Source organism: Benincasa hispida, chromosome 5 (genome assembly GCF_009727055.1).
Source record: "Benincasa hispida cultivar B227 chromosome 5, ASM972705v1, whole genome shotgun sequence".
NCBI classification, from domain to species: domain Eukaryota; kingdom Viridiplantae; phylum Streptophyta; class Magnoliopsida; order Cucurbitales; family Cucurbitaceae; genus Benincasa; species Benincasa hispida.
In genome coordinates this window covers 59,379,976-59,440,923 of record NC_052353.1, presented here as the reverse complement: position 1 = coordinate 59,440,923, position 60,948 = coordinate 59,379,976, and the positions used below count along the sequence as shown (strand labels likewise).

Genomic DNA, 60,948 nt, shown 5'->3' with positions numbered 1-60,948 from the left:
TTTCAAAGGAAAAGCTACCTTTTTACTATGATGGTTAAGAGTTAAGAAGTGACCTTTTAACTAAAGAAAGAAATTTCATTCAAAAAAATACCAATCCAAAGAAGCGCAAAAGCAAACCATCGTTATTTTACAATTATTATAATAATTATTTAATACAATTATTAAAAATAGAAGAAAAAATAAGGTGAATAAATTGGGTATTACTTTTAGAAATAACAATTAAGTATAAAACAACATTTTAAAAAAATTACAAATATAACAAAATCTTTCACGAAGATATAGTCTCCTATTAGTGATATGGTCTATCACTAATAAACTCTTACCAACGAGAGACTTCGAAAACAAAATTTAAATTTTGTTATACCTACAAATTCCTTTGCATTGTATTATATCTACAAATATTTGAAATTTGATTGCTATATTTATAATTGTCCAAAAAAAAAATATTTCAACGACATACTCAAATGAGAGAATCGCACTAAAAGAACTGCCTATTGAAATGAAAACTTAAATATTTAATAACACAATAATTAAGTTCGAATTCTTTAGTTCATATGTGTAATTCGAACGTTGTAAATAGAGATACCAAAGGCTAAAAAATAAGTGTACAACTGTTGGGTAAAAGAGAGAGTAATTATCTGTGGGGAAAAAATGACCCTAAGTAATGAGAAATGAGAAAGCCTCAAAATTCAAAGGAATCAAACGTAGGCCGAGTCCCCAAGCAACAAATCAAACATATCATCAGGAGTGAGGAAGGTTGTTCCACCAACAATCAGTTCTATATCTGGTCTTCCACTCTCAGATAATGCCTCCTGAGCTTCACGAACCTGATCAAAAGTACAAACATCGTGTTTATTTAGGATCGTCCAATCCAATATTACAAATTATCCAACTTGAAATCCATCGATGAAACGGAAGATGGGAACTTGATGTGTGCGCGAGTGAGACTAGGGGAGAGAACGCGTTTGTTTGTTCTAGAGACGTGCGGGCAAGGGAGGGGAAAATTATTCGATGTGGTTGCGCTTCCTAATTGGAAGTTAGGATCAAACTACAATTTTGGATAAATTAAAAGTTTAATATCTATACTTTGTTTGGTATATGAACTCTTAAAAGTATATAGTTGGTCCTTAAACTCTGAATTTGATGGTAAATAGATTCTTGGATTTTGAATTTGTGTCTAATAAGTCCTCCACCAATACAATATTTTCTAAAACTCATAATCTATTAAACACTAAATGACACAAAATTTAAATTATATCTAATAAATTAATTCATTTTCAAAAATTTTGAATATGTTAGGACCTGTTAGACGCATTGTTAAATTCCAATGACTTATTAGATAATTTTAATGTTTCGGAGACCTGTGAGACGCATAATTTCAAAGACACTTTTGAAAGTTTTGAAAGTTCTACATCTCTCTTTTATCCCTCTAACTAAATGAACTGTCAGTTACATTATTCCGGCCACTTAAATAATTTAAGAGAGAGAGAGAGAGAGAGAGAGAGAGAAATGCTACCTCAAGACCATTAATGCCGCCAATAACAAAAACCAGAATGACGTTTTGATCAGCAAGGGTGGGTTTTGCCTGAAAAACAAACAAACTCGACATTTAGCCCATTTGAACAAGAAAGATTTTAGCTTTTAATAATTCAGCGAACTAAAACTCACTTGTCCAAGACCAAATCTTCCAAACCCACTTTTGAAAAGTCTCCCCATCGTGGAGGAATGGTATTCCAAATTAGGTAAATCATGCTTGTTTAAGATCCTAGCCAGAAGTTTATAAAGTACTCCTTTATTTGCATACTGATCTCCATTGAGGATATTTTCTGAATTTAATGTCTCCTTCAAAAGTAAATTTCTCTTCTTTGTACCGGACAACTTGTGAAGTGTCTTGAAAAGATTATCCACCCGATCGCGCAACTCTAACTTGAGCTGCATATCATCGTATACTTCCTCACTAGTAGTGTTAATATCAGCATCTTCATCACCCCAGCTCTCCCACTGATCATCAAAGTCATCATCTTTTATTTCCATCGATCCCATCACTTTTGTTCCCTTCAATTTGATCCTATCTCGGTTCGTTTGAAGCTCTTCTATTAAACCATGGAGAAAATTCAATTTTCCATCCACTGGGTTTTCTAAAATTGCATCAGTAATAGCTTCTTTCATGAAATGCTCCTCTTGCCAAGAGAACGGACCATCAGACCCAGACGTCGGGAAATTCTCTCCAGCCAATATATAACCAGTAATTGTAAGAAGCAAAGCATCTTGAAATGAAAGAATTCCCTTTGAAGAATCCGATTTAACCGCCAAGACACTTTTGTTTATAAGATCAACAATTTGTGCAGCCAGCCCCTGACTAGTATCTTCAGCACTTGCACGCAATATTTTTTCGGCACTAAGAAAAGCATCCCACCGTGTGCTGTTTAATTCCTCGATTGCAACTGTTGCGGCAGCTGCTAGCTGAAGAACTCCTTTATTTCTCAACAAACAAGTCTGGCTTTTAGACAGTGCCTTAATCATAGATTCCAATTCCAATTTGGTAGGAAACCCAGGACGAATTTTCCCATTCACAACAACGCTTTCTTTGCGCATAGTTTCTTGTAGCCACTTCTTTATCAGCACAGTTCCATCCTTTGTTTTCCTATCTAGTATCGCTTCCAAGTATGAAGTTCCTCGAAAATTCTCGGAGGAGACAAAACAGCCACTAAGTAGTTCAGGGTCATAAATTGGCGATTGTAGATTTTGATCTCTGTTGCTTTCACCACCCTTATCAAAATTCTGAGGAGTTGAGCTTCCAGAATTCCAACCAGACAGAAAAACTTCAATCCTTTCACCAAGCCGAAATTTATCAGCTTTACCTCCATCTTCAGTAAGAATTTCTGCAAGTGGTATCCGAACATCAAGAGGTGCTCGTCTACAGATACGTGGACCGTGTCTAAGGGAAGTTTCTGGACCTTTGACATGGGAAACAGGTGAAGTTCTTTTTCTGCGGGGCAATGACAAAAACATGCGGTCTACAAGTGAGTCTCCATGACAACAGGGAGTAAGAAGATCAAGTGTGCGGTCAACTAGCAGGAGACCAGCTGATTTCTTGCGTCGGCCTACATCATAAAGACTAGACATATCCGTCAAAATCTTTCCAACAGTTTTTGACAGATCACCAATGGAAAATATTTCCATCTTCAAGTCCATCTACATTATTCAGAAAGAAGAATCATGGACACTGTTATAAGTTAAAAATGAATTTATCATCCATGTCTATATAATAATTAACCAAAAATGTCTTATCATCTAGTATAGGCGTGATGAATTTCTATTATAGATTAGTCAAATCAAAATTTTCTACCTTTTTCAAAAATAGCATCCATCTTGCAAGGTCTCAAAGAGTAAAAAAAAAACATGTATATGTGATGGCATCTACTTTTAAATTTCAAAAGTTTAGGCACAAATAGTAAACATAAAAAACAGCTGGATGTAATAAGGAGGGCCATTAACAAGATTTTTCAGCTTCAATAGTAACTTACAGAGTTCAGCCTTTTTTAATATAGTTCGGGAAAGACGGAGAGAACATACTTTGATAGAAGCTCAGGATATAAAAACCATGAAGATGAACAAGTGTAGGGAACATTTTCACTCAAACCATGTGCAGAGTCGTTACCTTGGCAGCAAAATGGTAAAGAAAATGCGCAGTAAGAGTTGCCCCGGGGGGAATATCATCACCATCAGGAGGCATCCCAATATATAGGGGAGGCAAACCAGGACTAAGGGAATCCACACTTTCTGCTGATAAGCATGCTTCAGCAATTAATCCCTCTGAAGGCAAGACAAAAACTCTTGGCGAAAATGGACACAAAATCATTGGGAAGTGATGCACAGAAACAACGAGCTTTTGCCCTACATCTTCTCGGTGACTCGTCAGAATGTCTTCATATGAATCTCTTCCACTTGGACTAGCTTCTAGTTGAGTGATGTCCTCTTCACTTGAAGTGAGTCTCGACCATCCTTCATCTTCTGAGGATATATATTTTTCCAAGTTTCTGTCCTCCGAAGGCACAGCTTTTTTTCCACCTTTCTTAACAAGTTCCTCATAATCTTGGACGAGTAAAGATTCATACTCATGGAATGCATCTGGTCCCAAAGGTGAATCAGGATATGCAGAGTGAGCAATCTGCAAAGTATTTCATTGCATTGAACAACCTCTATTATTTGGATCTAATTGCACGTTTTAAAGTCTTCACAGTTATAGCACCCTAGTTCTAACTCACATTCAAAGCAAATATAAGTTTGCCGTAAGGGAAATAAATCACAATAAGGGGTTTAAAGGAAGCACCTCTGAGATAGATGTAAATATTCTACAATGGCGAACACCTTGATGTGTAGTCAGGCAGCGTAAAATATAACGATGTGCATCACTCAGGAGACGGGATGTAATCACCACAAGTTTCTTCGCAGAAGCTGGGTTCCAATCAATCACCTAAAAGAGGTTCCAAGATCAAGATTTATGATAAAACTACATTGAGATATAAGAGTATTACATAATCAAATAGAAAACCTATCGAATCATGGATGGTTTATTTGCATCAACCACTAAGTTCCAGTTCGAAAAATTATTAATATTAAAATTTTTATGTCTACGTTTTAATTTCAGGGTGAGAAAAAAAAAAAGAAAATAAACTATCAATAAAAACAAGATGAGCAATATTTAACCTTTTGTAAAACCTCAAGAACAACTATCTTACAGCATCAAGAGAAGTCATATTTTCCAAGCTACAGACAACATGGACACCAAGGTCAAGTAATAACGGGAATCCCCCAAGAATCTGGAAACTCTCCACACACCCAGCATCAAGATATAGTACGGAACCCTCAAGGTGATCTGATATCTGTCAAAACAATAGGATAACATTACATAAACACGGCTCGATAATCTATACATAAAGATAAATATAAAACTCTTTTTTTTATGAGAAACATGTATCATAATTTCATTGATATGAAATTACAAAAGGGCAACAAGTGCTATGTGGGATTACCTAATGCTATTCCATTGTGAAATAAGAGAAGTGAGATTGTAATCACAAAAACATAACATGAATTTACACCAGGAAAGTGAAGTGCACAAAAGATTATCAATATAAAACTCTTTCATTGTATAGAATGAGAAATGCAGGCTTCCAAAACAAACACTTGGCCAGAAATAGGGGGAGCTGAAACACAATCAATGACTTAAAAATTACTTAAAATTAAGGGTTTGCAGAAGTCAGAAATTAAATGGAAGGTACTCGCAAATTTTATTATAATTAGCTTTACCTGACTAATGGAATCAAGGCATGACCTTGTGACATCAAGCAAAGCCATGCGTTAGGGTATAAGTCTTCAGCAGAAGATGCAAAAACACAGGAACAAAATTCAGCCAAACAGATATTTAGCTTTCGGCCATGCGGACGACAAAACAGAAGTCGATAAGCTGCCCATCAGTTTCAATAAGTCGAAGGTTGATTTTCCATCAATCAAAATCCTGCACATCAAAATCAGAGAAAGAATTAGCTCAAAATTTTAGTTTTACAATCAAATTTCAGTACGCTATTGAAAAAGAACCAATTATTTAATTCAAATCTTCGGTACCATAGATGGGGTTCTCCAAACAATGAGAAGGTAAAATTTGGAATAATACAAAGGTCATAAGGAGGTACATTCAACAATTATTTCAAATTCTCTATTGGAATTGAGTTAAAACTGAGTCCTACAAACCTTAGAAAGAGAAATGGAATTTCAGCAGATTGATCCAATAACTTCAATTACAATTGTTCTGTGTTCGTTGCATACATTCTATAACAAGGAATCGAGCAAAATCTTTCCCAAATATAATCAGATTACACACCAGACGAAAGAATTCTAGGGTTCGACAAGGGACAATTACCGGCGATTCAGCTTCCGATCGGAAACAGAAGGATTGGAAGAAAACCAAGCTGAAGCCTCTGTGGTCGGAGCTTCGAAGTTGGGACTGGACCTGGACCAAGATCCGTACCTCTCTATACGGTACTTGGGCACTCGCGGGTAATCTGTCGTATTTCCCCCTTCTATTTTAATTCAAGAGAAAATCTAAATGCCTTTAGAAAAAAGAAAAAAAAAAATAACACACACACACAAAGTACTTAGTGTCTAATTACAAATTATCAAATGACAAACATTTTTTTAAAAAAAATATAATTTTCTTTATATCGGTTTGTGAAAGGGATTATGGAGATGAGTGTAAAATGTTCATATAAGAAAATATTTTTTCACAAAATTAATATAAATGTCTTTTTGAAAGAATAGGAGCATAATTTACATTTTTAGAAATTCATAATAATTTTTTTAATTTGTCATAATTACTTTTACACTCATCTCCATAATCCCTTCCACAACTACAAGGATGAGGATCAAAGTGGCCTTTAGGATACAAGGTCATGTCAATGATTCTTGAGCGAATTCACTTTGTCAATTACTTATTTAATAATTAATTTGAATGTCTTAAAAATTTATTTGGATATCGATTATTGTACGTCATAGTAATTTTTCTAAGCACGGTTGTTTTATATCTTCGATAATTAATTTGCACGCTGATTAACAATTAACGTACATTCTAATCTTCATCGTAAATTTTCTTTTAGTATCTTCTCCTTAGTGTTAAATGTATTATATTATTAATATTACAAGTAGTGCTTTTAAACTATGATTTTGTTTAAGAATATCTCAATTTTGTCAAGGGTTCCAACATGATCATCAACATTTCACAAGCGTTTCAAAATTGCACTTGGAGTTTAGAAAATTAGACAAAAATTGGGGTTGAAAACAGGATGGTGATGACCTGAAAAAAAAAAAAAAAAAAAAAAAAAAGTGACTCAAAATACCGCTACAATGTTCTAAAGCAATGCCATATCCATTACAAGTCTCAATTTTCATTAAAAAAAAAAATCTAGCGTGTTTATACTTCAAATGTAGTTTTACAATGTTTATGTAGAGTCAAAGGTAATATATTTGATATATGGATATTTATGAAATAAATAAGTAAAAATATATCTTTTGTATCTTAGACTTGTTATTATTGGAGATAATTGATTAAATGACCCAAATCTCAAGCCTAAAATAATTGTTATTCTTCTTCGACTGCAAGACCAAACTTTGCAGGGTAGGACCAAGCACGAAAAGTGAGATTAAGCATCCAAGAGTGAGATGGAGTGACAGAGAGCGAAATCGTGAGAGAACATTATATGTGAGAGAAAAGAGAGCACGAATGCGAGAGAACGAGAGAGCCAATCCTCATCAGAAAACTTAATTTAAAAAAAAAAAAAAAAAAAAACTAAAAAAAAACGGGGCATCCCTTCTATTATTGTTGATCACATTTTCAGACTCACATTAAGCTTATTGCCCCATTAACGTTTTTAAGTTTTCTTTTTTAGGATAACAAATTAGAACCTTAAACCTCAAAAGATATGAAATATATTTCAATTATTAAAATAGTTAACTCATGGCCAAGTAACTACTAATATATTTTTTTTATAAGTTAAACAACATAGTAGAAACACAACTTTGGAGAGAGAGATATTGTCTAGATTTTTTCCCTAATAATTAACTAACATTTGGATATCTCATTAAGAAAAGGAAAAAGTTTATGAAAATGAAAACAAAATCCATTGTTTACACAATTAAAAACCTCACAAATGTTGTCCGACGACTTCTGTGTTCTCACCTTCATAAAAAAGAAAGGAAATAACTACACACACACTGAGCAAAAAAAAAAAATGTTATTGGATTTCCCTCGACTGCATGCTATGTATCTTCCTGATGAGTGCGAAGTTTAAAGGAACTAAATTCAAAAACAGAATATTAGGCAAATAATCTGGAATAACAAGATCCAGAAGAGGGGAGAAGAAAGATTGCAATTGAAAAAGTGAAGGCCTCAGAGTGTGTGGTTTAAATTCTTAAGTATTTAATTATGACAACAAAACATTTTAGATAAAAATTGAAGTATTTAGAAACCATTCAAACTAATTTTGAGATACTTCTAATGTATAATTTAAACCATTTTTATCAAAAGAGTTTAAATAAAAGTGACTTTTCTAAAAAAATATTTTTTCTCTAATCAATCCAAAAAGACCCTTGATGAACCCAGAACCCAATTAGTTGTGACAGCAAGGGATGGAGAAAACATATGAAAAATGATGCAGTATATTACCCAAAAACGACAACTCGAAAATTTAAGGAGTGTTCATTATAGATCGAGGTAGATACAAGGGCCAAACAAGCTAAATTAATTCACATTACATACTCAGATCACCAAAGTCATTAATCTCACTCATGCCAAGCCAAAGCTCTTATAGCCAAATTCACCACTTACATCATCAGAGGCATCCTACTTTTTTCCTCGAAGCTTAGTTCCAAGAGCTCTCTCAAGCTTGGTGATTATTTGTTGATTTGGGATGGCTTTCCCAGATTCATACTCCTGAATGATTTGTGGCTTCTCATTGATCAACTAATAAAACAAAACAAAACAAAATAAAAGTATGGTGCATATTCGTTAGCGAAAGCTCAAAGAAGAATATGGCCAGCAGCTTCCCTGCCCTGAGTTAAAAACATTTAAAAGAAAGATACATACTTGAGCAAGCTGAGACTGGGTGAGTTTCTTCTCAGTACGGGCCTGCATAATTGCCTTCTTCAGCTCAGTTGGTACACGATCATCTGAGGTCGAAGTAGACAAGAAATTAGGAGGAAGCAGAAGAATTGTCAAACTTGGCTCAAATTATTGATCTCATTACATGGTAAAAGGTAAAAAGGATGATTATTATTATGATTCTTTTCTTCTTATGAGAAAATGATATTTGATTTATATGATGAGATATACAAAAAGAGGGCCGGAAAAAGTATTTCCAAGGCAATCAAAATTCCACAAAGCCTTTCAACCAGCCAAAAGATTAGATGAGTTATAATTGATTAAAAGAGAATGAAAATGCTTCCTAATTCTACTGCTCCCTACCCGTATTTTTCCTTAAATCCCATGTTTTGATAGAATTGTAGAAGCTTCTAAACTTCTCTACATATCAATATTGTAACATTAAATATCAAGATATATACATCTAGTGGAGGGAAGCTTTGTTCGTGAGTGTTACCATTTGATATATTGAGATTTTACCAACATTAATCCCAAGTTATTACAAAGTTACCAAACAATCGTTTCTTCTCACAGACAGCGTTAAGAAGGCTACAGGGATTAGATCACAATTTCCAAATATTTTCTATTTTTTAATTCCAAGTTCTCTAAATACTTATTTTCTTGTTTTGTTTAGATAAGCATACACACAACATCCAATTTTTCATCCATTATCTTTTTGTGACTATAATTCATTTATCGGCCAATGCTAAACGAACGAGTGTGATCACAAAATACCATCATGAACTTCACACTTCAAATATAAAAGATAATAAAGCCAGCCCCAGAGGATCAAAGTATATTACATTCTAATCAACAGAAAATACTTCATATTTCCAAATTCCAAGGTTACATAATTTGCAAATATTCATGTCAGAAAACTGGATTCTACCGAGACACCTTGAAAAGTGAAAGGTAACAACATAATTTGCAGTAGCAGTTTGTGATGGAAACCAAAAGAACTATAATAGTATTGAAATATAAAAGGCAAATTGCTACAGACTTCTTTGCCCCTTCTTTCTACCTTTCCTTTTGTCCATAAACATTGAGCTATTTTACTGATTTTGTTCTTAATTAGCTATTAGTTTGTTAGCTAGCCACATTAGTTGATTATTAGTTTGTTTGCTAACCAAATGGTTGTTAGACGATTAGGCTTGGACTCACTAGTATAAATACTGGTGTTGCATTATACTATGGATTATTATTGATTCCCTAGTAATACTCTAAATTTTATCCTAACAATGTTCCTAACAACTCGTAATTCAGATACTGCTCTGCGCTTCCTAACACATTAAATACTCTTTTGAAGACACCAACATACTTAAATGATGAACACAATAAAAATAATGAGAACAAAAAAAATATGAACACTGGCAAGAAATAGTACTGACAGGTAAGGAGGGGCAAAGAATAAACCGTGAGTTTCAAAGTCAATTCATCATTTGCCATTTAGAATAGAAAGAGTCTGAATTTAATTATAAAAAGGGGTAGGATCTAATGTACTCACGAGCGAGATTTTCTGTCTCGTCATCCAACTTCCTGGTATTCAAACTGGTACTGCTGGAAGCAGCTTTGTTTGTTCCAGCATTCGCTACAGAAAAGGGGGAAAATATCAGAAGACATCCTATGATATATTAGACTAGAAAAATAGCTGATGAAGTTACAAGGTGATAATTATAGAAGACAGGTGTTTGAGGAAACTACTAAAAGGCAATAATTTTTATTTTTGTTGGTTTGAAGATAATAATGACGGTTACAAATCCATTCATCTGAAAAAGGTAAATCAATTTTCATTCTTTTTTCTGTTCTTTCCGAAGTGAAATGATGAATACTGGAATGTCTCTAATATTACCTTCAATAAGAAGCTTACACGTGATCCAAGACTAATGAAGAGGGAGGAAGGTTGGGATTAGCGCATTCAAAAATTAAATTAATTGGTCAATTAGATTCATGCGTAACAAATATATATAAACAGCAAGAATTAAATAACCCAAAAATGAAAATAACTAAAATGACCCGCACAACTCAATACAATCATTAATCAAACAACGAAGACATCATCAAATTTTAACAAACAAACCAACATGGTACGAGTTAATCGTCTATCAATTCTTGCAAGCATCTGAATAGGATAAACAGATGCCCATTGGATTCATTGAGATGTCATATAGCTATATTACACAATCAAAAACGTCAAATGTTCGCAGGTGTAGCACTTCCATCATCCTAACCCTGGTTAAGTCAATGTTTCCGTAACTTAACTACAAAAGAACACCGTTTCAGTAAGGAAAAGAACACGATAATGATATATCAAACTCAAGATCAATAACCATGCCGAAAATTTGAAAGAAAAAGAAAAAGAAAATGTTGCAGGATTAACGTCGTTGATAGCGTAATAATGTGAGAAAGAAAAATGAAGCAAGAGATGGAAATAGAAGCAAACATTTCTTTAAGGTTTCGATCTCAGCACCGGCGCGACGGGCGGCGTTTACGGCTTTCTCATCCTTCTTGGCGGCGGCGTTGGGGGCCTTCTTCCTGATGACGACCGGTTCCCAATCCTGTGAAATGGGTCCAATCCCAGTCATTTCCCTCACCTCTTCCTGCTCCGACAACACTACCTGCCGTCGGGAACGATTTGCTGCGGTGGCTTAGGGTTCGAGAAAATACGGGAAAACTAAATAGAAATGAAAACTCGATATTCCCACACGCGTAGCTGACGGTAATAATATATAGAGAGTTTTAGATATTTTCACGAAAGATCTCACAAAAAAAATAATAATAAAAAATAAAAAATAAAAAAATCGTGTAGTTCTCGATCTCGACCCATTTCTAAAAACTTTTCTATGTCGAACCCTTTTACTATGTAAACTATCAAATTGCTCCCTAAGGAATTCACTCATTCCCAATCATAAGAAAAGTAGATAAATTACTTCTCAATTTCGGATCTTGAACAATTAGGCATCAACCTCTCACAAGCCTCAGAGGTGTTAGTTTATAATTTGATCATAAATTATTTGTTTATTAGAGAAATTAGTGGTACTTAAGGAGTTTGTAACTACAAGGGTAAAACGGTATTTTGATCCAGTTGTAATTATGAGCAATTTGTGAAGGATCGACTCGCTGTTGATTGGTTATATCCATAAACACATAATAGGTCTGCAATATGCATAGTGCAGCTATCGGTTTCTAGTGAAGTGACCGATAGTTAATGAATATTGATTAATTTTATCGAATAGTTTAATTAATAATCTCATATCATTTGGGATTCTAATTTGTAGGTCCATAAGATCTCTTCATTAGCTCACTAAAGATAGTAATGAATAATGATTTGAATTGTTCAAATTACTTAAATAAATTTTATGTTAATATAATTAATATATAGTGTATTCTGATACTAGAATATGGTTAATTATATATATGTTCTATAACCCAAACCATATAAGAGATATGTATTTAAATGAGATTCGAATATTAAATTCATATAAATTGGATTCATATAGAATTATAATGTAAGAGAGATGTATGCATATAAATTTGTGGTATTTATATGTTAATTAATTAACTCTATGTTAAATATGTTTTATTATATAGTTATTTAATTTATATGTTACTTGATTAATTAATAGTTAATTAATCAATTAACAAATGATGGAGAGTGGAAAGCTTGGAGAGGGGGTTACCCTCTCCTTATAGATATACCATTATATGCCTTTTAGGGTAAGAGTTTTTGATGAAATTTAACCTAGTATCCACTCTTATATTCTCTCTATTTTCTCAAGAACATTTCCTTAACCTTCATTCCTCTTCCAAGGTGCTAAAGCTCACAAATCTAGCTTCTTGGAATCCTAGAGTATAACGGAAAACTCTTGTGGTGATGTCTTTGTTCATCGAGAAGTTCAAGTTTGTTCATGACTAAAGGAGAGGAAAGCGTGAATAAAGGAAATCTTCCAAGGTGAGTTCTCTTCTTCCATTTATAGGACATTAGAAGCATGCTTAAGTTTATTTAATGTTTATCCTATGTTTGTATGATTTAGTTCACTGATTTTGTGTTTTATAAAATCGATTTTCAAATTATACGGCGATCACACGCTTCCGTGAGAATCCAATTCCCTTCAAGATTTACTAAGAGATCATTCACATTTTCTCATACAATCGATTTTTGCTATCAGTTTTCTCTCAACTCTTCTTCGTCTTTGACATAGTCTTCGATCAGTTCTTCACTGCTCATTGGTCGTTTCTACATATTTTTCACCACAATTCTCGTGATTTGAAAGGTATTTTTACTCGTTCCCTTGATTTTTTCGTTCATCCCTAACAAAATCGTTAGTTTGCTTAGCTTAACAAAATTGATCGCCCAACATAGGTTAAACGATCGCCCAACTTAGGTTAAATGATCTTCCAAATAAGGTTAAACGATCTTTCAACTTAGATTAGACGATCTTCTAACTTATGCCAAATGATCGTCCAACTTAGGCCAAAGATCGCCCAACTTAGGTTAACGATCATCCAATAATGGTTTAAATGATCAACAACTTAGATTAAACGATCACCCAACAAAAGCTTAAATGATCACCTAACTTAGGCTAAACGATCGCTTAGGATTTAGTAAATGATCATTTAGGATTTGATAAACAATCGTCGAGGCTTTATTAAACAAATTTCTATGTATTGCTGCAATGCATATGTTTGTTATAGTTTACTAAGATGGTCGCCCCTATTGAGAAATATTTCTCTGCTACTGTATTTTGCCTCATCCACAAAATGAATAACCTGATTAAGAAAAAACTTACCACAAAGCAGATTGTGATGTTTAAGAAAACATGCTTTGGTCACTGCTGGACGTGGACCTTGTGTTTAATGGGCAACTATTCCACCATTTTTTATTAAGCTTGGGTGTTATGAGCTTCAACATACTGGGGAAGAAAGTAATATTCACCCAAGATAATTTTAATTTGATAACTAGGTTGTAGTCAACCGAGGAAACAATTGAAAGAGATACAAGCGGTCAGAGACTACAACATCTATTGCTCGGACCGAATGACCCAAATGAGAAGAAGGAAAAACTTTGTTAGGATGTTGAGATCACTTTTCAAAAATTCAGATTTACAAATGATGAAGATGTCATGACGGTTGTATTGGTATTATACATCGAAGTTGTGATGATGGAAAAGACAAACACAATTCGACGTTAAGACATTTGGAATCGTCGATGACGCCAAAGTCTTTAAGCATTATGACTGGTCGGCCATCTTATTCTAACGTTTGTTTTGAAGGAATCAAATCCTCAATGGAAGCGAGTGATCACCTTATGCAATGTAGTTCATTTTGGAAACTCAAAATTAGAGAAGAAAATACATAATCATAGGATAAAAAATATTAAATTTCAACATACTTAAATAATTTAAGGGAGAAAAATATAACATTTAAAGACCGTCTTTTTCTTTAGGTTATCCCAAACAAATCCCCACAAACAGTTACGAACTTTTCCTCTTGATCAACAAATCTTCTTGGGACACCACCACGGGATTTCCTTTCTATTCTCAGGAACAAGAACCAAAGGAGGTGTAGGATCTTTGATTTGCAAAGGGAAAGAGTATTTGAGAGAATCCTTGAGAGATCAATTTTTGCAGAGAGATCTTGGGAAGCCACAAAACTGAATAAAAATTCATTCTCTTGCAAAAAACTTCTCCTATTTACTATATCATGTGAGAGAGGGAGAGAGAAAGAGATTATTCCAAATAACCTCCCCACATATATTAAATATAACTCCGAAGAATATTATATTTTAAAATTGATTTTATAATCTAATTTAGTAAAATTAAATTAATACTGTAAAATTAAATTAATATTATTAATTTAAATAAGATCATATATTAAATCATATTTAATGTATATAATTAAATAAAATCAATTCATTAACAAATTAAATACCACATATTTAATTTAATTTGAATTAGATTCAAATAATATTATCTAACATAACCTGTGGTTTTAATATCAATCACATTCATATTAATTTCAACCTATAGTTTTATATGAATCTTATTCATATAATTAATATTTGAATCTTATTCAAATATTTATTTCTCTCATAATATAAAATATAATTTTGAATCTTATTAAAAAATAACTTTATAATGTATCTATATACATCACATTAATTGTATCATATGCAATTAATTCCCTATTTTAATTTAAACAATTCAAATTAATAAAAAAATTAATTGATTCTTATTTAACCTTTAATGAGCTAGCAAGGAGACCTTATGAACCTACAGATTAGAAGCTTCAATAATATGAGATTAATTCATTAAACTTTTCAATTAAATTAATCAATATTCACTAACTACAAGTCACTCCACTAAAGACCCACAAACTGCACTATTCACACTATAGATATATTTTTGTGTCTACTGATACAACCAATCAATAGTAAATTAACCTTTCACGAATTGCTCATAACTACAACTGGGTCAATTTACCGTTTTATCTCCATTATTACATCTAACTCCTCAAATACTATTGATTCCTTCAATGAACAATTAGTCATAGTCCCACTATAACTATACCCCCCACTGGCCAGTAAAAGAGTGAGGCATCTCATTATTCAAGATCCGGGACCAGCTATTAAAGGAGCAATTCATCTACTTTCCCAAATAGCAGGAAATAGTAAATTTCATCTTGCGTAGCTGTGTTCCCAACTCCCCACTCGGACAAATTTCTAAAATGGTAGGCTTATTGAGTCAGTTAAACTAGTCACTCTCACCCTTACAAATCAAGGGATTATCCTCATAGACAAAAATTCACAACTCACTCAAGATTTGTTAGGATTAGTGTCTTATATCTCTTGTATTCTCGTAGTTTGTAAACTTATTATAAACAAATTTTTATTAATTAAATAACTGTTATTTTATGAACATACACTCAATTCTGATAAATTAAGATCCTAGGTTAGTTTATGCAATTTAAACAAGTATGTAGAGACATACAGGTGAATCTTGTTTAAATAATAACATAAACGGTCTGTAGTAGATGGATAAGGCTGGGTACCTATCCGGTGACACTACAGATACGGGTCTGCTTTGTAGATGTTACAAGTGTTGTAAAGTACTACAAATGATCTAATCTTGATCATTCATGTGGAGACATGTGATCGGAGGTATCCTATACAATGAGTCTATATAAAACCAGACCACGAAATAGTTAGTCTTATTATATAACATTTTTAATAATAAAGGCTTACATTTCATTAGGATGACCATAGGTGACATGACTTGAATCCTGAGTGAGTTGTGAACTCCTGCTCATGAAGGCAGTCTTTTTATTTGTATGGGTGAGGGTGACCAGATTGCCAACTCAATAAATCTACCATTTTGGGGATTTGTCTGATTGGGGAGTTGGGAATACAGCTACACAAGATGAAATTCACTATTTCCCTAATGTCAGGGCAAGTAGATAAATTGCTATCTTAAGAGCTGATTTTGGGACTTGAACAAAGTGGCCACACCCTCTCCTGGCTCGAGAGAGACTTGATCATAGTTGGACTATGACTTATTGTTCATTAAAGGAATCAGTGGTACTTAAAGAGTTAGATGTAACTACAATGGTAGAACGGTAATTTAGGCTCAGTTGTACTTACGAGCAATTTGTGAAGAGTCATCGCGTTGTTGATTGGTTATATCCAATGAACATAAAAATATATCTATAGTGCGAAGTGTGCAGCTCTCAGTCTTTAGTGGAATGACCGACAGTTAATGGAATTTGGGTAATTTAATTAAAGAGTTTAATTAATTATTCAAATGCCGTTGAAGTTTCAATCTGTAGGTCTATAAGATCCCATCGGTAGCTAAACAATGATTTAATTGAGAATTAATTTTTGAATTAATTTTAATTGTTCAAATTAAATGAAATAATTAATTATACGTGATATAATTATTATAATGTATATGATACATTATAATATAAAATATTATGAGAGGAATTCAAATATGATTAGAATATTAATAATATGAATGAGATTCTTGTAATATAAATATGATTTACGTTAAATATCATAAATAGTTGAGAGAAAATAAAACTATAGGGTATATTGTATTTAGTACAATATGTAAGTATAGATTATGTGTTATATGCGATATAACATATATATATATAATAAGATTATTATTATGTATATTTTCATTATTAATTTAATTTGATTAAATTAATATTAATTTAATTAAAGGAACTCCCTCCCACTAATCTCTCAACCAAAATGTGCAGATGAGGGTATGGAGGGTGGATTCATGTTCTTCCTTAGTTCTCTACAGAAAAATCACAGAGAAAGGTTCTCTGAAAAAAAAATCTCTCATCCTCCCTCTTCCAAATCAAAGGCAGAGCCCACAACTCCTGCCAATTCTCAACCCTAAAGAATACAGGATGCTCCATTTGTGGTGGTGTCCCAATTGGAAGATCGGATTGAGATCTATTCGAGGGAATACACAAAGAAGTGTTATTCAAAGGTATGTTTCTTCCCAATTTCTTTTATTTTAAGCATGCTGTAAAATTAATCTTGATTTATGCATAATCTCTATTCCTTTTGGTTTTGTAATTTTTTTTGTGAATTCTATGAAATACGAAAAATGGGAACGATCCTCGTTTTCCGCTGCGCAATACCGTCACTAGTTTCTTTCGATTGGTATCAGAGTCAGGTTGGTTTCGATCCCATTTCTTTTTAATTTGTGGAATTTTATTACAAATCCATGGTGGGTATCATTATGTATTCATGTGATGAATGTTATGTTTATGAATGGTTTGCGAATATGGATGTTTTTGGGATTCGATTTTCTTAGATTTACAACTTTCATTTACAAATTTGTTGTGTAAGGGCTTTATGTTTTATGGCATAAATTGTTATAGAGTCTATATCTTTTATGTCTCAAGTTGATCGTGTTGTTCCCGGTAAATTTCTGGCAAAACAAGGCCTAAATCGAACGTCATTTCGAAGAAGATCAAATTTGTACAGTAGGCAACTGTACAATGGTGTCATAACGCTGCGAGCTGCGAATGGAGTTTTTTCTCCATAGCATTGCGACGCTAGGGCACGGTGTTGCTTCAAGATAGAGAAGAATAGCCAGTTCAGGTGCGGTTTGGTTTGGTTTGAAACTATTTTTGTTTCGGTTCACTTGGTTCGAGCGGTTTGAGGATGGTTTAGTGGCTGGATGATCCAGTTTGAGTTGTTTCAAGGCCCGGTCACTTGTTTCGAACTGGTATAACTATTTATTATTGTAATAGGTAGTTTTTGGTTAATTAAATTAATACAATCGTTATATTAATTTAATTAATGCTTTTAGGAGTCCAATCCCGATCCATAATTACTTTATTTAAATTATGCATATGATGTATGATTTATCTGTTTAATATATGTCATAATGTATGTCATATAGTAAAATTCCACCATAGGTTATGCATAGTTATGCATTATTTATATTATAAATATTATAATATATATTGCATGTTTTTAATTTTATAGCATACCCAAGCATCATATAATATAAATGTTATACTATAATGGTGCATATAGCTATATTATAATAGTTATAATATATAGTTTGAATGTATGCATGTGATGTATGTTATTTATTTCATTACTTTTATATATAAGTGTTATGTATATAGTAATGAAATGGAAATTGCATGATGCATGACATTACTTTAGTTAATCTTATAAATGTTATAATTTTATAAAGTTTGTCATACCATGCAATATATGTTTTAATTTGTTTCATTTATTTTATAATAGTTATAAATAAATAAAATGAGAAATTAAAGTTCATAATTCATAATTGCATGCAAACTTAGATAAAATCATTTTTTAAAATAGTTTTAAAATTTGATCCACATAAACCTAAGATCACAAGTTTCTAATGAGATTAGAAATTAGTTTAATTTTTTTAATCAGTTTAATAGGATTAATTAGTTTTAATAAAAGATTAAATTTATAGTAAATGTATATATAAGGGACCTTTTGTCTAAGGCTAGTTCTGTCTAGGCTGGGGTATTTAAGTTGACGGAAACGGAACACCCCTACCTGGGAACTGACCTGGAAAGGTGAATTAAATAGTTTTGCTACAAGCATCCAATTGTTGATTAAGGTGTGTTAAAGTGTTTAACAAACATTAATCAAAATTGTTTAACTATCCAAAGTAAGCGTTACTTTTGGGCGAACTTAAACAATAACTTAGTAAAAATAATTAATCGTATTTTTCCTAAGTATAATAAACCCTAGGTTATTAAAATACTCAGTGGGAGGAAAAAGATATATTTAATACGTTAAATATTTTCATTCACGTTTCTCCCTTAATGTTCACACCGTGAGACTCATGCTTGGCTTTGAGGCATCCTGGGAGCGTCCCTCTACGGATGGTTTTGCATGGGTCAAATTCAAGGTGAATGGAGAGAGTATTTATAGTAAGTGGGAAAGGGATGTGTGTCAACATGTCCTATAGTCTCCTTCATTGGTTTGCACCGTGAGATCTTCTTGCATGGCCTCGAGNATTTATAGTAAGTGGGAAAGGGATGTGTGTCAACATGTCCTATAGTCTCCTTCATTGGTTTGCACCGTGAGATCTTCTTGCATGGCCTCGAGGCGCTCTGGGAGCGTCTCCCTTTCGATGGTTTGTGCAGTAGGTCAATATCAAGGCGAACTCTAGAAATGGAAGGATCACTTTAGTTTTTGCTCCAATCGGTTCCCTTCGGTTGGCTCATTTGGGCGGAACTTTAGGGTTTAAAATGAAGGGTCACACTTATGGAAAATTATTAAACAAGTTAATGATTTCTTGACCAAATAAATGATGACTTATTGTTATAGAAATAAGAGTTATTTTGGTGTAATAATTGGTTAAGAGTGTCTCAATTCAATGAAGGGATAATAGACTACCTTTCGATGGCTTTTGTCATAAATCACTCAAGCATCATTGCAAAATTAGATGTTATATAGGGTTTTTAATTTTTTCTAATCTTACTTAGATGTTTAAGAGTTATGCTAAAATTTAATGTAGATCAATTTGTTTGTTTTCGGCAATAATGTCAAATAGTATTTTTTTCCATCAATTGGCTTTAATTGTTTGACCATTTTTAATTATGTGACGTGGAAAGAATCACTTAAAACCTATTTCATGGTTAACGACCTAAACATTGTCATGACTCAGGATTGTCCTCAAGTCCCAACCCTTGATGCAACACGAAATGTTCGTGATGCATACAAAATGTGGACGAAGGCTAATTCTATGGCTCGAGTTCACATTTTGGCAAGCATATCTGATGCATTAGCCAAAAGTTTTGAGAGCATGGTCACTGCACGTGAGATCATGCAATCAATGCAAGAATTGTTTGAGCGAAAGTTCTCACAATTCAAGCAAAACGAGGTTGATGACAATGGAACTAGTAGTGTCAGCTCCATGGATAGATTCCAACCCATATTGAATGTTAAGGGAAAAACAGAGAAAGCAATTGTTGCTAAGTCTGATGAAATTATTCAACGAGGACTTTCCTCTGAGATGAAACTTAGAGCTTATGATTTGGGTTGTGGAGCTAGTCCCACTATTTTTCAGAAAAGGAATAACTCCAAAGAAAATAAATTTGATTTATTTTTTTGGGAGACGTGCTTAGTAGAGAATGATGATTCTACCTGGATAGTTGATTCAGGATCTACTAACCACGTATGTTCTTCCCATCATGGATTTAATTCCTAGAAACATTTAGTAGTTAGAGAGATAACTCTTAGAGTCGGTACTAGTGAAGTTGTTTCAGTTGTTGCTGTAGGTAGGCTTAAGTTATTTTTAGACAAGAAAAAATATATGTTATTAAATGACGTATATGTAGTTCCTCGTATCAAGAGGAACTTAATTTTTGTTTCCTATCTAATTGAACAAAAGTATTCATTATCCTTTTTTTTAGAATAAAGTGTTTATTTTCAAGAATGGAATGGAAGTTGGTTAAATGAAAAATAACTTATATATACTAAGGTCGTTAGTTACAAAAGTCGTGCTTAATACTAAAATGTTCAAAACGGCAACAATTGTAAAAAGACTGAGGATTTCTTCTAAAGAAAATGCTCATCTTTGGCATCTAAGGTTAGGTCACATTAATCTCAATAGGATTGAGAGATTGGTAAAAAGTGGACTTCTAAATATTTTAGAAGAAATTTTTTTACTTGTATGTGAGTCATGCCTTGAAGGCAAAATGACAAAAACGACCTTTTACTGGAAAAGGTTATAGAGCCAAAGAAATCTTGGAACTTATATATTCAGACCTCTGTGGTCCGATGAATGTAAGAGCACGAGGAGGGTATGAATATTTCATGTATTTCATAGATGATTATTCTAGATTTGGGTATCTATACCTAATGCAACATAAGTCTGAAGCTCTTGAAAAGTTCAAGGAGTACAAGATTGAGGTTGAAAACTTGTTAAGTAAAAGGATAAAAACATTATGATATGATCGTGAAGGAGAGTATATGGACTTAAGATTCCAAATCTATATGATAGAACATGGAATTACATCCCAACTCTCAGTCCCTAGTACACCTCAACAGAATAGTGTATTGGAAAGAAGAAACTGAACTCTGTTGGACATGGTTTGGTCGATGATGAATTATGCTCAACTTCTTGACATGTTTTGGGGATATGCAACAGAGATTGCAATTTATATTTTGAATGACGTTCCCCAAGAGTGTTTCTAAAATACCTTTTGAGTTATGGAGAAGTCGTAAAGGTAGTTTATGTCACTTCAGAATTTGGAGATGTCCAACCCATGTGCTAATGGCAATCCCTAAAAAAGTTTAGAACCTTGTTCAAAAGTATGTTTATTTGTAGGCTACCCCAAGGAAACGAGAGGTGGATACTTCTTTGATCCAAGTGAGAATAAAGTGTTTGTGTCGACAAACTGCCACCTTCTTGGAAGAAGACCACATGAGGGATTATAAACCACGAAGTAAAATTATTTTGAGTGAAGTTTATAATGAATCTACCGAGACTTCAACAAAAGTTGTTGAAGGGGCTAATACATCAACAAGAGTTATTGATAATATATCAATAAGAGTTGTTGATGTCAGTTCATCTAGTCATCCATCTCAAGAGTTGAAATTTCCTCGACGTAGTGGGAGGGTTATGAACCCACCTGTATGTTACATGGGTTTAACATAAGTCCAAGACATCATAACTAATGATGGAGTTGAGGATCCGTTATCTTATAAACAAACAATGGAAGATGTTGACAAGGATGAATGGAATAAAGCCATGAATCAAGAAATAGAGTCCATGTACTTCAGTTCTATCTGGAAGCTTGTAGATCAACCTAATGGGATAAAACCTATAGGTTGTAAATGGATCTACAAGAGAAAAAGAGGTGTAGATGGAAAGGTACAGACTTTTAAAGCTAGACTTATGCCAAAAGGTTATACCCAGGTTGAGGGAGTGGACTATGAAGAAACTTTCTCACCTGTTGTCATGTTAAAGTCTATCAGAATTCTCTTGTCCATAGCCACATATTATGACTATGAAATATGACAAATGGATGTCAATACTGCATTTTTTAATGGTAATTTGAAGAAACCATTTACAAGAAACAACCAGAAGAATTTATTGAACAAGATCAAGAGCAAAATGTTTGCAAGCTTCATCGGTCCATTTATGGACTGAAATAAGCATCTTGATATTGGAATATAAGATTTGACATTGTGATCAAATCTTATGGCTTTGGCCAGGATGTTAATGAGCCTTGTCTTTACAAGAAAATCACAACTCGTTAGCTTTCCTTGTGCTGTATGTGGATGATATTCTACTCACTGGGAATGATGTATGTTTTCTGGCTGATGTAAAGCAATGGCTGACCGCCCAATTCAAAATGAAAAATTTGGGAGAGGTGCAGTTTGTTATAGGGATTCAGATTATTTGGGATCGTAAGAATAAAAGGTTGGCCTTGTCTAAGACATCGTATATTGACAAGATGCTTGTCAAATATTCGATGCACAATTCCAATAAGGGTTTATTACCTTGCAGGCATGGAATTGTATTGTCTAAAGAACAGTGTCCTGAGTCTCCTCAAGAGGTTGAGGAAATGAGACGAATTCCCTATGTATCGGCTATTGGTAGCCTTATGTATGCAATGTTATGTACCAGACCTGACATTTGCTATGCAGTAGGGATTATCAATCAATATCAATCCAATCCAGGGTTAAATCACTAGACAATAGTCAAAATAATCCTCAAGTATCTTCAGAGAACGATGGACTATATGCTTGTGTATGGAGATAAGGATTTGATCCCTACACGATACACAAACTCTGATTTTCAGATTGATCGAGATTCTTGGAAATCCACTTTAGGGTCAGTGTTTACTCTGAATGGAAGGGCTATAGTATGGCGAAGCATCAAGCAAGAATGTATCGTGGACTCCATTATGGAAGTCGAATACGTAGCTACTTGTGAAGCTGCTAAAGAGACTGTTTGGCTTAAGAAATTCCTTACTGATTTGGAAGTTGTTCCAAATATGTCTTTGCCCATCACACTTTATTGTGATAACAGTGGTGCTTCGGAAAATTCTAAGGAACCTAGAAGTCATCGAAAAGGCAAACACATAGAGCAGAAATATCACTTGATTATTGTATTTTGTATTTTATTTGTATTATTAGGCTCCCTAAGCTTTAAGATAAGTGAAAGATTATTGGGATTGATGTCCTAAACCTCTCGGTTCTCGTAGTTTGTAAACTTTGTATAAACAAATTGTTATTAATAAAAATAAATGTTATTTTATGAGAATACACTCCATTCCAATAAACTAAAATCCTAGGTTATTTTATGCAATTTAAACAAATATGTAGAGACATATAGGTGGATCTTGTTTGAATAATAACCTAAACGGTCTGTAGTAGGTGGATAAGGCTGGGTATCTTATCCTGGTAACATTACAGATACGACCCGCTTTGTAGATGTTACAAGTGTTATAAAATGCTACAAATGATCTGATCTTGATCATTCATATGAAGACATGTGAGCGAAGGTATCCTATACAATGAGTTTCTATAAGATCGAACTACGTAATGGTTAATCTTATTATAAAACACCATTAATAATATAGACTTACATTTCACCAGGATGACTATAGGTGACATGACCTGAATCCTGAATGAGTTATGAACTCCTGCTTATGAAGGCAATCTTTTGATTTTTATGGGTGAAGGTAGTCAGATTGCCAACCCAATAAGCCTACCATTTTGGGGATTTGTCTGATTGGGGAGCTGGGAACACAGCTACACCAGACAAAATTCACTCATTCCCTAATGTTAGGGCAAGTAGATAAATTGTTCTCTTAAAGGCTTATTTCGAAGCTTGAACAATATGGCCACACCCTCTCCTTGCCCGATAGGGACTTGGTCATAGTTGGACTATGACTTATTGTTCATTAGAGTAATCAGTGGTACTTAAGGAGTTAGATGTAACTACAGAGGCAAAACGGTAATTTTGGCCCAACTGTACTTATGAGTAATTTATGAAGGGTCATTGCACTGTTGATTGGTTATATCCAATGGACATATAAATATATTTGTAGTGTGAAGAGTGCCACTCTCTGTCTTTAGTAGAATGACCAACAGTTAATGAAAGTTGGGTAATTTAATTAAAGAGTTTAATTAATTATTCAAGTACCATTGGAGCTTCAATCTGCAGGTCCATAAGATCCCCTCTGTAGCTCAACAAGGATTTAATTGAAAATTAATTTTTGGATTAGTTTGAATTGTTCAAATTAAATGAGGGAATTAATTATATATGATTTGATTATACATGTGATATAATTAATATAATGTATTTGATACATTATAATATAAAGTATTATAAGAGGAATTCGAATATGGTTCGAATATTAATTCTATGCATGAGATTCATGTAATTAAATTTAATATAAATATGATTTATGTTAAATATCATAAATAGTTGAAAGAAAATAAAACTACAGGGTATATTGTATTTGATATAATATGTAACTATAGATTATGTGTTATATGCGATATAACATTTAGTAAATATATATATATATATATATATATATAAGGTTGTTATTATATATATTTTTATTATTAATTTAATTAAAGGGAGAGAGGAGTTACAACTCCCTGCCACTAATCTCTCAACCAAGACATGCAGATAGGGGTATGGAGGGTGGATTCATGTTTTTCCTTAGTTCTCTGCGGAAAAATCATGGAAAAAGGTTCTCTGAAAAAAAAAAAAATCTCCCATCCTCCCTCTTCCAACCAAAGGTAGAGCCCACAACTCCTGTCAATTTTCAACCCTAGAGAATATAGGAGGCTCCGTTTGTGGTGGTGTTCTAACTGGAAGATCAGATTAAGTCTGTTCGAGGGAATACGCGAAGAAGTGTTATTCAAAGATATGTTTATTCTTCCTAATTTCTTTTATTTTAAGCATGCTATAAAATTAATCTTGATTTATACATAATCTATGTTTCTTTTGGGTATGTAATTTTTTTGTGAATTCAGTGAAATACGAAATTGGGAGCGATCTCCGCTTTCTGTTGTGCAAAATCATCGCTGGTTTCTTTCAGGATTAAGGTCAAGTCACTTATGCTCATCCTAGTGAAATGTTAGTCTCTTCAATTAACAGTGTTATAAATAGAAGCCAATCATCTCGCGGTCCGATCATGTATACTCTTCATACAGGATACCCCTACTCACATGTCTCTATATGAACAATATGGATCATATTGTCTATAACACTTACAACTCATGTAACAATTACAAAGTGGACCGTGTCCGCAGTGTCACAAGGATAAGACACCTAACCTTATCCATATACTGCAGACCTTTTAGGTTATTACTTGAACATGATCAACTTGTATGTCTACCACATACTATTCAATTATGTTAAACTGAAGGGATTGAATTCCCAAAGCAGAAGCGTGTAAACGCATTTGTGTCTCTAATGTTGTTTTTATAAAACTTTAAAATACCGAGTGACGGAAACATCATGATAAATAAAATCTTCCCCAAGCATGATTCTACTAGGAAATTAGAGAAAAGAGAAAGGATATTGTATACCTTTGAAGAACCATCTTCTTGCTTCCACTCCACAACAAGATATCTCGAACCTTTCCTGCTATTCAAGATCACAGCAAGACAGCAACATAAAGAACACCATAACGAGGACACAACCACAATGTCTTCCTCATTATTCTCAAAGTGAGAATCATGCAGAGTTTGTGGGCTTGCCTTTTAATTTTCGTGAAACAGGGAGAAAGTTTTGGTTGAAAGAAAAAAAAACTCATGGATGAAGGATGAAGATAAAGATGATTAAGAGAGCTTTGTGTCTCAAAATCGTGTTCTATCTCAAAAGCCCTTAACTTCCTCGTTCTTATTATGAGAGAGATAAAAGTTAATTAAATAACTACCCTTAGAGTTAATTTGAAATTCAAAATTTGAATTAGTATTAATATGAATCATATTTATATTAATTTTTAACCTATAGTTTTTATATGAATCATATTTATATAATTAATATTTGAATTCAAATATTTATTTCTCATTAAAACTTTATATTATAATGCATCACATTCATTATATTAATTGTATTATATATAATTAATTTGAGCAATTTAAATTAATGCAAAATTAATATGATTCTCATTAATCTTTATGGAGCTAACAATGGAACCTTATGAACCTACAGATTGAAGCTCCAATGATATGAGATTAATCAATTAAACTCTTTAATTAAATTAATCAACCTTCATTAACTGTCGGTCACTCCACTAAAAACTGTCAACTACACTCTTCGCATGGTAGATATATTTATGTGTCCATTAGATATAGCCAATCAACAGTACGTTGACCCTTCACAAATTGCCCGTAAGTACAATTAGGTCAAAATTATCTTTTTACTCTTGTAGTTACATTTAACTCCTTAAGTACCACCGATCCCTCTAATATATAATTAACCATTGTCTAACTATAACTTAACCCCTCTCGGACCAAGAGAGGGTGTGACGCCACATTATTCAAGACCCGAAATAAATCCTTAATGGAGCAATTGTTAGGTTTTATGTCCTAAAACTCGTGGTTTGTAAACATTAGAACTTATTCTGAGAATTCAATAAATTTGTTGTTGAATATATTGTTTTTTTAGAAATCCAATAAACCTAAGTCTCTTGACTATTATATGAGTACTTGAACTTTATGTGGAGACATACAAGTGGATCAGGTTCGGGTAAATAGTCAAAATGATCTATAGTATATGAAAATGTTGGGTACCTTATTCTGGTAACACTATTGGATGCGACCTACTCTGTAGTTGTTACAAAGAGTTGTAAAGTGCTACGTACGAAGTGATCCTAATTCGTGCATGTTGAGACATGAGAAGTGGGGGTGTCCTGTGCAAATGAGTTTTGTGTAAGATCGGACCACGAAACTTGTCACTCTTACTTTATAATGTTGTTTACTGTTTAAGACTGACAATTTCAAAGTGATGACCTAGGTAACTTAACCTCAATCATGAGCTAACTATGAACTCCTGTTTGTTCAGGATTATCCTTTGATCTACAAACGGCGAGAGTAGACCAATTGCCTCTACTCGATAAGCTTACTATTTTGGGGATAAGACTGGATGAATAGCTGAGAACATAAGGTGCAAGAGGGAATTCACTCCTAATCGATTAGGGTTAGTGGAGAGGTTGTTCCCTTTAAGTGCTGATTCTGGGTCTTGAACAAGAGGTCTCACCCTCTCATTGGCCTGAGAGGGATTCGATTTGTTGATTGGATCACAAATCAATTGTTCATTAAGGGATCAGTGGTACTTAAGGAACAAGAGGTAATTTCGGGGGTAAAACAGAGATTCGACCCAGCCGTTATTAGAAACAACCTGTGAAAGGTTAACTTACTAATCATGGTTATTTCGAGTGGACATAATATATCTAAAGTAGGGGGAGTTCAACTTTGGGCTTTAGTGGAATCACCCATTAGTTAATGAATGGGGGTTAGATTGGTCTAATGAGTTTAGCCGATTAATCTCGGATCGTTGGAGCTCATGATCTATAGGTCCGTGAGGTCCCCCTACTAGCTCGTAATGGGTATGCTTTAGGGTAGCTTGAGAAATTAATTTGAAACGTTCAAATTAAATGGAACAAGAGAAAAAATATTTAAATATGATTTAAATATATAAAGATGATTATTGTGCATAAATTAATTTAATATCAAATATTTGATATTAAATTAATTATTTTTTAAAATTGATTTATGAAATTAATTTAAGAAAATCAAATTTTAAATTGAAATGATTAAAAATTCATTTTGTATTTTAAAAATGAAATGGAAAAATCGTTTTTGCATGACACATAATGGAAAAAGAGTATTTTCCATTATCATCATCTTTTATGCTCACACACAAATCATGATCTTCTCTACCTTGATTCTCCAAGCATGAGCTGCAAGCCATGCACTCCATTTCTTTGCATGTTCATCTTGATATATAAAGAAGTTTGGAGTTGTTGGAGAAGTGAGAAAAAAAAGGAGCTGAATACAAAATTTTGAGAGAAAAATCGTGGTGAAGAAGAAGTTGTCTTCTTCAACATGCTGCTGTGAGCTTCCCTTGTTTCTCCACATTTACGAGTTGTTCTTGAGTCCCACAACTTTGTCTAAAACTCTAAGAGCATAGTAGGGAAGGTTTTGAGGTGGTTCACGTTGATATCCAGTGAAGACAGCAGCTGAACAACAATTTTCTTGAAGAGTTCTTCAAAGATATGTTCTGAAAACCCATTTTTATGAACAACATGCTTTAGTTTTTACCAAAATTAGTGAATTAGAATGCTTATAGATCCTTGATTCTTCTGTTGCATGTTGTTTAACTCTAACAACAATTTATCTACTTACCCTAGGGAATGAGTAAATTTTTTCTTGTGTAGCTGTGTTCCCAACTTCCCAATCAGATGAATCCCAAAAATGGTAGGTATATCGAGTCAAAAAATCTGGCCACTCTTGCCCATACAGATCAAAGGATCGCTCTAATAAGCAGGAGTTCACAACTTACTGAAGATTAAGGTCAAGTCACCTCTAGTCATCCTGGTGCAATGTAAGTCTTTTCTAGCAATAGTGTTATAAAGAGAGACGATTCATTTTGTGGTCCTGTCTTTATTAGCACAAAAAATGTGCTATTTTTCTCTTCTTAATTCTAGGTTGTTACTATGTTTAATGTGTTTATTTAATGATTTTATAGGCATCAACCATTTTGGAGGTAGAATCAGCTGTTGTGAGCTGTTTGGGGTTAATTTGGAGCAATTAGGAGCTAATTTGAGCAACCAAGCTTCAAAAGATGTGAAATGACGAAAATGCCCTTGGATGGAGTGTTGTGCAATGCTACAAGACAATAGCCTCTATAATGCCAAAAAACAAGGTACCATTGTAACGCTCCAAATTTTGACGGAGGCATGCGCGTGGTCTGTCGCAGGGTTGCAACGCTGCAACTGCTGTATAAAACGTTTTTTCTTTGTTTTAGGGCCTAACCTTCAAATCAGCTCCTATGCCGATTTTCTCCTCTTCTCACCTCTCCACTTGTATTTTCCTCCATTTTTCTCCCCATCTCATGTAATTAGTGAAGACATTGTCGGGTTCTTCTCTTCTTCATCTCCCTGGGAAGGTAAGACCTAGCTCTCTAGTTTAGGGATTTGGAACAGTGTAATTTTTTGGAGTTTTATTTGGATGTAATTTCCATATTATTGTCTATGGGTTTCAATTTGAATTTTGTGTTTATGAACTACATAATTTTTTTATTGATTGACAACCAATAATTTGTTGTGTAATTTGAATGCTTAGATATAACGTATAATATATGACATATAATTATAAATTAATCTCAAAGGAAGCCATAGGTTAGTTAGGCTTGCAATTCATTGTCTAAAATGAATAGTATTACTCTCATTAACCTAGAGAAACCACATTGAATGTTTAATTAGATGGTGGAATTAAACATTCATCCTAGCGTAAGCCTTAGAACTTATTGCAGTTGGTTAATCATGTTTTATATGGATTCATTTGAGCATGTTTAGCTAATTAAGTAATTAGGACCGTGGGTTGGATGTCTAATCAATTGGGCTAGGCATAGTTAAGAAACTAAAATTACATTAAGCAATTCGACAATCAAGATTACATCGAGCAATTCCAATTCCCTAAGCTAGAGCGTCTCTATTAATTCATTTCTATATTTTATTTTCTTGCAATTCGACTTATCTAATCGACTCTCTCCCCCTATTACCACTTTAACTAAAAATGCACTTCGAGGAACTAATCTTCTGTGCTTCCCTAAGGTTCGACTCCAAACTTTTCGCTTGTACTACCAGTTAGTATAAGTAGTTTGTTCGATGATTTATAAATATTATTTGATAGCAAGGGTTTATGGACGATGATAAATTCTGATCTCATCAAATTGATGTCGTTGCCAAGGAAGCCAATTAGTTCTTATTAGTTAGTTTATAGTTAAAGTTTCTTTTGCTTTGATTTGTTTTCTTTCTTGTGTCAGTTGAACATGAAGATTTCTAAATCAACTTGGACGTCTGAAAACCAAGTTGCATTCTTGACGACGAGGTAAGTGGCCTTGATCGCTACATTGTCGAGTTGATCACCTTGGTTGGCCACGTGACAGGGTGGAGTTTGCAGCAAGCAGAAGTAGTAGACTCGAGGTTGCAATGGAGTCCAATACCACATGGTCATTCTGAGGAGGGGTATTATGGTCATTTGGACTATGAGCCTCACCATTATTGGTGGGAGGAGTCTTTTGACCATGGATACTCAGAACAATAGTAGAGCTTGGACAACCAAGATTTCACAGCACCACACCAACCAAGAGGCTTTGGTTATAGAGCTTGCTGATAGTACTTTTGAGCTTCAACAGGATTCTCTCCGTAGGCAGCAAGAGTTTGAACGCTTCTAACATGTGAGCCTTTACCTCGAGGTAAAGACTAGAACTGACTTGCAAAGTTTGAGTGATCTTGTTACTCGACTTGCATCTTCAGTTGAGAGGCTAGATGAGTCGTTGCCAGACTATTCTTTAAGCTTCTCGGAGACTTAGAGGCATGAGGTAGTCCATGTCAACACGATGGAGGAGGAGGAACCACTTCTTGGAGATTCGTGCCCGGTATGACTTTGGAATTCTGAATTTCTAAACTTGCCAATAGCTCTCTTCAATTTCAGCAGAACGTTCAAGCTCAGCTGCAAAGCATGATCGGCTTGCGTGGCTGACAGAGATCGTGCAGAGATTGGAGAGCGTGCCAGAGCAGCCCATCGTCTATAGCTTGGAGGCAGAGTTCCTTGTGAAGTGCTACTACTCCAGTGATGATGAGGACGTCACTCCATGCTTGCCAGTTTGTGAGGCTAAGGAGGATTCCAAACCTAAACCCGACGACATCCAGGTGATAGAGTTAGAGATTAAAAGACCTTGTCCTATTCTAACTCCTGGTATTTCGTACATTTTTTTAATTCTCCTCTCCTAGTTCTCGCGAGTTTGTTGAGTCTTTTCTTTGTTTCGACTTTTTTGGGTCATTTGAGTCATTTGATTCTTTCTTTTTTCCTATTTTGTCATAGACTAAAAACACCAAATTCAACCTGTCTAGTCCTCTTCAAAAGATGAAGAGCCTTATAGCCTTACTGAGCTATATTGACTCATCCAAGAAGGGACTAGAGAAATAAGAGAATTTATTTGTACCTTGACAAGGGACATGTCATGCCAAATAACCAACATTAAAAATTTACCCTTCTTGGAGGGAACCAGGTGATTTTTTTTTCAACTGCTTTCTAGTTTAACTTCTTATTTTTCTTTTATAAGAATCTTTTCCTCTATCCTAAAAGAAGAAGAAGATCAATCTAAGTGCGAGCCTCTTACCATCATCCCTTGTGCGAAAACGTCATCAAGGGAGTTTTTTGTTCCCTTGACTCTTTTTATTTTATTGGGCTTAGATTAGAGATACATTGGGGACAATGTCTCATTTTAAGTTGGGGGTGTGGTATGTTGTGATAGTTTGGGATCCTTGAGTATTGTGCTCGGACAATATTTATGTGCTTGAATTGCTTGTTTGCTCTCTTGCTTGGTTTGTTATGATCAATAGTTGATGATGCACCCTCTTTGTGATTAGGTTTGCAAAAAATTATGTAGCCCATTTTTTTTTAAAAAAAAAATTCTTATCTCATGCATCTTTAAGTCCTTTGTCCAATGAAATTAGGTCTTACATGCTTAAAATTATATTATGTGGCTTAAACATTTGTTCTCACCCTAAAAGGTCTAGATGATAGGTGTTAAGTGACTGAAAGCTAACCTATAATGCATGCTTAATTTTTTTTTTGCCAAACTCTTGTTTTGTATTGTAAAAGCCAAGTGTAGAATAATTAAAAAGAAAATTTGTAAAAGTCAAAGCATGTTGTGAAGTAAAAGAAAGTTTGTATGTTATTTTTTAAGGAGATTACTCCTCTTTCTTAGGGTTATGATTAACTTGGGTGGCTATGACACCCGCAGTTTCCCTTTTAGCTAAAGTACCCCGAGAAATGAATAAGCGTCAATACCTTGTTAAAAGACAATACTCGTAGTTTGATGTCTTCCATGTAACCCATGTGGACAAGCCAAAACCAAGGTGATGGATCTAGAGTCAGTGTATCCTATAAGGATCAAATCCTTAGACCCATACACAAGCATGTAGTCCATTGTTCTCCAAAGATACTTGTGGATGGTTTCAACAGTCCAATGATCTAATCCTATATTTGAAGGAAATTACAAACGAGGATTTTCATGAGCAGCAGAAGTGGATCGTTCCAAATTCCATTCAGATTGAACACAACAATTACAGTTTAACCAGAAACGAATAGATTATGCATATACCAAAATTACAGCATTATACAATAAGATTCAAGGGATAGAGTATACGTACCTTTGAAGAACCATTCTTCAAGTATCCCTCGACCAGTCTCCAATGCGTCCAACACAGCCCTCGAACGCAACAAATAGAACACCAACAGCACGAACAACTGGATGCTCTTCGAACCCAATCGAGTCCAACTTGATTCACAAACATAGTTAAAACACCACCACAAGTGTTAACTTGATATTCTTAGTGTGAGAATCCAGAAGTCGTGGGCTCTGTATGATCTTGGATTGAGAAAGACATGAAGCATACGATTGAGTAGACGATCGAGTAAGTGGGAGATATGAACACTGTCTATCGCATAGACGATGTACTCGATCGTTTAGAAATCAGAAGCCTATCGCATAGACTTTACTACTTGATCGTGTAGCAACGATCAACGACTAACTATCGTATAGTCAACTCTAAGCGATCATGTATGCTCTCAACAGCTATCACTTAATAAAAACTATTTTTAATTGATAGTCTTTTTCCGTGAGAATTTTCGAATGAAAATCAACTTTTAATTTTTGGAAAAAAAATTTTCTTTTATCTCACGGTTACCATAAAACTTCCAAACCTCTCATTCAATTGGTTATTAGAGAAAAAAAATTAATTATCATATAATTAATATATTATAAATAAATATGATAACCAACTTATCATGTTATATTTATAACCTATAGTTTTAATATTTCATCATAGTTCTTTTTTCTATTTTATGCTACTTAATATAAATCATATTTATATTAATTCCTCCACTTAACATATCTAATACATCGCACCAATTATATCATATATAATTGAATTTTCTCTTGTTAATTTGAACACTTCAAACTAACCCAAAATTTGATTCTCAACTTGAACTCATTGAGCTACTAAGGGGACCTCATAGACCTGTAGCTTGAAGCTACAACGGTACGTGAATAACTCATTAAACTCTTTAATCATGAGATCAACCATTCGTTAACTGTTGATCACTTCACTAAAGATTGACAACTGTACTCTTCGCACTATAGATATATTTCTGTGTCCATATAACTAATCAACAGTGCGATAACCCTTCACAAATCGCTCGTAAGTACAACTGGGCCAATTTACCGTTTTGCCCCTATAGTTACATCTAACTCCTTAAGTATCACTGATCCCTCTAATGAACAATTAGTCATAGTCCTACTATGAATGAGTCATCTCTTTTAAAGAGAAGGTGTGGCCACTATGTTCAAGACCCAAAATCAACTCTTAAGGGAGCAATTTATCTACTCACCCCTGCTTCGAATAATGAATGAATTTCGTCTTGTGTAGCTCAGTTCCTAACTCCCAAATCAGACGAATCCCTAAAAAGGTAGGCTTGTTGAGTTAGCAATCGGGCCATTCTCAACCATGCTAATCGAAAGATCACCCTCATAGGCAGAAGATCCCAAAACACTTAGGATAAAGGTCATGTCACCTATGGTCATTTTAGTGAAATGTAAGTCTTAATTATAAACGGTGTTATATAAAGAGACTAATCATCTCGTGGTCTGGTCTTATACAAACTCTGTGTATAGGACACCCTCGCTCGCATGTCTCCACATGAATGGTCAGGATCAGACTATTTGTAGCACTTTACAACACTTGTAAATATCTATAAAGCGGGCCATATCTGTAGTATCACCAGGATAAGTTATCCCTCTTTTATCCTTGTACTACAGACTATTTAGGTTATTACTTAAGGCACGATCCATTTGTATGTCTCACATACATGCTTAAGTTACATGAAATAACCAGGATCTTAGTTTATTGGATATGAGTAAATGCAAATAAAATAACATTTATTTTAACAAAACAATGTGTACAAAATGTTTACAAACTACGAGACCACCGAGAGAATTAGGACACCAATCCCAACAATCTCTAACTTGTCCTAATGCCTCGAGAGACTAATGTATAATACATAAAACAGTACAATATACAATAAACTAGGGCATACTCTATACCTCAGTATCATCTCCCACTTGCCCTAGACAAGGTGCCGTATGTCCCGTAGATCTAGACTCTCTAGATGACCTTGAAACACTTTAGTCGCGAGAGTCTTTGTAAACGAATCAGCAACGTTGTACTCTGACGCGATCTTTGTGACTATCACATCACCGCGATGCACAATCTCCCTGATCAAATGATACTTCCGTTCAATATGCTTGCCTCTTTGGTGACTCTGAGGTTCCTTAGAATTTGTCACAGCCATGCAGTTATCACAATAAAGTGTACAGCAAAAACATATTTGGAACTACTTTCAAATTTGTAAGGAACTTCCTAAGACAAACAACCTCTTTAGTAGCTTCACAAGCGGTTACGTATTTGGTTTCCATAGTGGAGTCTGCAATACATCCTTGCTTGATGCTTCGCCAAACTATAACCCCTCCATTTAGAGTGAACACTGGCCCTGATGTCGATTTTTAGAATCTCTATCAGTCTGAAAGTCAGAATCTTTGTATCCTGTAAGGATCAAATCCTTATCTCCATACACGAGTATATAGTCTCTCGTTCTCCAAAGATACTTGACAATCGTTTTGATTGTAGTCCAGTAATCTAATCCTAGATTGGACTGATATCGACTGACAATCCCTATTGCGTAGCAAATGTCAGGTCTAGTACATAACATTGCATACATAAGGCTTCCAAAAGCCGAAGCATATGGAATCCGTCTCATTTCCTTAACCTCTTGAGATATCTTAGGACATTGCTCATTAAACAAAATAATTCCATGCTTGAAGGGTAATAAACCCCTCTTGGAATTCTGCATCAAGTACCTGATTAACATCTTGTCAATGTACGATGCCTAAGACAAGGCCAACCTCTTGTTTTACTATCCTGAATGATCTGGATCCCTAAATCATACTGCGCCTCTCCCAAATCATTCCTTTGGTATTGGGCGGCTAGCCACGTTTTAATGTTAGTCAGAAAACCTACATCATTCCCAATTAATAGGATATCATCCACATATGTTCCATGATTTAGATGCTTGTTTCATCCCATACATGGACCTATTAAGCTTGCAAACCTTTTGTCTTGATCTGGAACAATGAATCTCTCTAGTTGAGCCATGTAGATGGTCTCTTCAAGATTACCATTCAGAAAGGCAGTCTTGACGTCCACTTTCCATATCTCATAATCATAAAATGTGGCTATGAATAGGAGAATTCTGATAGACTTCAACATGACAACAAGTGAGAACGTTTCTTTATAGTCCACTCCCTCGACCTAGGTATAACACTTTGCCACTAGTCTAGCCTTAAAGGTCTACATCTTTCCATCTACACCTCGTTTTCGCTTGTAGATCCACTTACACCCTATAGGTTTTACTCCACCAGGCTTATCCATAAGTTCTCAGACAGAATTGAAGTACATAGACTCTATTTTCTGATTCATGTCTTTAATCCACTCATCTTTGTCAACATCCTTCATTGCTTGTTTATAAGACAAATGATCCTCAACTCCATCATCAGATATGATGTTTTGGGCTTCAGTCAAACCCATGTAGTGTTACGATGGGCTCACAACCCTCCCACTACGTCGAGACAATCTCAACTCTTGAGATGGTTGACTAGATGAACCGACATCAACAACTCTTGTTAATCTATCAGTCTGTTTAACAACTCTTATTGAACTCTCAGTAGTCTCATTAGAAAGCTCATGTAAAATAAGCTTGCTTCGTGGTTAATGATCCCTGATCTGGTCTTCTTCCAAGAAGATAACATTTGTCGACACAAACACTTTGTTCTTAATTGGATAATAGAATTATCCATTCCTCGTTCCCTTAGGGTAGCCTACAAAGAAGCAAACTTTCGAACGCGGTGCCAACTTTTTAGGGTTAGTCACTAGCATGGGGGTCAGACATCCCAAATCCTGTAGTGTCGTAAACTACCTTTACGACCTCTCCACAACTTAAAAGGTGTTTTAGAAACACTCTTTAAGGAACGTTGTTCAAAATATAACATGTAGTCTCCACTAAAAATCCCCAAAACGAGTCTGGAAGATGAGCATATCTCATCATAGACCGAACCATGTCCAACAGGGTTCTGTTTCTCCTTTCTGATACACCATTCTGCAGAGGTGTACCTGGGGCCGAGCGTTGGGACGTAATTCCATGTTTTATCATATAGTTCTGGAATTTAAGGTCCATATACTCTCTACCACGATCAAATCGTAGTGTTTTTATCTTTTTACCTAACAAGTTTTCAACTTCATCCTTATACTCCTTGAACTTTTCAAGAGCGTCAGACTTATGTTATATTAGGTATAGATACACATATCTTGAATAATCATCTATGAAAGATATGATATATTCATACCCATCTCGAGCTCTAACACTCATCGGACCACAAAGGTCTGAATGTATAAGCTCCAAGGTTTCCTTGGTTCTATAACCTTTTCCAGTAGAAGGTCGTTTAATCATCTTGCCTTCAAGACATGATTCACATACCGGCAAGGAATTTTCTTCTAAACATTTTAGAAGTCCACATTTCACTAACTTCTCAATCCTATTGAAGTGGTTGATGTGACCTAATCTTAGATGCCAAAGATTGGTATTTTCTTTAGGAGAAACCTTTGGTCTTTTTTCAGTTGTCGCTGTTTTGAACATTTCAGTATTAAGCAAGGCTTTTATGACTAACGACCTTAGTACATATAAGTTATTTTCCATTGAACCAAAACCAATCTCTATACCATTCTTGAAAATAAACACTTTATTCTCAGAAAAAGAGACGGTATAACCTTGTTCAATCAAACAAGAAACCGAGATTAAGTTCCTTTTGATATGAAGAACTACAAAAACATTATCCAGTAACAGATAACGTTTCTTGTCCAAAAATAACTTCAGTCTGCCTACAGCAACAACTGAAACAACCTTACCAGTACCGGCTCGAAGAGTCATCTCTACATCTTCCAACACTTTACAGGAACTAAATCCTTGGAAGGAAGAACTTACGTGATTAGTAGCACCTGAATCAAGTATCCAAGCAGAATCATCATTCTCTACCAAACACATCTCCAAGACAAATAAATCACATTTACTGTCTTTAGATTTCTTCCTCTTCTGGAGAGTAGTGGGATCAATGTCAGAACCTAAATATGTTCCAAGTTCTCTTTTAGAGAACAATTCTCGTCGATGAACTTCATCAGAGTCAGCAACAATTTCTTTCTCTTGTAGTCCCTTAACATTCAAGAAAGACTGGAGATTATCATGGGAACTGACACTACTGGTTTCTTTGTCATTAATCCTTTTTTGCTCAAAAAGTGAGAACTGACGTTCAAAAAATTCTTGCAACGAGTCCATGATCTCATGTGTAATGACCATGTTCTCAACCCTTTTGGCTAATGCATTAGGTATGCTAGCCAAAATTGAAGTCGGGCCAATGAGTTAGCCTTCATCCACACTTCATAAGCATTATGAACATTTTGCGATGCATTAAGGGTCGGGACATAAGGACACTCCATGACAAACTCGAGGTCGTTTACCACGAAATATGTTTTAAGAGACTCTTTCCAATGTATGTAATCGGTCAAATTAAAAAAGGCAACTAACAGAAAATCATACATGTTGCTGAAAAAACAAACACGTTGATCTATATTAGATTTTAGCAAATACTCTTTATAACAAAATCCAATTTGGTTTAGCAAAATCTAAATGAACCCCGTGTGACATCTAATTTTGCAATGACATTTCAATGATTTAGGAAAAAAGCCACCAAAGGGTAGTCAATTTATCCCTCCTCTGAATTGAGACACTCTCAACTAGTCATTAATACTAGAACAACTCTTGTTCCTATAACGATTAGCCATCATTGATTTGGTCAAGAAATCATTAACTTGCTTAACAATTTTCCGTAAGTGAGACCCTTCTTTCTAGATCCTAGAGTTTTGCCCCAAACAGCCAAACCAAAGGGAAAAAATCCGATTGGGGCAAAAACTAAAGCAACCTTTTCCATTTCTAAAGTTCACCTTGATATTGATCAATCGCACAAAACCATCCGAATGGGGACGCTCCCAAAGCGCCATGAGGCCATGCAAGAAGATCTCATGGTGCAAATCAATGAAGGAGACCGTAGGACATGTTGACACACATCCTTCAAACACTTACTATAAACACTCTCTTCGTCCATCTTGATATTGTCTTAACAAACATCATCCGAAGAGGGATGCTGCCAGGGCACCCCAAGGCCAAGCATGAATCTCACAATGTGAACATTAAGGAAAAAACTTGAGTGGAATCGACATATCATATATATCTTTTCCTTCCACTGAGTATTTTATAACCTAAGGTTTAGTTTACTTAGAAAAAACACAGCTAACAATTTTAACTAAGTGACTTTTTAGGTTTGCTCAAAAGTAACTCTTACTTTGGAAAGTTGAACAACTTTTGATCATCATTCATTAAAATCTTTAACGAATTCTTTGATCAACTGATGCATACTTGTAGCAATTCTATCTAATTCACCTTTCCAGGTAGATAGCCAAGGAGGGGTGTTTCATTTCCGTTAGCTTAAATACCTCAGCCTAGACAGAACCCATCTTTGACAAAAGGTCCCTTATAGATAGATTTAATACAAATTTAATCTTTTATGGAAATCAATTTAATCCTATTAAATCGATTTAAATGATTAAACTTAGGTATCTAATCTCATTAGAACCAGGAACTTTGGTCTATCTCAATCAAATTTTAAAACCCTTTTAAAACATGAGTTCACCTAAGTTCGCATGCAACTCTTTCTTATTGATTTTAGTTCTAATTTCCATTACAACACTTATAATAGGAAACAACTAAAACCATCCATAATGCAGAGCAACACATACAAGGCATTCATAAGTCTTATAAATAAGTCTAAGTGTCATGCTCCATGCATTGTTTATTCATTATTACTGGTATATAACACTTATATAACAAAGCAATGAACCAAGCATACATACTCTCATACACCCTTATACTATAACTCTTACAATATAAATATGATGCATTAATATGCTTAATGCATGCATAAATATAACTCTTATATTTCATGATGCATGAATATGCTTTCTTGTAATTTCATCATGCCATTAACTATATTATAACACTTATAATATATGATGCATTAAAAAAAATGCATAACCTAAGGTGGGTTTTAAATCTATAGCTCATACACTATGGCATATAAACAAACATACATCTCATGTACATTAAGTAAAAGTTGATGAACTGGGATAATTAGCCTTAAATTCTTAAGAAAAAAAAAACTAACTATTGCAAAGAACAATGAGTCCACCAGTTCAAACAGGCAAACCGGGTCTTGAACCGTCTAGGTGAAGATCGCATCTCTTTGATCGTGTAACAACTCCGTGTGATCGTCTAGCAAAACTGTAGGAGCATAAATGATTGTTTAGCAATGATTGTGTACCTTTAACTATGCGATGAAGTATGAAGGTCACGCGATCGTGTAGCACGCATCGTGTAACGCATGCCTTAAATGATCAAGTAGACGAGAACAATGCAGTAAAGCATAATCGTCTAAACGATCATTGAGCAAGCATAAGGTATCATATATCGGGTGATCGTGTAGTCAATAACTATGTGATGAAGCATGTTGAACTACACGATCATTTAGTGCGCGCGCCTTTTATTAAATGACGAGCATCAAATACTCTATGCGGTCATTTACCCAAGCATCCATGCGATTGAGCAACCAACACTACACGATAGAGTAAACACTTTACCCCATCATTTAGCATTTGCTATGCGATTGTTTAGTAAATACTACACGATCGTTTAGTCAAATCTCAACGATCGTTTAGCTTGGGCTACACGATGCGACAACCTTTGGTTTTCTTCCTCGATGAGAACTGCATCTCCATGCTTTGAAACTTCATCACGAACGACTCAAAACGCTTCAAACACTTTGAATACAGACTTGATTTCTAGTTAATAATGCCCTAAAACGCAGGGACCCTTACAAATTAACAATATGTAAACTTAAAGAAAGCTTTAAACAGAGGCAATCATCCCGTAAACATCCATAAACACATCCACAAACACATTTAACTCTTAAACACATTGCAGAACAAACTTAAGACCCACCACGACTGTAAAAGAAGTTCAATACATCAATGGAATTTGAAATATCAGAACAATCTAGATCTGATACCAATTGAAGGAAATAACAAATGAGGATTTTCATGAGCAGCGAAAGTGGATCGTTCCAAATTCCATTCAGATTGAACACAACAATTACAGTCTAACCGGAAACGAATAGATTATGCATATATAGAATTTAGCATGCTACAAAAAGATTTAAAGGATAGAGTATGCGTACCTTTGAAGAACCATTCTTCAAGTATCCCTCGACCAGTCTCCAATGCGTCCAACACAGCCCTCGAACGTAACAACAGAACACCAACAACACGAACAATCGGATGCTCCTCGAACCCAATCGAGTCCAACTCAATTCACAAACAGAGTTAGAATACCACAAAAAATGTTACCTTGGTATTCTCAATGTGAGAATCCAGAAGTTGTGGGCTCTATATGATCTTGGATTGAGGAAGACAGGAGGCATATGATCGAGTAAGTGGGAGATATGAACACTGTCTATTGCATAGACGATGTACTCGATCGTTTAGAAAATGGAAGCCTATCGTATAGACTTTGCTACTCGATCGTGTAGCAATGATCAACGAGTAACTATCGTATAGTCAACTCTAAGCGATCGTGTATGCTCTCAACGGCTATTGCTTAGTAAAATCTATTTTTACTTGATAGCCTTTTTCCGTGAGAATTTTCGAATGAAAATCAACTTTTAATTTTTGGAAAACAATTTTCTTTTTATCTCACGGTTACTATAAAACTTCCAATGACCTCTCACTCAATTGGTTATTAGAGAAAAAGAATTAATTATCATATAATTAATATATTATAAATAAATATGATAACCAACTTATCATATTATATTTATAACCTATAGTTTTAATATTTTAGCATATGAAACATATAAACCGTAGTTCTTTTTCTCTTTTATGGTACTTAATATAAATCATATTTATATTAAATCCTCCAATTAATGTATCTAATTCATCGCAACAATTATATCACATATAATTGAATTTCCTCTTGTTAATTTGAACACTTCACACTAACCCAAAATCTGATTCTCAACTTGAACCCATTGAGCTACCAAAGGGACCTCATGGACCTGTAGCTTAAAGCTCCAACGGTACGTGAATAACTAACTAAACTTTTTAGTCACGAGATCCACCATTCGTTAACTGTTGGTCACTCCAGCACGAAATGATTAGTCCTGTTCATAAAGGTGGACATATGATTTGTATAATAGAGACTTACATTTCACTAGGATGACCATAGGTGACACGACCTGAATCCTGAGTGATTTGTGAACTCCTGCTCATGAAGGTAGACCTTGATTTGTATGGGTGAGAGTGGCCAGATTGCCAACTCAATAAACCTACCATTTTGGGGATTCGTTTGACTGGGGAGCTAGAAACACAGCTACACGAGACAGGATTCACTTCTTCCTCGATGCAGGGGTAAGTAAATAAATTGCTCTTTTAAGGGCTGATTCTGAGACTTGAACATAGTGGTCACACCCTCTCCTAGCCCGAGAAGGACTTCGTCATAGTTGGACTATGACTTATTGTTCATTAGAGGGATTAGTGGTACTTAAAGAGTTGGATGTAACTACAGAAGCAAAACGGTAACTTTGGCCCAGTTGTACTTACGAGCAATTTGTGAAGGGTCATCGCACTATTGATTGGTTATATCCAATAGACACATAAATTGTCGGTCTTTAGTGGAATGATTGACAGTTATTGGATGTTGGGTAATTTAATCAAAAATTTTAATTAATTATCCAAGTATCGTTGGAGCTTCAATCTACAGGTACATAAGATCCCTCTATAGCTCAACAAAGATTTAATTGAGAATTATTTTTTGATTAATTTGAAGGGTTCAAATTAATTGAGGGAATTAATTACATATGATATAATTAATTAAATTAATTATATATGTGATATAATTAATATAATCTGTTTGATACATTATAATATAAGGTAATATGAAAGGAATTTAAATATGATTCAAATACTAATTATATGAATGAGAATCATGTAATTAAATTTAATATAAATATGATTTATATTAAATATCATAAATAAGTTGAGAGGAATTAAATATTTGGATATGATCAAAATATCAATTATATGAATGAGATTCGTATAAATGAGTTTACTATAAATGTGATTTATATTAAATGTCATGTTTGGTTGAGAGAAAATACATCGATAGGTTATATTGTATTTGATACCATATGTAACTATAGATTACGTGTTATATGGGATATAACATATAGTTTATATACATAAAATAAGGTTTTTATTATATGTATAATTATCATTAGTTTAATTTTATTAAATTAATATTAATTAATTAACTCCCTCTCCCTAATTTTTCTCAGCCAAATACGTGATGAAAGGGGTTAGAAATAGGGGTGGTGCTCATTCATCTTCCTCCATGAAACACTAAGAGAAGAGTTTTCTTTGGAAAAAACGAAAAGAGAAGAAAAGTTCTTCTCCTCTCTTTCCTCCTCTCCATCTCCTTCCCTCTTCCAAAACCCTAAAGTAGAGCCCACACCTCTTGTCATTCTCAATCCCTAAGAAGAATGCAGGAGGCTCCGTTTGGTTGTGTCCCTTTTGGAGAAGGAGATTCGTTCGTGACTTATTCAAGAGATTCTTGAACAATAGTCTTCAAAGGTAAGGATTTTTGAAACCCTAAGTTTTCCTATATTAATGCATGTTATAATTTATGTAAATGCATATCTTGTTCTTGATTTACTGTAAAACTTACATTCAATGAAAAATGGATTTGGGACGATCTTGCTTCCGCTCAAGGTTGTCTCCTTATAGAGTTCCTTCAAATATTCCCACCATGTCTTTACTATATGAGAATACTGAGCCATGTAACTTGGGTGATGATAGAACTGAAGATTGGATCGGTCATAATATCCAATCTAGATGTACTTCACAGTTTGATTATGACCATGTATACGAACAATCTTCGGGACCACAAACAATTCTAACACTTTCCATTCATGTTCGAATCCCATCTGCTCCCATCCCACCAGTGGCGATGCCTTCGCTTAAAAAAGAATTCCGCTATTCCAATCCAACCATTGATGGATATACCCAGACCAATGGAGGGTCCATCGTATGATGACCTCATCACAATACCCCACAACTATCTGAATGACGATGATATAAAGGTTGGTCAGATTTTCTTTTTGAAATATGAATTATCAGTTAAATTTTCGATGCTTACAATAAGAAAGAATTTTAACTACCGTGTAAAAAAGTCGACAAAGATCTTGCTAACTGTATGGTGTTCGGTGGAGGAATGCATGTGGAGGGTTCGTGCAAAAAAATTAAAAGTGATTCCTTCAAAGTGACGAAATATCAGAGCGTCCATACATGTTCTCTTGAAATGAGAATGGGACATTTGCAAATAAAAATTTAGGTTATTGGACATTCAATCAAGTCTAAATACGATCAAGTTGGTTGAACATACCGCATAAAGGATATAATTGAAGATGTCCGATGAGATTATGGAGTGAATATAAGCTACGAACGGGCTTACCATGCCAGAGTGTTTGCATTAGTGTGCGCACGAGGGTGGCTGAAAAGATCATATGCTCTTATTAATACATAAGACGAAGCATTGAAACTTGCAAATCCTAGCACGGTCTTTAAGGTTGAAAGAGAAGACGAACAATACTTTAAGTACGTCTTCGTGGAATTCAGTCCCTATATTAGGGGATTCTGAAACTGTATCTACCCTGTAACCATTGTTGATGACACCCATTTACATGAGAAATACAAAGGGACGTGATGATTGATGGGGGTCATGCTCATAAGTATATTCATTGAATAGTTCATGATCCTCAGATGTCTCTTGACGATCAGCATGGGTATCGAGGGAGTGTTGATCAATAATGTTCTCATCAGGTCTTATTTGGTCGTTCGCCTTGCATCAAATCCACCCCTCTTAGCCGATCTTCCTTGTACCTCATCTCATCTGCTGTTGATATAAGTTTCGTCACAACAGTAGTCTACATGTGATGATGTAAACAAGTCAGTAAATATGAAATAAACTACTAGTTACTAAACTTTCGTTCATTATTGTCTAAACGATCATTTACTCAAATTTAAGTGATCGTTTACATAATTTGTAAACGAACTTCTAGATTAATGTGAGCTATTATTTAGAAATATGTGGGACATCGTTTAATGTGATTTATACGATCATTTATTACAATATGAGTGATCATTTAATAAACTATAAGTAATTGTTTAAAAACTATAATAAATGCTTACTTTTTTGGGTTAGAATACATTCTTATCCAAGTACTTATACAATGGAGTCTAAGAACACGTCCACCTAATAATTCGTGGTATTGCCTTCTTGGTCACTTTAGTGGCTATAAAGTTATTAGATATTGACAGTGTTACGTAAGCCCAAACCGACAATATGGAAGAAAACATTTGATACACATACATAATTGATCACAAACCCTAGAATACATATTGAATTCAATTGGAAAAGTAAGTACGTACCTCAAATACATATTGAATTCAATTGGAAAAGTAAGTATGTGACGTGTTTTTGATTTGTTGTTTTCTTTATATGGTGCGGTTTCTTCTTCCCATATAAACTACACTTCATACTATTCAACATGTTGGATTTAGTGTCCTAAATCTAGTGGATCTTGTAGTTTGTAGTTTGTAAATACAATTTTTTTTAATAAAATAAAAAGTATTTTATTTGACATTTAGGTTGCATTAACTCAATCCGATAAACTAAGATCTAAGGTTATTGGATGTAACTTAAACATAGATGTGGAGACATACAAGTGGATCATGTTTAAGTAATAATCTGAACGATTTGTAGTAGATGGATAATGCTAGATACCTTATCTTGGTAACACTACGTATATGACCTGATTTATAATTATTACAGTTGTTGTAAAGTGTTACAAATGACTTGATCCTGATCATTCATGTGGAGACATGGGAGTGAGGGTATCATATACAAAGAGTTTGTATAAGACCGAATCACGAAATGAATAGTATCTCTTTATAACATCGTTGCTGGAAGAGACTTACACTTCACCAGGATGACCATAGGTGACTTGACTTTAATCTTGAGTGAGATGTAAACTCCTACCTATGAGGGTGGCACTTTGATCTGCATGGGTGAGAATGACCAGATTCGTTGACTCGATATGCCTACCATTTTGGGGATTTTTCTGATTGGGGAGTTGGGAATACAACTACATAAGAAGAAAGTCACTCATTCTCTTTGTTAGGATAAGTGTGAATTTCTCCCTTAAGGGCTGATTCTGAGTCTTGAACAATGTGGCGCCACATCCTCTCTTGGTTCGAGAGGGATTCAGTTATAGTTGGACTATGATTAGTTGTTCATTAGAGGAGGGACTAGTGGTACTTAAGGAGGTAAATGTAACTACAGAGGTAAGACGGTAATCTTGACCCAGGTGTACTTACGAGCAATTTGTGAAGGGTCAATACACTATTGATTGGTTATATCCAATGGACATAAAAATATATCTATAATCCGAAGAGTGTAATTGTCGATCTTTAATGGAGTGACCGATAGTTAATGAAAGGTGATTAATTTAATTAATTAATCTTGTATCATTGGAGCTTCAATATGTAAGTAAGTCCATAAAGCTCCCTTGTTAGCTCAGTAAGGATTAATGAGAATCAAGTTAATTTTGAATTAATTGGAATTGTTCAAATTAGTTAAACGAAATTTAATATAATGAATGTGATACATTATAATATAAAGTTTTAATGAGAGAAATAACTATTTGAATATGATTCATATAAAAACTATATGTTAAAAATTAATATGAATATGATTCATATTAATACTATAGGTTATGTGAGAGAAATATAAACTATAGGTTATATATTAAATGTGATATATAGTTAATATATATTATATTAAAACTCAAATTTTGAATTTCAAATTAAATAACTCCCAGTGGAGTCACTACTACAAAATTGGGCTTTAATGTTGGTTTAAAACTAACATTAAAGGGGTACAATATTGGTTGAAAACTGACATTGAAGATCGTGTTATAAAAGGTCTTTAATGTCGGTTGTCTTTAATATCGATTTTTAACCGCCATTTTAGTTGAACGAAATTTCAGTACCAGTTATCTTTAATGTCGGTTGAAAATTGACATTTTACACCATCTCAATGTCATTTTAAAACTGACATTGTACGCTATCTTCAATGTCGGTTTTTTATCGATTTTTTTCAATAATTGTCTAATTTTTTTAATGCCTCATTTTTTAAATTGTCCAATCCATTTTTAATGTCAGTCAAAGAGTTAAAAATGATATTAATGTCTCATGTTGGATCAGAAAATGTTTGTTATCGTATTTTATTAAAAAAATATAAAAAAAAAACATTCAAATAAAACAAAAACAATAAATTTAACATAAAAATGTATACAATTGTACTATATTTAATATTTTTAATTAGTTTTTATGATAAAAATAATAAAAATCTAAAAATGAAAACATGCATTTTTTCCATGAGGACTTGATTTTTGAATGGAGATTCTCCGACAAGGGGAATAGGATGGGGACAAGGAGGTAGAGTGCCACTCGACGCTTCCCTATCATCTCTACTTTGAAACAATTTCATTAATTGATGAACCTAGAAAATTTCATTAATCGATGAAGGCCCATACTTAACAGATTATGATTCTCCGTGATGAGTGGAGTGGCGGAAAAACTTCTCGTAAGTTAAACGTGGATGAGAATTGGAATATATTCCCCAGCTTCGCCACTCCACCCTTTCTCCCCTTTTATAATTCATAGTCATCATTATTGTTATTGTTGAGATTCCAACAACATGTATTTTGATACGTGAAATGAACTAAATTAGTGCATGATTTGTATATGGTTACAATATAAGCTCTAATATTTATCATCTAGTTCTCTCTCTCGTATGTATACTTGACTTGAGGGCAAATACTTATTCTCAAGTAAACTTGGTTTGTCGATTTATACATTGGAACTTGTTGATCTCATACAGTGGATCTTAACTTTTTGTATTGTACGTTGAATCAATCTTGGGCTCGTTGATCGTATATATGTTGGACTCAATCTGGCTTTGTTGATCTCTTGAATGCACTCACTTCCTTTGGAGAGTATGTTGCGTTAATGTACATGAAGTTGAAGTCTAGGAAGAAAGCTTCTTGTCATTGACGAATTGGAGTCTTCAAAGTTTGTTCAACCTTCATATGTCTTCTAAAATTTTGAATTTTCTCTAAATTATATATAGAGCTTTAATGTTTGAACCTCGAAATGAAGAGAAACTTCTCTATTTATAAAATTTCTATGGGGCCATGTTAGTTTAGGTTTGATTTGTCCATAGACCTTACCCAACTAGTTAGATTTTGAGCTTAGTTAGTCTTTTGGATATTTTTGAAACAAAACACTAACAATTTTCATCCAGAATCGATATTAGGAGTATTTTAGACTTTTTTTTTTAGAAAAAATTAAAGACATTTTTAAAAATTTTGAAAATTTAAAATTATTTTTGACACAAAAGTACAAAGTTTAAAGTTTTTTTTTTTTTTTTTTTTTAATAATTTAGCCTAGATGATATATATGAATAATTTGATAGGCAAATATTTGGTTGTACTAAGAAATTTAAATAATTTCACTTTTAAGTTCAAATTCTCCACGTAAAATTAATCATTTAAATAAAACTTTTTTTTTTTTACAGATTTAATAAAAACTTTTCAATATAATCTATACAATTTAATTGCTTTTAAAAAGCAAAATGAGATAATTACCCACTCGAAACCAAGATTCTAAATATGGATATCAATAAAAATTTCGAGGACATGATTTTATGAAAATATCGATATCGATAAAATTTTGGAAAAAAATATGAGAATTGATGGAAATTGTTATAAATAGTTAATGAAACTTTCATTGTGGCTTAGACTATGAGACGACGCCCTCTCTTCGAGTGGAACGCTTCCACCGTTTGAATCTTGATCTCTCTATAAATGCTACCTTCTTTTTAAGCTGCAAGTGTCTTTCTTTGGGTGAAAATCAATTCAATTAGGAGACCATTTTTAATCACAATTTTTATAAAGTAAGACAACATTTAGATGTCTATTGTAAATATATGTCTAAATGTTGATGTGAGACCCGAAATTTAAAAAAGTAATGGAAAAATAATTACACAATAATATAAAGTTTAGGAATATTTTGAGGTGAACTCATGTGAAAATTATGAAAGTTTTGGTTGGTGAAAGAAAAAAGAACTCATGCCAATTTAATTTTGAGGTGAAATGATATAAAAATTTAACGAAAAAAGTTTGAATGAGATTAAAAATAAATATAGATTACTTTTTGTTTTTTTTTTTCAAATTCAATTTCTCTGGAAATGAAAGTCTTGGGTCGAAAATAAAGTTAAAAATTGAGAAATTACCTTTGAAAATTAGGAAAAGTAGCACATAAAAAATGTAATCCTTTGTCATAAATGACATTGATGTGTGAAACTATAAAATTGTATGTAATCAGAACCATAAAATTGAAAATTTTAAACTAGACTAACGTAGTTAATTAAAAAAAATCAAAATTTTTTTCGAAATGTCAAAATTTCATCGAAATGGGAAATTGAAATATTCTTGAAATTTCCAGAAATCCCTCAATTCGTCGAAATTGAGGAAAAAATGAAATTCTTCCCAATCAAGATTTTGATCCCTTCGATATTTGAATGGAAATTTTAAATCATGCTTGAAACACAATCCCCACAAATTTTCAATGGAGAATTTCCTTTCTAATCCCCAAAATTAAATGAAAAATTTTGTATCACAAAGAATAAAATGGAGAATAGGGGAAAAACCTGCCCCACTTTATGAAGATTTTATTAAATTTTAATAATATTTTTTACAATAAAAATTAAAAATCGTTGCAAATGGTTAAGTAATGATATTAAATTATTACTTATTTAAAATTTATCGACTAAATCATTACAAATTTAAAATTATAGAGACTAAACCTTACCCACTAAAATTCAATGATTAAATTGTTACTTTTTTAATTAAATGTTTCTTAACCTAACAAATATATAATTAAAAAAATATTTTCACAAATACTATATTAGTTTTAAAACAAAGCTTCCTAGGTTTAGTTTTGGTAAACTCTTATATGATTTTATTTTCATTTTGCTTTTTATTTCCCCGATAAATAAAAGACTTTTTTGACATGTAATTTAAATTTTCATTAGTGAACGTAAAATATATATTAATGTTGTGAATTTGAGGAACACAATGGAAACACGGATATAGAGAAAATATAATATAGTACATTAAGTATATAAAATAAGATAAATAAAAACATAAAATAACTCAAATTATAAAATTGGATAATGTGAAAATTAGTGGAATTTTGAAGTGGAATTCTCACCAATATGTATGTGTAATTTTAAGATCCACCAAATACCACTATTTATAGGCAAAGTGACAAGTAGAATGTAAACTTGCATGGACACCAAACATGAATAATTACAAGGCACATGGACAACATGAATGGTGACACATGACTTTGGGACACTAAGTAATGGGTATTTATTTATTATTATAATATTCATAATATTCCCCGTTAGATGTCTATATATATATATGAAATATACCTCATTAAAACTTTATTAGGAAAAATCTAATGGGAAAAAACCTTGGTGAATGAAAAAGAGTACATATTTCATATAATATATACTCCTAAAAGACTATAATATATTTACTCTTCTTCACGAAAACATCACTTAAGATCTCTGTGTCGCCGCATTCCAATGTTGTGTACCAATTTTTCAAAATTTGTTGTTGGTAATGCCTTTGTAAATAAGTCTGTCAGGTTATCCTCCGAATAAATTTATTGTACAGTGATGTTGTCATTTTCTTCAAGATCATGAGTGTAGAAAAGTTTCGATGAAATATGTTTTTTTCTATCTCCTTTAATATATCTTTCTTTGATTTGGGTTATGCAAGCTGTGTTGTCTTCGTATAATATTGTTGGAAGATTTTTATTAGAAGACAAGTCACACGTTTCACGAATGTGCTGAGTCATTACCATAACCATACACATTCTCGACTAGCCTCGTGAATTGCAAGAATTTCAACATGATTTGAGGAAGTGGCCTCTATAGTCTGTTTCACCGATCGCCATGATATAGCAATTTCTCCACATGTGAATAGATAACTTGTTTGAGATCTAGCTTTATGTGGATTAGATAAATAACCATAATCTACATAACCAACTAGATCAAAATTTGATTTTTTTTTAATAAAATAAACCCATATCGATTGTTCCTCGGAGACAACGGAATATACGTTTAATTACATTCCAATGTCTTTTTGTAGGAGAAGAACTATATCTAGCTAATAAATTTACTGAAAATGCAATATATGGTCTTGTATTATTAGCAAAAGACATAAGTACACCAATTGCACTAAGATATAGTACTTTAGGACCAAGAAGTTCTTCATTATATTCTCGAAGTCGAAATATATCTTTATTTATATCCAATGAATGAACTTCCATTGGAATATTTAATGGATGTGCTTTGTCTATATAAAATCTTTTCAAAAAAATTTCCTATATAAGTTGACTAATGAATAAATATTTCATCTACTAAATGCTCAATTTGCAAACCAAGACAAAATTTTATTTTTTTGAGATCTTTCTTCTCAAGTTCTTTCTTAAGATATTCTATTGCTTTTGAAAGCTCTTCAAGAGTTCCAATTATATTCAAGTCATCAACATATACAGTTATAATAACAAATCCCTATTGTGATTTCTTTATAAAAACACACGGATATATTGGATTATTTTGATATCATTCTTTCAATAAATATCCACTCAAGCGATTGTACCATATACATCTTGATTGTTTCAATCCATATAGTGATCTCTGTAATTTTATGAAATACCATTCCTGAAAATTTGATGTATATGTTTCAGGTACCTTAAATCTTTCTTGGATTCTCATATAAATATCATTATCAAGAGATCCATATAAATGTGTTGTGACTACATCCAGAAGATGCATATGCAGACTTTTATACACAATCAAGCCAATTAAATATCTTAGTGTAATTGCATCCACCACTAGAGAATATATCTCCTTATAATCAATACCAGGTCTTTGTGAAATTTTTTTTTGCAATTAGTCTTGCTTTATATCTTATGACCTCATTATTTTCATTTCTTTTCCTCACAAATACCCATTTGTATCCCACACGTTAACACCTTTTGGTGTTTGGACTACTGGTAAAAAATCCTGACGTTTTTAAAGTGAGTTTTTTCTGCCTCGATTGCTTCTTTCCACTGAAGTCGGTCTTTTCTATATCAACATTCTTCAACAGATTTTGGTCCAGGATCCTTATTTTTAGATATAATATCAAGAGCAATATTATATGCAAAAATGTTGTCAATAATTACATTAGTATGATTCCATCTTTTTCCTGACATGACATAGTTTATTGAAATCTCATTATTATCTTTAGGTATTTCACCTTCCTCACTAGTCATGTCGAGGATTTCTTCATAGGTATTTACATCCTCAACCAAGTCTTTTTCACCATTAATTATTTTTCGTTTTCAAGGATTTTTATTTTTGGAACCCACCGGTCTACCACGCTTCTGGAATGTTCCAAACTTATTAGTGACAACTTGTTGTGTTGAGATATCAATTTTCGATGAAACATTTGTAGTTGGTATATGTGACCTAGTTACTTTCTTTGCATCTATAAATGCATATGGTAATTGATTTGCTATATTTTACAAATGAATTATTTTTTGAACTTTAAGTTCACATTGATCTGTACGGGATTCCAAATGAGACAATAACAATTCATTCCATGTAATTTCTTTTTCCAACTTCTTAATTCTCGCCCTAATGTTGAAAAATTTGTCTCATTAAAATGACAATAAGAAAATCGTGCAGTAAGTACATCACCCGTTAGGGATTCAAGATATTTAATAATTAATGGGGAATCATATCCAACATATATTCCTAACATCTTTTAAGGATCCATCTTAGTGCGTTGTGGTGGAGCAATTGAAACATATACTGTACACCAAAAAATTTTCAGATGGGACATATTTTGCTCATGACCATAAACTAATTGTAATGGCGAGTGCTTATGATAAGCTACTGGCCTAAAGCATAGAAGTGACAGTACATGCAAAATAGCATGTCCCTATACAGATGAAGGAAGCTTAGCTCTCATAAGTAATGGTCTTGCAATTAATTGCAAACGTTTTATAAATGATTCTGCTAAACTATTTTATGTATAAACATGAGCTACAGGATGTTCAACACTTATCCCAATTAACATACAATAATTATCAAAAGCTTGGGATGTAAATTCAGCAGCATTATCAAGACGAATGGTTTTAATTGTATAATTAGAAAATTGTGCTCTTAACTTAATTATTTGAGCAAGTAATCTTGCAAATGCAAGATTTTGGCTTGATAATAAGTACACGTGTGACTATCTACTCGATGCATCTATTAATACCATAAAATATCTAAATGGTCTACTTGGTGGGTTAATTGGTCCACATATAATGAATTCGTTCTAAAAATGCAGGTGATTCAGTTCTCACTTTAGCTAGTGATGGTCTAATTATCAATTTTCCTTGAGAGCAAACATCACATGATAATTTATTAGATTGAAGAATATTTTGGCTCTTCAATGGATGTCCATTTAAATTCTCAATAATTCTCCTCATCATTATAGATCCTGGATGACCCAATCGGTCATGCCAAATTGTAAATATGTCTGGATTCATGAACTTCAGGTTCATTGTTGCATATGTTTCAATTTCTCGTATATGAGTATTATATAATCTAGAAAATAAAGCAGGCAACTCTTCCAATATATGTTTTTCATTTGAAACAATGGATACGATATATAGATATTCCACATTATTCTTACTATCAGTCTTAATATGATAACCATTGCAACGTATATCTTTAAAACTTAGAGGATTTCTCTTTGATTGACTAGAGAACAATTTATTGTCAATTGTAAATTTTGTTCCTCTAGGCAAAATAATATTTGCTTTTCGAAAACCTTCGATTAAATTTGCAGAACCTGATATTGTAATTACTTTTACTTTCACCATTGTCAATTTGGAAAAGTATTTTTTATTTGTAAGTATTGTGTGTAGTTACACTGTCTGTCAGACATAGATCTTCTTTGCTCATTTTTTAATCACCCAACATATGAAAATGATTCGTGTTTCTTCATTAAAAAAAAATAATTATTATAAGAAAAACAACACTTAAAATATAGAAAAGTTACTAAAAAACATGAAGATGGGTAAAAGAAAACAATAACATCAAGTTTAGATATTCTCAAAATCAAAAGAAATGCTTGATATTTCATCAACTACGCCAATATTCTCTCCAGGAGATTCAAAGAAGTCCGCCACATCCAAATTTGTCATATGGGATGTGTCAAATATATCATTATCCTGGTATGACAAATTTACCTCCACATTTTTTTTCCTTTTTCCTTCAGGGAAGCTTGATAGATTTAAAGAAGTCTGTCACATCCAAATTTGTCATATGCCCAGTCATTTCACATCGGAAGCATTTATTTTCAACACTTTTTGAACTCTTATCTTGTGGAGTTTTTCCTTTGTGATCATCATTTTGTGTGGTTATTTTGAAATTTGAATGATTAAAATGACAACCATGAAAATAATAATTATTTCTTCCTCGGCCATGGTCACGACCTCAACCGCGCCATGGCCTTGACCACGATTATTATTAAAATTCACAGCATTCACTTCAAGGAATAGTGTCGTTCTGGTTGGTCGAGATTCATGATTTTTCATCAATAACTCGTTATTTTGTTCGGCCACGAGAAAACATGAAATTAATTTAGAATACGATTTAAAACCTTACTCTCGATATTCTGCTGCAGGAGTATATTCGAGACATGAAATGTAGAAAATGTCTTCTCTAACATATCAACATCAGTAATTTTTTTTCTTTGCATAACAAAATTTTGAACTGGTTTTAAATAATGCGGAGTTGTAATCACTTACTGATTTGAAATCTTGTAGCCTCAAGTGTATCAACTCAAAACGAGCTTTAAGAAGAATAACTATTTTTTTATGATCATACCTCTCTTTCAAAATTTTTCACAATATACTTGGATCTTTTATTGTAAGATACTTCATTTCCAATCCCTCGTGGATATGATGACGAAGGGAAATCGTAGCTTTTACTTTATCCTGGATATCGTATTTCCTTCTTTAATTGTTTCTCTCAAGTTCATAGCATCTAGGTAAATTTCAGCATCAAGTACATTTGAAAAATAATTATTGTCATTAATATTAAGGGCGACAAATTCTAATTTTGTGAGATCTGTCATGGCAACACTATCATAAAATATTGTATTTATATTAGAAATTCAATAGATATTGAATATGCAAAATAACATTAAATTTATTAATAATAATGAAGAGGAAAAAATCGACATACCTTTAAAACCTGCCTTTAGCGGGAAAAACGATAAGAGCTCGTGCGGATAACGTGTTGTGAATTTGAGGAGCACAACAGGAACACATATATAGAGAAAATATAATATAATAATATATTTATATAACAATATTGAATATATAAAATAACATAACTAAAAACATAAAATAACTAAAATTGTAAAGTTGGATAATATGAAAATTAGTGAAATTTTGAAGTGAAATTCTCACCAATATATGTGTAATTTTAAGATCCACCAAATACTACTATTTATAGGCAAAGTGATAAGTAGGATGTGTTATTACATGGACACCAAGCATGAATAATTACAAGACACATGGACAACATGAAGGATGACAAATGGTTTTGGGACACTAAACAATCGACATCTATTTATTATTATGATATTCATAATAATTGAGATATTATATCAACATTAAGACTAGGGGTGTTCAAAAAACTTGATGACCCGAAAAATCGATCAACTCAACTCAATCCGTGCGGTTTGGGTTGAGTTATCAACTCATTTGGGTTAGGTTGAGTTCAAATAAATGAAAATTTTATGAGTTGGGTTGGTTCATTAGTTCAACTAACATAACCCAAACCAACTCGAACCGATCCGAATTTATTATTAACTTTAAAATATATTTTTTTATTACTTATAACACAATTATTTATACATATATTGATTTTAATTTTATTTAATTCCAATATTTTTTTTTGAATAATTTACTCTTAAGAGTTTCTTTGCACTTTAGAAAAAAAAATTTCACTACATAAATTGAAATTGAGTCGTTAATCTTATTCTTAATTCAATATATGAAAATAATTAAATTAGATTTTTACATATTTATGTTTTGCTTCTTTTTAGAACAAAATTTTAAATAAATGACCCGATTAACCCGAACCAAATGGTTGGGTTGGGTTGGGTTCATTTTTTTTAATAAAAGTTATTTGGGTTGAAGAATTTTACAACCTGAACAATTGGGTTGAGTCTAAAAAGTCTTTCAACCCAATCCAATCCAACCCATGAACACCCTTAATTGATACTACAAAGTTATCATATCTTTGTTTCTTTAATCAAGGATTTATCTCCTCTTCAAGAATCTATTTTCGTCTATAGCTAATAAATTTGTTTGCAAAACCTTTTATTTCTATTTTTTAATTTTCTCTAAACTTACATCACATGAAATTATTTTTTAAGAATGTAATCAAATGCGTTATTTATTTATTTATTATTATTATTATTATTTTGTTATACATGCCTTTCACCCATATGCAAAAAGAATACACCAATTCATCATCCCTACGTAAAATGATGCAACAATTCGAAATAAAGCTATCTCTACCTAAACAATTGCATTTTATTACTATCAATTATATCTATTGTACTTAACAAAACATACATTCGAAGAATCACGTCCAAATTTAAAGAGTTATATTTTGTCGGTATCAATTGCATCTACTTGACTCAATAAATATCTACACTAAAAGAATTATGTCATATCCGATAGGGTGAAATAAAAATTTATTAAAAAAATTAGGAGCATATAAATAAGGAAATAAAAGATTCTCCTCCAACCCCATTTATATACAAATAACAAATTATAGAAACATATTAGATTAAGTTAAAAGTTTAAGAACAAAAGCTTTTGAGCTTATGCAAGAAAAGTGTCTAAACTTTAAAAGGAATTTGGATATCTTTAATGCCTAATAAATCTCAAAGTTTCTAAGTTTTTAAATCTAAATGGGTCCCTAAGTCCGTGACATTTTTTTTTTAAAACTTCGTGACGTGTTCAAAATTTTTAGAAGTTTATAGATCTATAAAAGTTATAATTGAATTTTGTGGTATAAAACTCTAAACTTTCAATTTTGTGTCGAGTAGTTGCAATATTCTTTTTTTTCTTTTTCTTTAAAAAAGACGTTGAATAGATTAAAGGTTTATTAGACACAATTTGAAATCAAGAACCAAAGAAAAAAGTTGAACGTAAGAAGACCTATATATTAGACTCTTTTATAAAATTTAAGAGATTTTTACATAAAACATCTTTTTTAGGCCATATATTTAAAAAATGTCTTTAAATTCAAATTTTTTCAAGAAAGATTTTTAGTATTATTTTTTTCACAAATTTACTATTTTTTATTATTTTTATTCCTGATTTTTATTTATATTTCCTTATTTTCTAAACTTTCTTAATAATAGAGAGAGAAAATGTATTTATTATGGAGAGAGAATATGTATTTAATATGATTTTTTTTTCATTTTTTCAAATGGAGAGAGAAAATGCATTTATTTGTTAAGAGTTTTTTCTTTATTTAATTTAATTGGAGAGAGAAAATGCATTTGATAAAATTTTATTTTTTTATTTCCATTTGTTTCACTTTTTTTTTTATTGCGGAATCATGGCTATTTAAAATATACTTTAGAATATTTTGTTAGGTATTTGAAAATATTTTAATCAATATATGAAATATATCATAGTATATAAATTAGATATTGATTCAATGTTTGACATAAATCATCGTATAATCTAATATATGAAATATACCATGATATATACATAATTTATATCATAAATAGCAATATATATCATAAATTTCATTTACAGTATATATATCTATTTAAGTAATCAGAAATCCCAACACATCAAAATTTATATATATCACAATACACATAAAATCTAAATAAAAAAAATCTCAATTAATTTTTATATTATAACAAATACCTTGAAACATTGTTAATATACCTTGGAACATATACAAAATTAAGATCAGTAGATATTACAATATACAAAATTAAGAGTATATATTGTTTAATCGAATTTATTTATTAGATATCACACAGTATATAAATCACATATTGACTTAATATTGAATAAAAATCACAATATATGTTAAATAAACAATGGTATATACAACAGTATATAATTCACATATATCAAGTAAAGGAATGTATATTCCCTTGGGGGTTTATAACATATATATTTAGAGTTTAAGGAAAAAAAAAAAAAAGTTCTCCTCGGTCTTGATGCGACGGATCTGTATAGGCGGCACGAACAAAGTCCATCTTCATCTCCCCATCTTCATATAGAGGTTTATAATACATAACCCTCAATTTTCATCTCTTATTCTTCTTCAGTCATGGTTACCACGGATCTGTATAGGGAACTAGATCTTAGTGCACAACACAAACGAAGGTAACAAATCGTGAATGGGAGAAAGAATCAACGAGAATACGACTAGCGGCTTACCTCGACAACCGAAAGTCGATGATGATGGAAAACGGTAGATGAATTAGGACGAACGACCGATTTTGACGAGCAAACGACTGATGAATGAGGACGAATGGCGCACAGTGGACTGGCGAAAGATGATCGAATCTGATAGGCGAATGGCGCACAGTGGACTGGCGAACGATGATCGAATCTGATAGGCGAATGGTGGACTGGTGAACAATGACAGCGACAGTTAGTTGAATCTGACGGGCGAATGCCGGCTGAGGGGTCAATGATTTTTCTTTTTTAAAAAGAAACATTAATGGGAGTGAAGCCCTAAGTCTGTGCATAAAGATGAGAGAATCACAATTATATATGTGTGTGGGACCAAAGGCTAAATTGTAAATAGCCACTGACATTAGTGGAAAAAAAAAATCAAGTCTTTTTTGTAAAAAAAAAAAATGAAATGTTCAAAATATTAATCTAATATAGCTCCTATTTTAAGCCCATTTATGTCGAAACCCCAAAATTTAATAACATATGTATACAAAATTAAGTTATTTGGGGCATTAAGTTGAGATAGGATGTCTGGAGTTCATATGTTTGTGAAATTCATATATCTGTGGAGTTGATATGTCTGTATTTAGGGTGCAGAATTATTTGTTCTGAGTTCTTATATCTGTATTTGGGGTGCAGAGTTAAGTTTATATGCCTAGGATATCTGATACAGTTTTTTAAACTTTAAGATCCCATTTTGTAACCATTTCGTTTTTAGTTTTTGGTTTTTAAAAATTAAGTCTATTTATTTCACATTTCTTGAAATGATTATTGAATTCTTAGTCAAATTTCCAGAACAAAAACAACTTTAAAAAGCTACTTTTTTTAGTTTTCAAAATTTGGCTTGATTTTTTAAACCATTGGAAAAAAATTAGATAACAAAGAAATAAATTTGGAGATAAAAGTAGGGTTTATAAGCTTAATTTTCAAAAATAAAAATAAAAAACAAAATGGTTACCAAACGGGATCTAAATAATATGATTTTATGATTATTATTTTTGTTTTAGAACTTTTTATTCAATAATTCTGCCCATCTTTGTTGAATAAAATATATATTGCAGTTTTTTCTTTTAATTTTTAAAGCATTTTCTTTCTTTCTTTCTTGAGTAATGAACAACAATTAACCCATTACATTTCTTACATAAAAATGGTTAAATAAAATGAGAAACCAGATAAATCAAAACTTTTGGTTTTTAATTTTTCTCCATGAATTTCATTATCATCTTCTTCCTATTGTTGCTATGTATTTTTACTTTATCATGATTTTTTTAATTGAATCTACCTTATCATCTTAGCAGCCAATAGAATGTCACCACATTTCTTTAACAATTTCACTTTCGACTCCTCCAAATTTGGAGGATCATTGGAGAACAAATCTCAATTTTTACTAATTCTGGGTAGAAAATGTTCTAAGAAAAAATCTTAATTTATGATTTTATTTTGTTATATGCTACATACCTTTTAACTACATACATATTTTTTGTCTAAATATTCTTTAACACTTGTTTTATATGTGAATTCAATTAAATAAAAACATATTTTTACAAATTTTTACATATAAATATTGCACTTAATGTTGACAAAATACTATTATTTATATAATCAACAACCTTACAACATACTTTAACAGTCATCAGTCTTATAATAGTCACAAATGGTTGTCAAAGTTGATTATAGAAGATGAATTTTGTTGGAATTTGTAGTTGGAGGTAGTTATTGGAGCCTGAAGTTAGTCGCATAAAAGGGGTATTAGAGTTGGTAGTCGGAGTCGTCAAAGGTGATTTTCAGAGCCCGAAGTTGGCTGCGCGAAGGTGATCATCAAAGTTGATCATCAAAGATGATTTTCACTAGAGTTTTGCAGTTGGAGGTGGTTATTGAGACCGAAGTTGGTCGCAGGAAAGTGGCATTAGAGTTGGTTGCCAGAGTTTGTTGTTGGAGGTGCTTGTTGAAGTCCCGAGTTAGTCTTCGGAGTTGCTCGCTCAAAGGTGATCATCAAAGTTGATTGTCGAAGGTGATTTTCGTGGAGTTTGTTGTTGGAGTTGGTCATTGGATTTTGTTGTCGAAGGTGGTTTTCGGCGCCTAACATTGGTCGTTAGAGTTGGTTTCGCGAAGGTGGTCGTCAGAGTTGTCATCGGAGGTGGTTATCAGAGCCCAGAATTGGTTGTCGGAGTTGGTCACACAAAGGTTGTCGAAGCCTAGAGTTGGTCAGTAGAGTTGTCATTGGAGATAGTTTTGGAATTCAGAGTTAATTTTCGGAGTGTGACGGCGATAGTCACCAACAGCAGCTGATGGGTGGAACCATTAAAAACACTAGAAGAAGGGAGAGTTAGGGTATCACACCCCCTCCAAAATTGCCCTCTTAACCTGAGAAAGGGGTGTGAAGACAGCAGTTGACAACCCTCTTATGACAATTACTATCCAACTTGTAATAATGA

General features: G+C 33.0%; 2 protein-coding genes across 3 annotated transcripts; both read right to left on the bottom strand.

The window, feature by feature from the left end:
- Nucleotides 1–465: 465 nt before the first annotated feature.
- On the bottom strand, nucleotides 466–6,080 carry LOC120078023 (sec1 family domain-containing protein MIP3). Of its 2 annotated transcripts, none has more exons than XM_039032195.1 (8): nucleotides 5,924–6,080; nucleotides 5,314–5,521; nucleotides 4,743–4,886; nucleotides 4,334–4,477; nucleotides 3,662–4,171; nucleotides 1,669–3,195; nucleotides 1,517–1,585; nucleotides 466–827 (listed from the first exon to the last, which is right to left on the bottom strand). In XM_039032195.1, the coding sequence occupies exons 2-8, from the start codon at nucleotides 5,359–5,361 to the stop codon at nucleotides 699–701; spliced, it is 2,571 nt and encodes an 856-aa protein (XP_038888123.1). In that variant the 5' UTR covers nucleotides 5,362–5,521; nucleotides 5,924–6,080; the 3' UTR covers nucleotides 466–698. The 2 variants fall into 2 exon arrangements, with proteins under 2 accessions (XP_038888123.1, XP_038888124.1); XM_039032196.1 differs by lacking the exon at nucleotides 5,924–6,080 and adding an exon at nucleotides 5,755–5,883.
- Nucleotides 6,081–8,196: 2,116 nt separating this feature from the next.
- LOC120078406 (multiprotein-bridging factor 1b) lies at nucleotides 8,197–11,403 on the bottom strand. The gene is made up of 4 exons (XM_039032677.1): nucleotides 11,136–11,403; nucleotides 10,200–10,283; nucleotides 8,642–8,724; nucleotides 8,197–8,518 (listed from the first exon to the last, which is right to left on the bottom strand). Exons 1-4 carry the CDS (start codon nucleotides 11,275–11,277, stop codon nucleotides 8,399–8,401), a joined length of 429 nt encoding a protein of 142 aa, XP_038888605.1. The 5' UTR covers nucleotides 11,278–11,403; the 3' UTR covers nucleotides 8,197–8,398.
- Nucleotides 11,404–60,948: the final 49,545 nt, after the last annotated feature.

Bases quoted from the DNA above. Each gene is read 5' to 3' on its own strand.
- LOC120078023 (XM_039032195.1), bottom strand. From the start codon at position 5,361: ATGGCTTTGCTTGATGTCACAAGGTCATGCCTTGATTCCATTAGTCAG. The intron at 4,887-5,313 runs GTAAAGCTAATT...TTGTTTTGACAG, and splicing joins GCCTTGATTCCATTAGTCAG to ATATCAGATCACCTTGAGGG. The intron at 4,478-4,742 runs GTAAGATAGTTG...AACCTCTTTTAG, and splicing joins ATATGACTTCTCTTGATGCT to GTGATTGATTGGAACCCAGC.
- LOC120078406 (XM_039032677.1), bottom strand. From the start codon at position 11,277: ATGACTGGGATTGGACCCATTTCACAGGATTGGGAACCGGTCGTCATC. The intron at 10,284-11,135 runs GTTTGCTTCTAT...CCTTTTCTGTAG, and splicing joins GATCGAAACCTTAAAGAAAT to CGAATGCTGGAACAAACAAA. The intron at 8,519-8,641 runs GTATGTATCTTT...TTGTTTTATTAG, and splicing joins CCCAGTCTCAGCTTGCTCAA to TTGATCAATGAGAAGCCACA.